This window comes from Haemaphysalis longicornis, unplaced genomic scaffold (assembly GCF_048455015.1).
Source record: "Haemaphysalis longicornis isolate Haplotype H1 unplaced genomic scaffold, Haemaphysalis longicornis Haplotype H1 scaffold_5, whole genome shotgun sequence".
Lineage (NCBI taxonomy): Eukaryota > Metazoa > Arthropoda > Arachnida > Ixodida > Ixodidae > Haemaphysalis > Haemaphysalis longicornis.
Genome location: NW_027526385.1, coordinates 153,795,042 through 153,854,392, shown reverse-complemented (window position 1 = coordinate 153,854,392; position 59,351 = coordinate 153,795,042). Strand labels below are relative to the sequence as shown.

Below are 59,351 nucleotides of genomic sequence, written 5' to 3'. Positions count from 1 at the left end.
CAACCAAGCCCACTGAAAGGCGCGTCCGGATGGCTGCGGTACTTATAGTCGAGCCGAGGTAGTTCTGGTGATGTCACGGTGTCGACGCGTTGGTATCGGCTCGCCACGCTGTGGAAGGGATTCGGCGATAACTGCCGTGAAAAGCCGTTGACCACGATGGCTGCAGGCGGCGAAGCATGGGCCAGTCGCCTTCCGTAGTCGTCCCATCTTGCTACGAAGCCGCTCCGCCACAGCGCGATCTGTATCACGAAGAAAGAGTTGATCAGCATCCGTCCGGTTTCGGTGCAACCAAGCCCACTTGGACTTCAGCCCAAGCCCACTTCATTGGGCTTCAGGTGGTACGAGTGCGGGGCGGACACAAAGACACCACCAAGCCACCAGTCCATTCTCTCGAAAAGTTACTTTCCCCCGAATGACCTTCACTACGTGGTCCGTGTGCGGGGCGGATGTGTGAACCGAACCCATGCCACCTGCAAACATTTTTCCCCTTTCCCCTCTTCCCTTTCCCCAACATGAGGCGTTCGACCTCTCCTGTATGAATAAATTCATTCATTCATTCATTCATCATCACTTAAACGCACGGCACTTGAAAACAGAGGCACGGTCTTCATTTTGTCTTTTTAGATGCAGAGCATCTGATTCACTCGCCTTGTCCCTCCGGCGTCGTCGTCGTCGTCGGCGTTGTCCGCCCCTCCCCCATTCTCCTCGCCGCACCAGCTGCGCTCTCCGCCGCTCACCCCCTCTCCTCTCCGATAGCGAACGCCATGGAGGAAGAAAAAGTTAGGAGACGGCGCCGCCGGAGAAACGTGAAGCCTATACATAAAAAGTAAAATCGAAGTCGGCCCAGGCGTCACTGCACCACGTGACCCCATCGCACCGCCTCTGTATGGGCCGCCGCGCTCTTCAATTTCGTCTGCTCGAAACTGCTCTGCGGCCCGTTGTCGCGAAGCCTGCTATATGTTGGTTTTTTTTCCCACGGCTTTTGTCTTCCGCACGTACGCGGCACTCCTGCCCGCACACGGGCATGAGATCGCCGAGCAGACAAATGCAGGAAGGACGGGGAACAGCTACCGCCAACGAAACACGAGAGATGCCCCGGAGTCGGAGACCGCCGCCGCCGCCGCCGGCCCACCTGACCTTGGAGGGCCGACTGCGGCGGCTTGAGAAAGGGAAACGGCGGAGGGAGCGGCTTCAACGGACCTGGGCTTGCGAAGGCTAGCTGCGTGACGTCATGCCGTCTCCTAACTTTTTTTTCCTCCATGGCGAACGCTCTCTCGCGAGGGGCATTGGATTGGATTCGATTGGATTGGCTTGGTTTGGCTTGTATTTGGATTGGATTGGATTAAAGTGGATTGTGTTGCGTCATAGCCGTGGCACGTTGCGTCATAGCCGCGGCAGACGCGCTGGGGCCGGCGCATGTGCAGTACTCTCTCTTCCGCGGTTTCCTCTCCTTCGGGCGCGCTGCGCATATAACCGGTGTGCCGTTCTCCGGCGAAGCAACATCCACGCTTGGCTCAAACACCTACAGTTCACGCCGCTTTACAAGTACGCCAACGTCGTCATCGACTGGGACCGGCTTACGCAGTCCCCTCAACGTTATGCGCGCTGTAAATCGCGGTCCCTTCGCCGCTTCGCCTATGCGTCGCATCTACACAGGGGTTCCCGCGAGGGGAGGTGGGAGTTTTTTTCCCATATGAGACGCTACTGCACGGCCTTGCAAACCGAGAGCGCGGCTTTATCTTATACCTTGCGTTTGTGTTTCGAGGGAGCACGGCTGCATTTCTTAGCGTCTATGAACGAATGCCGCAAACACAAGCGGCATTCTTTTAAAGCAAAGCTTTACTACTTTCATTCAGCGATTTCTTGGAGGATGCGCAAATGACCTTTTGACCGGAGACACACCCCCGCCAACACACCCCTCGAAGCGCATCGCGTGATTCGCCGAACCCGCTGTTGGCGCCTGCGGGCACCGACAGCGGTCGCCACCGCCGCTTCGGCCGAGGCAGCCAACCACCCCCGCAGCCTCCCATGCATGCGGCGCTGGGTCGTTTCGGGCGACGTGACTCGTCTCGCGCCAGGCGAAGAGGAACGTTGAGTTCGCCATGAATCAACGCCGCGTTCGCCCGGCCTCCTCCTGTGAGCATTGCACGGAACCGAACGGCTTTGAGACGTGGTCGGCAATACAGCTCAATCAAAGGTTAACCAAGCGAAACCAAGACTCTACCAGATCAAGCCAAGCTTTTGCTTTGCATATCGAAGGTTAGCAGATCTAAGCCGCAGCCATTTTTTTCTTTCATCCCAGCTTGCGCCTGCGATGCCGCAGGTGGTTGCTTATCAGCACAATGTACAAATAGTGAAGTACAAATAGTGAAGTGCAAAACCACACAAACGGTGGGTCTTGCTACTTCAGATGGGAGTGAATATGGTGAGGCGAAAAAAAAGAGGCGCGGTGTGTGTTACCTTCCTCGTGCTCTTCTTTCTTGCGCTGATTGTTTTCTATCACCATGAACCAATACCATCTCGCCCAGCTTGCCATCTTGGTGCAATACACTTCTGAAGTGTTTCCGCGTAGCAGTCGCACAAGAGTTCTTTTCACTGTTTCGCGTTTGGCTGCATGCTGAGGGCAGTGGAACAAGAGATGCGGTATGTTTTCTTTCACAGAGGACACAGCACAATGGCGAATCCGCCCAGCCTATCTTGAACAGAAAACTGCGAGTGAAGGCAACGTTGAGTCGTAATCGGTGTTACGATTCTGCGCGCCGCCACCATGTTCGCGCGTCCTGCGAAGTTTTGCGCAGTCCACCGGTATGAAAGAAAGCTGCCTCGGACAAGCCGCAACGTACCTGGAAACGGTCGGTTCGCGTGCGCCTCACTGTCGGCGTGATTAAAACTTCGCCGGCTACGTGTAGCCGCCGACTACGTGTAGCGACTACGTGTAGCAAACCTACGTGTAGCAACTTGCCCCTAGTAGCACAAATTGTTGCCGCAACGTTTCTGCCGTGTTGCCAATGTTGTGTAACGTTAGGCAACGTTACACAACGTGGTGACAATGTTGCCGAATGTGGGCCAACATTGGACACATTCAGCAACATTCCCGCAACGTTTACAAACAACGTATAGGCAACGTTGCCCGTATGCACATTTTTCACGTTGCAGCAATGTTGCCAAATGTGGGCCAACGTTGGAGACATTCAACAACATGCACGCAACGTTTACAAACAACGTATAGGCAATGTTGCCCGTATGCACGTTTTTTCACGTTACAGCAATGTTGCCAAATGTGGGCCAACTTTGGAGACATTCAACAACATGCACGCAACGTTTACAAACAACGGATGCGCAACGTTGCCCGTATGCACATTTTTTCACGTTTCAGCAATGTTGCCAAATGTGGGCCAACGTTGGACCCATTCAAAAACATTCATGCAACGTTTACAAACAACGGATGGGCAACGTTGCCCGTATGCACGTTTTTTCACGTTCCAGCAATGTTGCCAAATGTGGGCCAACGTAAAATCAGTGTTGGACGCATCCAACAACATTCACGCAACGTTTAACGCATAGGCAATGTTGCCCACATGCACACTTTCTTGCGTTGCAGCAATGTTGCCAAATGTGGGCCAACGTACGTTGGATACATTCATGTAACGTTTAAAAACAACGCATGAGAAACTGCCATTTACACGCTTTTTTCGCGTTGCAGCAATGTTGCCGAATGTTGGTAAATGTCATATTTATGATGATAAACGATTTCACGTGGAGTTACATAAGCTGCCTAAAAATTCAAATGATCCCGTACAGCACACTTGAATGTTTGCGATATAGTTACAGGATACGTTAATTTCGGGAGTGTGGTTAAAAGTGATCAACGCGTACGTACAGTTTCTACATATTTAGCAATGCTCACGAAAAACCTTCAAATTAACATTGTCTGTGTACATGTTTATCTAGGTTGCCGCAATATTGAGGAATGGTGAATGTATAGCAGCTTTCCATTTATTTATTATGTGAAACACCACACTAACCCATGTTTTGGAGAAATTACGTCGCCTATAAAAGTTCAAATGGTTATGCCCAATGGACGTCTTAGCCACAGTTCACTGCAACGTTTTTAGATTAGGTTGGTTTAGAAAATGTTGGTTCACTGTACCATCGCCTCGTGTACTTTAATTACTGTACATTAGCTGCATATAATACGGCACTTACACGCACACGCACGCACATAAATGAAATCCCCATCGTCAGCCTGTCTACTGCAGGACGTGGGCCTCACCTAGAGCCACTAAATAAGCTACGTGGCTCTAGGCCTCACCCATGCAGGAAAGAAAAGTATTCTTTCCTCCTTGCACGGCACTTGCTTCGCGCCAGCTCCGCGACCACGACCTGCCCCGACATACAACCTACCCCCCCCCCCCCCCCCTCCCTCCTCGCCCGCTCCATCGCAAGGGGAAAAAACGTAGCCGAGCTTTCTCTTCTCCCGCAAACCCTGCCGCAGCCCAAAACGAAGAATCTGACGCCCCCGCGCCGGCTCCCTCCTTCGCCCTGAGCACGGCTTTTGAAGCTCCTTTCATGGCGGCCGAGCTCGTGCGGGTCATTCAAAATGCAAAAAGGAAAAGTGCGCCCGTAGCCGAGAGGCAGCACTCGCGCCTTCTTGACTTTGCAACTTCCACTTGTCTTCCGGCACCCTCCCTGCTCAATTTGGCCTCCAACTTGTCCCTCCCATCCTAAAAAAGAACAAATCTCCCAAACTTTTCTCCTCTTTTCGTCCTATTTCATTCACGAGCGTTGCCTCCAAAATTCTCGAATCCATGGCGCTCGCACGCCTCGAATTACAAGTATGCACGAATCTGCAACTTGAACCCTGGGCCGCAGACGGGTTTTCCTCGCCAGCGCAGTGCCATTGGATTCAATTGCCGACCTTGTCTCTGCACTAGAAAACGCGAAGGCTACCAAAAACCGTGGCCTTTGTCGTCCTTTTGAACATTCGCAAAGCCTTCGACCGCTTACGCCACGAGGCTATTCACGATGCAGTAAAACGCTGCAAAATTACTCGGCCGTCACCCTCATCTTCCCCGACGTTACAAGACTGGACGAGGCCCGCCACTCCATCGCGCAAGAACCAAACAAGCAATACCCATACGCGTGGGTTGCATCATGCAATGCACCCGCTCGCATCCCAAGCATCAAATTTGGGTGACAAGAATCCTGCCTACTCAGCAGGCTCCGTAACTGGCTCCGTACTGCAGCCTCCGTACCAGTGCTCACCTACAACTGAATGAGAAAATCAACAGTCCCACTTGTTCTTCATCCACATAAATCAAGCAGCCTAAAATATAGAATCCAATTCGCGAATCAAACATAAAGGCAAACCAGATTTCGCTCAAATTCCAAATCAAATAACAACCCGCTCTTCATTTAAAATATGAGTTACAAACAGGCCAGAAAATATTTTGGAGCTGGAAAGACGGGGATGAGGGGAGATTTGAACTAAGACACACTTTGTGTGGCTGGGGCCCCTATATGTACACCACGCTATGAATGCGAATTCTCAGTGTAAGGAAAAATGTAAATTTGTGGACGTCCTAGTGATATCGCGTAATGATGTTATAACACACTTGCAGTGATATCGCATGGATGTCCACAAGCAGATGATCTTGGGTGAAACATATTGTATGGACATCACATGAATGTCCTGAAATGACATTGGATATTGTGACCATTTGTGGATATCCTATGGACTTTCGTGGTTTGCTGGGTTCAGAGGCAGACCGCAAAAACCCTACATCGATGTGTGATCATTTAGAAACACAGCTCTCGAAAAACTGCAGAAATGCATGTGGAGAAGTGTCACGCTGAGCGTGTAGATTCCCCCATAAAATCTTAAAGGAACCGTAAACGTTTGAACGTTTCTCAAAACGAAAGAAACGCGTGGTGCCGGTCCGACGGATGGCGTAGCCGAACTCGGCGGCAGATCCGTTTATTTTAGTCCCTCATTTGTTGGATGATCACACAATATTATCTTAGAGTGGATGCAGCCTCGAATAAAATAATACCGCCATTCCGCGCATCGTGCGTTACAAGCCAGGTGCTGCACCGTTCTAAGACGGTCATTTTTTTCAAGATGGCCGCCGGCTGTTCCATGAATGAAATTCGTTTTTATTTCATTTTTTTAGTAAGCGGGTAAATTTCATCGCCGTTCTTGGTGTTAATGAAAATATACCACAAATATGGCACCTTCGATTGAAGGTTGAGCGCGAACAAAATATTTTTTTGTTCAGGAAAAACTTACAAAAACACTCATTCATTGCTGTATCATTTTGTAAAGCTAAAAAAATACACTAACAGGCTTCGTTTACGTTGGAGAACAGAATTTTAACAGGTCAGGCAGGCAGATTCCCGATCATAGCCAATACTTTCTAGCCTCACTAAGTTATCAGTGTCGTGCGTGAGCTCACGTCATCCGCAAATTCCCCCGCAATGATCGTGTTGGCAGTGGCATTTCTTTGTGTTGCACATGGGCCCGCGGCGATTTCCTCCACGTGTAAGAAATCGAACTTCTATTATTAGTCACGCAGGCGTAACTATTATAATCATCGAAAAACTACGTCCAATAAATATAAATACAGTAGTCACTCGTTATAACGAAATCGCTTTATTCGAAATATCGCTTCATTCGAAATTTATTCTGGTCCCAACCCAAACGGATGCATTTTAGGCCGCATTACTCGAAGCGCCAGAAGAGCTTGACCCGCTTAGAGCGAATTAAGTGGCGAGCGGAGGCGTCGCCGTGCCGCGGTGACCCAGTGGCGAGTCAGGCTGTCAACATGGCAGGTCAACACAAGCTGGTACTTCGCCGGCGGTTTTCTCGAGCCGGTCATGCTCGATTCGGGTGATCCCCATTTTGGGCAAACGGTCCAAATGCGTGGTAGGGTCATTGAACTTCGTCGCAACACATTGGTCAAGGGCGTGGACACGACGGTGCGCGAACACTGGCAATCGAACCGTAGAATTGGCAGTGTCGCCGACAACGAGGCGCCGAAGAACTCTTGTGTTGCAAACTTCACGGCTGCACAACTCGGGAAAACAATTCCCAGTGATCATGCAATGCCCCTAATGCGAAACCGATCAGTTTTCATGCTTGTGCTTTGTACGCCCAATGAGCGGTTAATCTTTTTATTATTACTATTTATTTATTTTTTGAGCTCAACAAACAACCTCCGTCTCGAGCCACGGCATCTGCGGCGCTTTTCAGCGCAAAACTCTCGTATAGCGTTTCGTGACGCCCGCACGCCCCCCTATAAAAGGGGCACTGCAGCTGCCAATTTTTGTGGGCGGCGACCATAGCCTCCTGCATTGCTTGGTCAAATGGTCAAATTGTAGCAGGGGTTGCTCTCGCCCGGCAAGAACATGAAACAGCCACCACAGCTTACTCTGAATAACGTTTTGCTTCAGTGAATACATTATGGTTTGATTCCTCGCAGCTGTGGCGTATAATAAGCTAAACTGGTTTAGCTTTTCTCGAGTGGTTGCTTATATCAATATACCGCTTATAACGAAATTTTTCGCCGTCTTGCTGACTTCGCTATAACGAGGGATTACTGTATCTGTATTCTACATGTTTCCTCTTAGTTTTACGGAATAGCAAGCTCAGTTTAAGCCAATCTTTGCAGCGCGTTATTTGTTTTCATCAGTAAACATGCAATAACAAGAAGTTTGTGTTCCCCCTCGCCCCCTACTTGTTGCTTATCCCTGCTCCATTTATATGTCCCATTTGAACTTCAGCCTTCGTAAAATCGCTCAAAAACAGTCACTTTCAAAAGCAATCATGACTTTTCTATACTCGTCGTGCTAGTTGCACTTTTCTTATGGAGTTGATGAACAAATTTTTACTTTTTTACGGTGAGGTGCCCACAATAATTTGAAGATATGACTCAACAACGAAGCACCTTATTTCTATACCCGTTTTTTTTTTTCATTCACTTTTCCTAAAGGTATATACGCATACGACGTATACACGCAAAAATTTCTTGGCGGCGTGCATCTGACACATGAGTTTCTTGAGGACAGATTGGACTTACAATAACTCTAAGCGGCCGCTTTTGTTGGCTATGGACGCGTTTCCGTGAAGTCCAGTCCCCGCGAAATTTGTGAACGTGTGCAATGAAGCGTCGCTGTGCCACACCTAGTAAAAAGCCAATCAATTAGGCACGACAGTCACGCTCTGAAAAATCAATACCTGCAGTGTAAATCAACTTAGATCCGTGTAAATGACACCCAAATAATGACGTGTTTTAAGCAGAATTTCACTGATGTACGAAACAAACTTTTCCATTTTGCGAATGCGCTCTTATTGGAACATCCGTGCGCTCAACGGTTCGCACCAGCCCCTGCAGGCCGTGTCGCTCATGCAATTGGTATACCGATTGTCTCATCTTATAGTGTGATTTAGTTATTCTAGAAACCCACCACAGTGGCTGTTGTGCTAGCGCTGAGTCCAAGGATTGAGCCCGAGGACGCGGGCTCGATTGCAGGCCGCGGCAGCCGCTTTTTTTTTTTGTGTGTGTGTGTGGGGGGGGGGGGGGGGGGAGAAGCGGAAATGCCCGTGTGTTCGGGATTTCGGTGCACGTTAATTAGATCCCCAGGTAGTCAAAATTAATCCGGAGCCCTCTACTACGGTGCGCCTCATCGCCTGTGTAGCGTCGGCGCATGAAACCTCATAATCAGTCAAATCAGATATTTTAGGGCGATTTTAACACATCATTAAACTTAAAGAGCAAAACACAGCTGCTGAGCACCGATAAAGCCGCGCAGCTTTCACCCTCAACTGTGCGTTGTCTGGCCAACTATCGGGCTGTTTTCGTGAGTCTTTTACAAATGCCACTCGGGGGCGTTTTTGTCCATGTGCATGCCGCATATATCCAGGAAACTGGCCAAATGCACAGCGCCTGCTAATTAACCCAACGCGCGCGTGAAACGGACGGCGCAGCATTTCGACGTCGTGAGGCACGAATGAGAACTTGGGTTTCATTGCCGTGTGTTATTTTGCAATCATTATTTGCTGAATAAATAAACAAACTGGAATTTCAACAAGAAAATAGCTTTTTATGCCATCATTAAATGGTATCTACTCCGACTTGGCTTCCTTTACGTTCCATAGCCGCTCACTTCACCATGACATCATACCGAAATTTAACGCGGCCTCTTTACAATGGAGATGTGTTCTTTTGGGAAACGTGCACCATATGGAAAGACAAAGTTATCGGGTATACGCCGTGTTTTTCATTGCCTGAAAACAGCATCCAGAAATGACTTCCCAACTTTCCTTTCCTATTGTTAAAACATTGCGCGCCTTCCTTTGGTAGTAAACGGTTGCATTATAAAAAGGTAATCGTGCATCGACAAGGAAAATTTCCAGTTCCATTTTGCTAAGTTTTCACAAGCGACTCGCACTGTTAACTTTCTCTCTTAAAGGAGTACTGACACCAAATTTTTGCTTCATGTTTTTATTCGTTAGGTGTAATAGGTGTAATATTTGGTAAGTGTTGCCGTGAATGGGTATTCTAGCGATTGCGCGATTACAATGGCGACCTTCGGAAGCCTATTTATGGCCCCTTTAAAGCATGCATGGCCGGGTTGTTTTATGTTGCCGCCTGTATATCCTTAAACAAAAATAATCTAGATAGAAGGCTCAAACATTGCCTTGTTGCTGGATCCTCATAATTGCTCGAAAAAATTAATTTACTGGAGAAATTTTATATGCAAGCTATATAAATTTCTGTGCATCATATGGGTGTGCGAGCCGTATACATGTCGCCAGCTAATTACAATCGTGTGTTTTCCCTTCATATATACATTGCCGCAGTAATTACGGTTGATTTATGAAATAGATTAAAGCCCAAAGTTCATGTACTTTAAATTGCCCCCTTCTTGTGACATTTAGTCACTATTATAGCCCCTCTGATCAGCGAACGTTCCAACTAGTCCACACCTTGCACCTTTGTTTGAAATAGACAACATGAAGTGGGCTGTTTTATATTTCAACTTCCCCATAGACATTTCACCTACCTCGAGCGCCAAAGTCAGAGCACCATGATATTGTAACATATATGAAACAATAAAACAAAACAAAGACCTAACCCTGGTGTGACACCCATTTTCCAGGAGATACTGCCTGTACGGAAGCTCATTGGCCTATTTCAAGGATCTTTTCTCATTATACAAACGAACCTTCCAAGTAACCTGAAAATTTTTGCTCTTGTTCCCTTCCAATAGCATTGTACACACTATCTTCAGATTTTTCCTGGTGTAATTTTTATTCGTAAGAGGTTCCAATGCATCGAACACTTGTCGCGTTCTGCTTGGCGCGAAACGAAATACAGGGCGCCAGGCGTTCTCAGAAACGGGGCGGGGTGCAGGGAGGCACGCCGTCTCGCGCGTTCCTTTCTGCCTACATGCCTTATTTTTTTTTTTTTTTCGTCGTCGCCCCGCCCCGTCCGAGACTTCAGCTGGGAATCAGGCACGCTGTCTCGCGCATTCCTTTCTTCCTGCATGCCTTATTTTTTGTTTTCGTCGACGCTCCGTCCCGTCCCGTCCCTTCTGTGTGTCGCGAAGGAAGTTTCAGCAGCCGAGCGCGAAGTATGGGGATGGCCGAAAAAAAAAAAAAAAAGACCGAAAGAAAAGGCTTTCGTCCTTGGCCAGCGTCCTACCCTCCTCTCACACGTGCACACGTGCGCGCCCCTCGCAGAGGGGTCCTCCCCTCATGCTCCTTTGCGACTGGCAGCCGGCGGTGGGTTGGGAAGAGTAGACGAAATGCGCGCGCTTTTTTCAGAAAGGAGCAGCCATAGTGACAATCAAACGGAATGGAGAAGGAACCATGTCATACGAAATATTGTTGTGTGGCCGCATGTTACGGCGAATATTTGCGGGCCGGAAAGTTCATAGCAACCGACCAGTGAAGGTAAGCGCTCGATTTTCTGAGCTCGCCTCGTTCTTTCGAATGCAGTTTACTTCGTAAAAGAGCGGGAACAAGATTGCCCTCCCGTTTCTAACTTCTAAGCATATCCTTGCTTTTGTGAATGCCTACGGTTGTAAAAGGGGAACACGTATTCACTTAAATTTTATGGAAAGAGTATAATGAGAAATCAGGTGGGCGCTCAGTAGTAGATTTTTTGTTATGATGCTGAAATTGAGTGTATATATGTTCTGCAAGAACCTTGATATGTACGATTGGCTTTTAATTTACTTCTCGCCGCAGCTGCTCACGAACGCGAAAAATACAATTAATAAATATAACTTTGTTATGTTTAATTTCACGCGAGTTTCGGCGGCATGCTGTAACGGAACACAATTTAGCGTTGCAGTTAAGCCATATGTTATCAGCTGCTTATGCGAACCATCTTACGATGTAAAACAACGCCTGACGTCTTTGTAGTATTCACATATTTTCCATGTGAAAGGCTGGTCTACGTCGGATGCTTATAACTATAAAGAAAATAAATTACAAATGAAAATAAATAAATAAAATGATCAAAACTAAATTAAAATAAGAAAATAAAACAGCTCAAGCCAGTTTTTAGCACATTTTTCGAGAGCAAAAGGTAAAATTAGGCAACCAAGAAAATACACGGTTGTAATTTCATCTAGTTGTACATGTAATGTTTCCCTTCTTTACATTTGCCTGTTTACTAATTTTTGTTCGTTGCGTTTTTATGTTTATGGCCATTGAGGTAATTATCGTCCTCTTTCAATGATTGCCGACGTACCACGTCGTCATCAGTTGGTCGGCTTCTCTTGTTAATTGAAAATTCTCTGGCAAGCTGTCTGATCGAAGACTTTTCACTTAATTACTCAATGGCCTGGAAAGAAAGCTGTAAGGTATTTTATATAATTCAGTATTTTGTCCTTTTCTGTTTTCCAGGGATGCTTGAGAAACCAACTCAAGCGATGTGCGTCATAAAGTTGGCACGGGCATTAGAAAAAGTTAAACAAGCAAGACAAAGTGAAAAGTGAAGAGGCCTGTTTTGCTATAATATTCCTTCCTAAAGGTAAGGTTTTCTCTATTAGCTAAAATTTGCTTCACTTCAGTTTTCGGAACCACTTCTATACACTCTGTTTTGTTTCAGAAATACCTTATGATTTACCAGCACCACAACATTGACACACGAATAAGCTCATCTGGCAGCAAGCGTCATCCAAACTGCAGGTGAGCTTCTGAGCACCCTGTGTGTTAGAGCAATGCCATTTTGTTTGTTTTCCAGGAATGGCAGTCAAACCTCATTTGAAGTGCCAGTACAAGAAAATTGATGAGGCCATATTGTATGCCAAAAGTCCTGGTGTTCTGAGAGGTGAGACATTGTCTATGCTGTAACAACTTTGCAACTTCTCCTAAACTACAGCTTTTTTTCATTTCGCAGAAGCGTGGCAGTAACAACCCCATGTTACTGGGTTCATGGCCGTCAAGTATGTCATAAAACTGACTTGTCAAGGCAGAAGAACAAGCAAGCCCAGGAGGAGAAAAACGAAGACAACGGCTGAAACAGCGTACTTGCGAAATTCAATTGCTTTAACACAATACGTATTCGGATCGATTGTTAATGGTAAAATAAAACGCACATGTTCTTTCATCTTAAAGAGTGTCAGTGTTGTTATTTACGCTAGCTGGCATGTTCCTTGCTTTAAAATTCCGCCATTTCTTAGTTTGTTATTTTGCCGGACTGCCTTAATTGTGTGTGTTGGTCAGTGTAGGGATCAAATGTATGAACATGCAGTCTAAAATGCCAGTTTATACCTTTCAGGAGTTTATGAGGACGAGGTTTGAAGTGCTCGCTTATCATGCAGTCAACAATCGTCTGTCTAGGAAAAAGTTAACTTATAATATTTTCATCTAGTTATTGTTGCATGTATATTAGATACATGTAACTGTAAGTTACCTGTACATTGCTGCAATATCATCGCTTCGTAAGAGAAACATTGCTTAAACGTCATATCAACAGTGCGCGGATGCGGCCCTCGTGGGGAAAAAACGTATCTGTAAAGTCGCGGTAACGTTGTAGGAAGCATCGCTTGAACATGATAGCGACGTTTTCTAAATGTTACCCGCACGTTGGAAAAATATAGCTGGAAAGTTACCGCAAAATTGTAGGAATGTTATTGCAACTTCATAAAAACATTGCTTGAACGTTGCAGCAACGTTCTTTGTATGCTAACTTCATGTTAAAAGTGTGGATCTAAAGTTGCTGCAAGATTGTAGCAATGTTATCACAACGTCCGAATGGTACAGGGATATGCTTAAATGTGGTATGCACGTTGCGAAAATGTAGCTGAAAAGTTGCTGCAATGTCATCAGAAAACGTCTCATAACGTTGTTCAAATGTGTCCCGCACGTGGCTGGAAGGTTGCTCCAAGAGTGTAGCAACGTTGACGAACGTCAGAAACAACGTTATCCAAACATTAAAACAACACCCTTAAAACGTTGCCCCCATGTTGGAGCAATGCTAATATCATGTTGACGCAATGTTTCTGGGAAACATTGCACTAACGTTAAAAAAAGCGGACATTAGCCACGTTTTGGCAACGTTAAGGGGAAACGTTGTGGAAATGTTCGGGCAACATTCTGTGCTACTAGGGGCCCGAAAGACGCGGACGCCGCAGCAGAGATCTCCTCTCCCCCTCTCTCCGACTCAGCGTGCGCCGCTGCTACCGATCCCGCATGAACTCTGGAAAGAGTGTTGTGTGTGTCTGCATGTACCATGTTCGCGCCGTGTGCAAAAGCAGGAGGAGCATTGTTTGACCATTAGAGCTTTGGGCATAAATATTGGGCCCCGAGCGCAGAAGTCCACTCGTTTTGGAGCAGCGAATCAATGCTGTCACTCTGCTCGAGTCCTGTACTGTAACCTCGCCCGGAAGGGTATTGTTCGTATATTGCTCCGGATCATCTCTCGCCATGCAGAAAACCAGTTTAGTTTGCCTTCGGCTTCTTGTCGACGTCAGAAACTTTCGCTGGCCGCTCTTCACCACGCTACCTCACATGACGGAGGCGACGGAGATCGGTTCGGGGTCGCTTTCCAGAATGTAACAACTGGTTAATGGCAGCGGTCGGATGACAACTTTGTAACATCAGTGAAGGACAACCTCAGTTTGCTTTGGTAGGCCTCGCGGAAACTGTAAATCGCACTGAGGGTCAATAGCATGCAGCGGCAAGGGTATTCTGAGAGGGTCCTGCCAAGCTGACAACTGCAGTTTCCATCCCAGTGCAGAGAAGGCCGTACTTCCGCTTTCTCTGAATTACTGGATTCCAACAGACACAAGCAGATTGCGCGCCTCTTTCACTACTGCGTCAAAGATGACATTCCCCTGGATACCGGAATGACCTGGCAGCCACTGAAGCGAAATTCAGTGCCCGCCTTAACTCACGCCCGAGTTAGTCCCACTGGTGGAATCCACGCCTGTTCGGAGATACCCCGGCGGTCTGTTCGGAGATACTCGGCCTTGAGGTCGTCAAAAAGTTTTTGGTCGGTGCCAGGGTATTCGTGCACCAGCATAGTAAGTCGATTAGCATGCTCAGTCCTCGTGGCGGTTGCTTCCGACGAGCGGCGTGCCGCGCCCTTCCGTTTGACATCGGAGCCGCGGTGCGCGGCAGCGGCAGCCCGGAAGCAGACGACGCGCCTCCGTTGCCATAGCAACGGGGCGTATCCGCAGAGAGCGGTGGGGTTGAGATGAAGTGCGGAAAACCTTTCCCGGGATGGGGAATCAGAGAGGTACATATTGTGTGAAATCAGGTCTCTTCGATTTGGCCTGCACTTTCTGCATGAGCTCAGAATTAGTTCAGTGCAGGCGCCGCCACTGCATAACCGGTCGTGCACTGTTGTGCACTTCCATCCAGGGAAAGCCGTGAATTCATCCTGCACTCTCTGCGCTATCGGTAAATCGAAGAGAAAGCTGCACTCGAAAATCGAAGGGGCGAGTGCTGCACCACCTGAATGAGTGCAGCGAGTGCAGCCAAGAGTTTCATACAATTATTGTATGAAATGTATGAAGGACACAAACTTGGGCTAGTTGGTACATTGCAAAAACGATAACTACAGCGCATAAAACGTCCCCGTTTTCGTTTTTCTATGTATGAAGCGTATTAAACTCCAATTAAACTCCTTGTAGGGAATGAGGCAGCGAGAAACGTATCCGAAGAAGTGCGTTGCTAAGCGCTCCGTGCTCAGGTGCGGCCAAACAAGGAAACATGTTCCAGTGTCGGCGTCGGTGCAGTGTCCTTAAACCTATCGCCATTTCACGCGGAGCCAAATATGTTCTTTGGAGGACTGTGCCCCCATTTCAGCATGCCGTAAAGTGTCGCAAATGTCAAGTTACAGCCTGCGGCCAAGCAAAAAGCAGAGAAACTACCGCCAAATGGCGCAGATTGTGGACGCCGTTGTGACGCACCGAGTGGCGCGTTTTCGCGACCGCTGCAAGCCTCCGATCGCCGAGGACATTTACGATGAGATTCTTTTGCTCATGGAGGAAAAGCTCGAGAGCGGAAAAGTGTCTAGCCTCCTCGCGGTCAGCGAGAAAGCCCGCAAATACTGGAGAACTCACGGACGAGAGTTTGTTGGTGAGTGTGTGCTTTGGTGCCGGCGCGGCGCTAAACCTAATACCTTGATCACGGGAGACTCGCTGTAGCGTCTGCTATTTAGTGCGTGCGGCGGCCACAGTATTGTTGATTTCGCGCATTAAGTGTTTTGAGGGCAACCTTAATCGTGACAGATTGCGCGCAGGAACATATCACTGAAGTGCTTCCTCACTATAGCGGGAGGCTTTATATACAAAATACCGCCGTCAGCAAGAGCGAAGGGCATGCGCCACACGCTCGATCGCGCAAGCCGTCTGCTAGTCCGGCTGTGATCTTAAAAAAAGATAATTGTCCCCTTACTCGCCCCGTTTCAGAAGTGTCAGAGATGAGTACTTTGCAGCTAAGCCCCAGGCAACCTTTATGGTATCATCACTTTTGTTAATCGCAGTTTGGTGGGTCGAGTAGCGCAAATACGACCGCAATTACCTGCGTGCGTTCTTGACGTGGAAAAAAAAAAAAAAAACTGATGTAAAGTGTAGGCGTTTAACAAAAGTGTGGCCCATTGTTTCTGCTGAATTCTTGCTCGATTTACTTTGTGTCTTGCTAACATGTATCGTCGCTCAGAATAAATTCGTTAGCTTGCAGGACTTGCCACACCCCTCGTCACCCTGAAATGAAGATTGTAAGGGATATGCCAAAAAAAAAAAAAAAAAAAAAAAAGAACGATTACGACATGCAGTTGTGTCGCGGAAATTGTTCGTAGGACATAAATTTTCGCTGTGCAAAGTTGATGCTTCGAGTGAACAACTGAAACGACTGAGTGGACAACCCTCCAATATCCTAACGTCGGGATGGTGAGGAATTTGATGGAATTTTGTTTATTACAAATGTTTGTTCAAACCAAATTCGCTCCGCAAATTCACCTTTACTGTGTAGACAGGAAAAGACAAAGTTGCTCTGAGCAGCTATAGGTGCAAGATGACCAGGTGTAGCAAACGAGATTTGCGTTTGCTCTAAAAATGTATTCCTTCACATTTCTTTGGCTGATTCGGCCGAGATGGGTTGATTAGAAACTCACAAATGACTTCTATTAGATTGAAAAAAAGGTTGTTACGTACCAGTGGTGCGAATGACACTGCTTACTCTCGATGCAGATTGTCAAACACCCTCAACAGCTGCTTGCATTCAACGAAGACTTTCAGTGAGTGCTGATTACGGCCTCTCCAAAATAGCTTCCAATTGTGTTGATAAATCCGACATTAGAAAAATTACCATCCGTTCCTAAACAAAGTTGAGAGATGTATGGAAACTTCCTCACATCAAAACTGCGTCAAAAGTGGATGAAAACTGTCGCCAAAAGTGCATCAAAGACTTCGCTAAAAGTGCGTTCAATCGATCGTCAAACCTTCAAAAACATAAATCGCAAACGCAGAACGAGCCATTTTCGATGATTTTTTTGTGCACTAAGCAAATGCATCTATGAACGATCTAAACATATACCAATAGATGGTTTATGAGATAAAGGTACACATTGTACTCGTTCTTCATGATCGATGCGTGTATCGTCTTATCTAGAAGCGCTCCTTTTTTTGCGATTTTCAAGTAACAGTTTTGACACATTGGAAGCCCACTTTCGCGCACGCACTGTGTGTCCAGAGATTTTGTCAGAGCTTTCCAGTCGACCAACCAGTCTATTAGGAAATGCATTAGTTTTTTGACGGAATGGGATCCCACTAAGAAAGTGTTCGCTTTATAAATTTGGCCCTATATCCTCTTGTGTCATGGCAAATGATGCCGTGAATGTGCTAGCAAAGCTTGGTGTGTCATTTGTATTGGGAACAAAGTGATGCAACTGCTGTTGCCATTTTCTTCCTCATTTATAAACATTTTCCTCTTGCAGGCCATTGAGTAAAGTAGGTGTGTTGTGGGGAACTCTGACTCGGAGATAGACGTGGAATCTTGTCCTGGTTGACCGTTGCACATCATGAACTCGTGTTATGAATACATACATCTTTGCTGTGGTGCGAGCAACATCCCAAGCTAACAAAATTGTGCGATTCCCCGTGGTATATCCGTTAGAAGGCAAGAATGTGTGCGTAGAATTACAGGCTTATTTAGTCGTTTGGAGGCTACTGGATGCAAAACTAACACTTTTGACGTTAATTTTGTGCCAAGTTGTAAAAGTGACACTTCTTCTAGAGGCCACCCCTGTCTTTAAACATATGTGCCGTTGGTTAAATTGCTTTCTCTTCACTGCCCTGGCAGTTTTAAACAGGATGTCGTGAGAACTCACTGGGAAGGTCCGAGTGATTCATGAATGCATGAGAAATGTTTCCTACGCAATCTCTAGGCTCAGGAGATAAAGTGAGTAGGATAGCAGGGAAGCCACTGCTTGTTAGATTGCAAGCAAATCTGCTTGCACCATATCTGGCAGAAATTTTCAAAGTACATGCTTTTTTTTTCCCTGTGGAAACTTCTGAAAGAAAAGCTCGCACCTTTTGTATATACATTTTAAAACAGGAATTTATTTCAATTAGGGCTTGACAGCACCATATCTTGCCTGCAAAGCATCACAGCAGCTGGAGGCACAGCCTCAGTTCACAAACTTAGTGTTTGTCTACAGTAAGCAAAGAAATAGTGAAGGAAATTTCAGGCTCGATTCCGCTTTGGAAGGGACGGGTTAGAAAGTGGTCCCAACATACTTAGAATATAAATAAGTGTTCTGAGAGGACAAAACTGCCTCCATTTCTTTGATTAGTGAAACCTTTCCATTTTATTCATTTATTTATTTGTTTATCCACATCACCTCTTATGGCATTACAGTGGCATTACATTGCTGGCATTCTATTAAAGGGAATCCTTTACCCTGGCTGATACATACTGCTGGACAAATTAATCATTAAAGGGACCCTGCAACACGTGCAATATACACTTTCACTCTTTCCTGTGTGTCCGAAGCACTGCGAAAGATGCAGTTATCGACAGCATAGAGTGGCGCTGTGTGATTAGACGCAGATATGCCTTCTATTTGTGCTTTGCCTTTTTGGCTTTCTTTCTAAGGTGGCTATTGAATGCGTTCATTGCTCCAACCGAAGGAAAGCCGGCGAATAGCCGCTACAATGCTGTAGGGACGTAATTCCAGCGGTCGAAGAACGTTAAGACTACGAAAGAGAGAAAAAATCTTTCGAGCAAGTTTCTAAGTTATTTGACGGGCGTAGAGCCGTAATTTTTGGTTGAGGTATGTTGCGACCCTCAAAGTACTGGATTTGTTGGTTGACTACGTTATGCAAGCATTTCAGATTTCGAAAAAAAAAAAACAACGAAAAAGCATTGCAAAGTTTGTTTAATAGTCATTAGCTTCTGTGCAAGCCTCACAGATGAGAGAAACGAACTTGCGTAGAGCCAGCCTAGCTCTTATTATATATGAAAAAATGCAATCAGAAACCGTCTCCGACAACTGTTGATGCAATTCCGTAAGCACGTTCTTACTGTTGTGAGGCACATTTGTGTGGGTAAACCACTGCCTCCTCCTCATCCTTCATCTCTTCCCCTAGTCTCTTCCGCAACCTTTCCACTCAGTCCATCCTCTCCAGTTGAGAAGTCGATGCTGCAACATCAAGAAACGGTCTAACAAATGCCGAGAGACCGTAAAGGGGCCAAGTAGCATGAAAAATGAAGTTGGATCAGGCGTGGGGAGCAGGGGAGCAACAAGGGATGAACCACAGAATTAACAGAATGAATATGGACAATAGATAAACCATCCATTAAATGCAATGGCTACCAGCGGGCTGTAATTGATGTAGGGGAAGACCAGGTACTCAAAGGAGCTATGAACTTTAAAAAGACTTGGGGGCAAGGAATGGATTTGGCAAACTCATGAGCAGCTGGAAATTTTTAGGAGAGGCCTTCATCTTGCAATGGACACAATCGGGCTGATGATGATGATGTTGGTGGTACCAATAACGAAATGGAACATTGGAGAAGAGAGAGACCTGGGTGGAGGAGTGAGGTGATTTGGAGCCTCAGATCAAGTTGCATGATTCCGAGTAATAGTGGTTGGAATTGAGTGTCGACAGGCTGCCTTGATGTTGATGTCAATAACGTTGCCCCCCGGCTGCAGACCTGGTGGACCTGCAGGAGCAGCTGGGCCGCCCGTCCAAGGGCATCCTGCTGAGCAATGGCCGGGCACTGCTGTCCGAGTCGCTGGCCGAGGAAGTGGTGGTGCGCTATGTGGCCGAGCGGGGCCCGCACAGCGTGCAGCGGGACATGCAGTCCCTGTTCGAGCTGCCCCTGCCCCTGATCCAGGCGCACGTTCAGCGGTCGGCCAATGTGCGGCTCGCCAAGGACCGCCGGTACATGCGGCTCAAGTTCGAGGAGCGCATGACCGAGCTGCGGCAGCAGGCCCTGGCCGACGCCAAGGCCAACATGAGCAACGGCAATGGGTCGGCCACGGGGACGTCTTCCTCAGCCAACGGGGGCGGCAGCATGCCCACAGGTACGCAGAACTACCGTCCAATTGATTGATTGATTGATTGATTGTGGGGTTGAAAGTGCTGAAGATACGTCTGGGCCATGAGGCGCACCGTACTGGAGGGATCCAGATTAATATTCTGACCACCCAGTGGTCTTTAACGTGCATTGAAGTCTTGACAAACGGCTGTTTTCTCTCTTTGCCTACATTGGAAAAGCTTGCTGTCGCCTGGCCAGAACTGATGTGTATTTGTCGGACCAATGCAGACAAGTTATCTAGATGCAGACATGCAAAATGCGGACAGACATCTCCTTTTAGACAATTTGTCTAGGGGGATGCAGAAAAGACTTGAGTGCTAGGTAGAATGAGACGTATGCTGGGCTCTAGGCGGGAGTTTGGCTTGCAGACATGTAAAGCACAAAATTTAGACGAAGGACGAAAGATGACAACAAGCGCTCGTTTCTGTTGACCTCCTTTGTTCTTTGTCTCAATTTTTATGCTTTGCGTGTTGGGAATGGAGTACCAAATCACCCAAAAGTCTGTCTTAAAGAGTTTCACTGTGTGTACATGTGTGCAGGATGGCAACCTGATTATCATCATCATAGATATCATCATAAGTAGGGTATAGCCCAGAGGAATCTTTACCTAAAGAGTAGCTTTTTATATCAGATAGCCCCTGGGCTCTTCACAAGGCCTCATTTTTAAAGTGAGAACATTGAATGCCCCGTTGAGCGAAAAAGCTAATGTCAGCAGCATCCTAAGCAACAAAACCACCAGCAACAGAATTGGAAATTGCATGGAAAAAACAGGACAATTGAGGCAATTTGATGGGAATCACCTCTATTAGGCCCCTTGGATAAAAAACTACACTCAGCAGGGCAGTTCTCACTGCCATGGCTGCAACTCTTACGCTGCCTTCTCCCATCCTGTTCCACCAGGGGCCCAGGCCGGAGGCAGCGGCACAGAGCTTCCCGTGCTGCTGATCAAGCCGATGCCCAAGCGCAAAGCCAAGCCAAAGAGCCAGGAGCAGAGGGCGCGAGACGCAGCCACAGCCACCCGGCCGGTCGTGCAAGTGCCGGTGCCTGTCACTTCCTGGCAGGTCAGCTGATTGGTTTGTTTTGGGTGGCACACATTCTATTTGTTTACTGTCAGTGCTAGCTTTGTTATTGACAGTGCATCACAGCAACAATGAAAGGGCTTGAGGAAACTGCACATCAGTTGGTCGAATTCTAGAGCACACTTATTACTTGTGTTAAGAGCAAAGGAAAAAATTAGACAAGTAAATAAGCAAAGAACGAAGGAAAAATATCACAATACAGTGTAGACCATTTATAACGTAACCGCTTAAAGTGCGGGACCGGATATAACGCGGGTTTTTGCCGCCACCGGTTTGCCTCCCATTACAACTCAATGCATAAGCATACCGCTTATGATGAGGTTGGCCGAAGCACAATACCGTTTATAGTGTGGTTTTTCGGCGGGTCTGCTGATTGACAAGCGCAGCTGAGGCATCGTTTTAGGGTAGCAAAACAAAAAAGGATGAAATCGGCCATCTGACGAAGCGTGCACCCCTTGCCCTCCTCTAACGTAGACACCCAAAGTGAAAGAAATGGGCACCCTTTAGTTCGTGTGTACGTGATAACCACAACTGTCCTTGCTTGATGCACCTCGGATGATAGCGACAGACTCCCCATCCGCGCGCAGCAAATTGTTTTTATTAATCGTAAACCGCACGGCCCGTTTTCGCGCACGACTCGTGCACATTGGCGGTGCGCGTGAGTTTTTTTGGTTTTTTTTCGTGCTCGTGTCGATGATTCTGCGCTCGCCGTGGCTTCTTCGCATGTCAGAGGAAGGAGCCTGACAACTTGCACCAATGGGGAGACGCGTACCTAATAGCGGGAGATTCGAAGCGCTCTGAGCAGCTGGCTGGCTGCGCCAGAGATGTTTAGGCTTACAACCGCGGTATTTTTTTATGGGCGCTTTCTCAAGCAGCATGGATGGCAGTTTATATTTCACTTTTCGCCCACATTATTAGCTCTTTTCTTGCATGAGCATCTTCGCTTGCACCCCGTGCGGCATTTCAGAAAGCGGTTAGTAGCAGTCGCTGGAACTGCCTGCACCGCTTCACGGCCAATGCTGACGCCATGGTGCCATCTCTTACCGCGCCGCCCACACCACACCAGTTGTATCCGCGCTGGCGTGCACTGCACATTTTCACGATACCAAATCTACCACGCGGTTCACGCCTTAGAACATTGTGCAGATAAGCCACCGCTCTTTCCCTTTCCGAACATGCGAGCCGCGCGAAGCCGAAGATTTCCACCACCAGTATGTTGTGCTGTTAAGCAGCTGCCTTCGGCATCGTGAACACAAGGTGGGCTAAAAAAAAATCCTGCTGGCATTCACGTCTATCGGAATCTGTTCATAGACGCTAAAAACGCAGGACAAAGTGCACAGCATATGGATTGATCTATATATTGCAAACGGATAAATCACTGCTACATAGGAAGCATGCTACCGATGCCAATTGCGCACATTTGTACATGGCGGTTGGTTCAAAATAACATTGTCAAACATTGCAAGTTTCATGGAGCAAAATTTTAGCATGCATTGATTATTTGGGTTCTATTTCTTGAAGGAGGGTAAGTTCTGTAATAAGCCCTTGTAATGTTAAAAGCTGCCCTAATAGTCATGCAAAATCTAGGCCCATCTACAGACAACCTTCTAGAGGTACAAATTGGGAGGCGTATTTATTTATTTATTTATTTTTCTATGTGTTTGTTTGTTTATTTATGATACCGTACAGGCTCAAAGGGAGCATTGAGTAAAGGGGTCCCAAACAAAATAACAACAGGGGGGTGATCAACAACAACGAAAGTACACAGAAAGTAATACAGAATGATAACTGAAATATAAGCGACAAAACCAGGTGCATCAACTTTCACACAAAATAAACAATAATGGAAACACTTGCGGAAACGGAAACACAGAAAAATGGGAAAACGAAAAAACTTAAAGGTACATCAGGGGCAAGACACAGTTAGGAAACACAATCGAAAGGCCTAGGTGTACAACACACACACACATACACCTGAAATATATATTGCCAGACATACAAAGGCTAACAAAAACTGTGAGACCACCACAAATATGACAACAACAAAAATGAGCGTGCATGTACCGTAAAATCCCGAGAGATGCCCCACCCCCGAAAGATAACCCACCCCTGTTTTTGGCACAATTTTCCAATTTTTTCAAAAACACCGAACGATAACCCACCCCTGACACTAGCATCATCCCAGCCGGGGATGACGCCCGGGGAAACGAGGTTAGCTAGCGTGGGTAGGGTGAGATAACAGGTCACAGGTCACAGGAACCTGAAAAGGTGCGGTATTTCAACAGCCCTCGATGGATAAGAAGACTCAGAGCTTCATGAGCGGCTCGTTTCGGCGATCCCTCCTTCTGCTGCCTGCCAACCGCGTCCAACTCCGTGCGTGAGGAGGTGGTCGACCTTTTGTTTGACAGTGAGAGCGACTGTTTGTTCGACGGTTTTGACGACGAATGAATACAGTGCTAATAAACGCGTGTTCGCTCTTTGGGTGTGACACATTTCTCATCTTTTTTTACTGCACACCGAAAGTTAGCCCACGTCATATTTTCACTCGATTTGCTCTTGATCTTAGGTGGGCTATCTCTCGGGATTTTACGGTAGGCAAGTTGGCAGAGCTGCGCAAACATCAGTGGGAAAAAAAGTGATATCGGTGCTATGAAAAATGGTTGCACACATGTTCGTGAAATGAAGCCGAATCTGTGATAGAAGCGGTACAGTCATTCAATCGGGAAGATCGCTCCACATTGATATGGCCTTACGAAGTGCTGATGAGTTGAATGCCCTTATTTTTCTGTAGATATGAGTGAAGTTATGGTAATTGTGTAAGCGTGTGGACACGCAGAATGGTGTTGTTAGGGGTAGTGAAGAAAGCCTGGTACTATGAATATATTTATGTAGAAAGCATAACAGGGCAATCGAGCGGTGAATATGTAATGGCGGCATTGGTTGTTGTTGTTTTAACATTGTTCGCTGTATTTAGAACTGTAATTACTAAAGATCAACCGGGCTGCTCTACAGAACGTGTTTTTTCAAGTTGACACCTTTGTTCCCCTGGCAAAATCTATAGCAATATGTAAAAAGAACATAGCAGAACAGTGATAATGGTTTAGTGTAGTGCAAATACAAGAGACATGGAAGAAACAAAATGGCTGCGTATCTGCTCCTTTGTTGCAAATGTTGATGGAAGACAACAGTCGACTGGCGCCCCTGCCAAGTAAAGGACTCCCTTGTCTTTCCTGCTCACCTCTCATGCTGTTCCTCTCCCGTCTCGTTCCTCCCAAGATAACACGCTAGAGGTTTGCTCGAGTCAATTTAAATTTACCACATTCCACTGCTTCAAGTTGGGTGCCTCGATGCCAGCGCTGCCGCATGGCGGAGACTCGCGTGAATCCAGGCACCGTACTCCAACGTTTATAAACCAGGTTGGCCTACTCCATGTTCGTTCCAAGCAGAATGCGGAACCAGAGTCCTTCAATGATTCTCTATTCATGAAACTCCCGGCCAAGTTTTGCACGGGTACAAAGGCTACCGCGAGGGGCGCCACCGCAGATCGGAGGGCATCGGGCGGCCGCCACTGCTTTGTAGCCAGACCGGCAGGCAGGAACGCAGTAGTAGCATGCCCGTTCGCAGCAAATTTTTTCGCCGCTCACAAAATGATAAGTACATTTGAGCGGCCCACGACACGTAAAGCGAAAGCGAACTACTGATAAGGCGGCGAGTGTCTGTTTTATCTTACTGCGTGGTCCGTTCCCTGCCAAACACACTCTGACCACACCCCCGGCTGCCCTCCGATCAACACCAGCGCCGCGGCGCGGCAGCGAACGAAGCTCTCCCATAGCGTGACGGCGAAGTTTCATGACCAGAAAGGAATTGAAGGACTCTGGCGGAACCTATCTAGTGGAACCTTTCGTTACTGTTGCCGTTTGGTTTCTTAAGATGCTGCCAGAAGTTACAATGGCGTGGGCAAAATGCAGGCGACGGAATAATTTTTTTGTAGTATTTTATTTGCTATCGCAAAAGCCAAGCATCCATAATTTTTTTTAATAAAGGGACACTGCAAATAGCACTCATGTATTGATTTTCGACCGCATATTTGCGTAATCGCTTGTTCTTGTTCAACAATGTTGACAAGTATGAACATTGCCAGACGTTTGGATTTGGCTGTGGCCGCTATTGCGCAGCTTCTGTTTCACTTTGGCCGGCTGGCTGGATCGAGTCACAGACAGACATACGGACAGACAGACCAAAATTTCTGCGTTTAAGCAGCCCAAGAAAGACTATCGTCTTTAAAAAGAGGATGGGTACTGATGGAGATTTTTGGCAGCTCTGCAAGGAATTCTAACTAAATACGATTTTATTTTATGCTCTAATTTCCTTCCAAGATAGCCGAGAATTCCTAGGACTCGTAGAAAACGCTCTTTTGCTGCTTATAAAAGTGGAGCATCGCCGCGGTCAGCGAGCTTTGAAGGTGCGTGCGCCACGCGAACCGATGTCGACCACAACGATGTTTGAATTGCCCGCGCCAGCGGAAGTGGATCGTTGCGCGAGGCATTTCCGCCGATAGCAGACGACGCATATCAGTGTGCCGCCACAGTGGGGAATCTTCGTTACGGGTCTCTATCACGGGACTACAAATTAATTTCAGAAAAACAACTTTCAGCGAGTCTCCTTTTAAAATCACTTTTTTACCATTTTCTGTCGGTAGCGTTGTAAAGTGCAGTGATAAAAAGAAAACATAAAACGCGCGCAGTTTTTTCAGCAGAAAACAGTCGTCGGAGGTATCGGAGGTGAAAACACCACCGATTGTCGTCGCTCATTAAAATTCGTACGCACTTATGCCATCAGCTCCCGTCCTTCTCTGGGGCGCCTCATCTGCAATACATTTCGCTTCTATCAGCATCATGAAGTGCGGCGATGCGGCTCGCGAAAATCCGCACCGCGAACAGCTGACAATCGCACGAGCGCGAGTGCGGCGAAGTCTCGCATTGTTGCGCGAGTACGCGCTTGTTTACGTAGTGAAACTTTTATAGTTCGCCGCTACAATACCAGTAATAGCTGTCATGCCATCCGAAGCTCCCGAAGATGTGCCCGAAAAGGTAAAGTTTGGCGCGCGTGCGTTTTGTCGCCCGCGCGGGCGCTACAGCGGGGGTCAACTTGGGCACCGGACTCCAGAGTAACTCCGTGCGATAAGGAGTATAGCGGAACGCTTGGCATGGGATAACAGCTATTAGTTAACGGCATCTTGTCGACGCTTTTGGGCAACGCAGTTACCGATCGAAGCTACATCGACCCGCACTCTACGTACGCTTTCGCGTGCAGCTTAATTGCTTGAATGTACGCATGTTGTGCGACGCCGCGGCAGCATCGCCGGTGATTGCGTTTTTTCTCGGCGAGGTAGATATGTCGAGATAAGAACGGCATGAGCGGTGAGGCTGCTTAGAAAGAAACGAACAACGCAGGCGGCAGCCGCAGCGTTATCTTTCCGTCCCAGTTTATCGGAGTACCATTGCTGATATATGCACATTAGTATATCTCCTTGGAGCGGCATCGGGGATGTGCAGTGCGGCAACTGTAAAAAGAGCGCTGTAAAACATGCTTTTAAAACGTGGGGATTTTGACCACCTGACGAATTACCGCAAATATGTCGTGCTGATTTGCAGCAAGGTTTCATTGGGTCATTTCAGATAAGATCGAACAAAGCATGGCTGGTCGACCTCTTCAATTTGCTTGAAATTTTTTTACCTCATTCCCGCATGTATGTAATGTGCGGATTCACAAATATTTTCGGCGGAAAAAATTTTGGCCGGCTGAAAAAAAATTTGGAACCCACCCGCGGGGACCCCGGCCGCTACTTGCCCATGCGCCGCGGCCAAATTTAGCGGCGTCTACCAAGAAATATACTGATCAGGCGAGAACGGTAATTTTTATGCTTAATCTACGCCTGGTGTACATTGCGTGCCCGAAATATCGTCGGCTAAAAAAACATATATTTTTTAAAATAAATTTCCAAATCTTGCTCAGAGCGCATTTTGTTGTGTACTTTGCGGGCCAGTATTATCGTAAGTAATGGAGCTAGAGCGTTCAAATTTGAGTGAGGGCTGTTCCTTGCAAGCACAAATAAGGGCCGTAAATATCGTGTCTGTGCACACTACGGTTAAAAAGTAAATGGCGCACAAGTGTGACGAAAAAACTAAAACACTCCGAGTTCAGAGGCTTATTAAAAAAAAAAAACACTTCTTCGATTTTGCTGAAATTCTCCCCAGATGTTCACCTGTGCATGTACTTCAATGATCATTAAAAACATGTTGCATCATTTTGTTCCTGACGCGCATACAGCGCGAGGAAAAAGCCTGGTCGGCCAGGTCTTCACAAGATCCTGAGACACGAAACAGTGAGAGCAACTTCCAGTGAATGTGCAGACGTTTGATAATTGTTTTTGGACCAAAGGCAAACTATTACTTATATATAGCATTACAGAGAATTCAGAAGTGAAACTGAAATTTTTATGTGAATTTTGGAAAGAAAATAAACAATCTGCGCACCGCTAAACGTGTACTCTTCGAAGAAAAAACGGAGGAACTCCAGATTCACGCGCATTAAAAAAAAAACGCTTCTTAGAGTTTTATGAAGCTTACCACGGATATTTTCCTCTAAACGCACTTGTGTGAGCCATAGAAATATCGTGCGTCATTCTAAGCACAGCGCGGAAACAGTCATGCGGTGGCGAAACCGCTGCAATGTATGGTGGTAAAACTCGCAATTTGAAGGTCTTCGGGTCTATTTTTATAGCTTCCTCTAGATTTCTCCAACCACGGTCACTCTTTGTCTTACATTATCAACGCTCTTTTTTTGTGCGCACTGCTGCCGTGATGCGGTATATTTGGTTCATAAGATCAGCTATTTGACAAGGTGCACGCAGTCTTGTTTTTTAACTCGCCCGGACGTAACTTTCGTTCGCCTGAAATCAAAGGTTCAACGGAAGCCCGTCCGGTCGGCAGCACACATGGCAAGTATTAAAAACGGACATCGGCCACACACGACCCTGGCGCGGGTAACGTCTCCATGGATCCAGGTAGCGCGCCCCTCTTCGGTCCTCCTCCGGACACACTGGTTCAGTTACCGAATTAGCGACCAAACAGGAAGGCAAACGCCCTTGAGCCCGGTGGGGTCCGGGACGACACATGTGGGATCTTCATTTTTGAGTTTGAGTCGAGTTTCTGGGCTTTTTCAACCGTATGCGGCGGCGGGGACTTGGCTGACAGAAAGAGCGAAAGAGGGGACTGGAAGAAAAGGTGCTGCATGCGTTCGAACGGTTACAAGTTTTCACTTCTGTCACACTGGGAGAGTGCCTTGCGCTGCCTCCCCGCTATTTGACTACGGTCGCATTTTAATCTTCATTTCATCACTTTTTATTATTCCTTTTAGTATTCTGATTTTATTATTCTTTTTGTATATATTTAGCTTGTTACTCAGTCTCTTTTGTCATAGTTTTGTGGTTGCAAGCGATGATGTCTGCCATGACTGTCCGCATGCCTGCTTGGGTTTAGAAAAAATCAGGGTGTGGGTAGACGACAATCTCCCACTCTACTCCAAGGTGACTTATGTGAGTGACGGAGCTGCCAGTCACTTTAAAAACAGGTACCAGCTTCATGAGTTGCGAAAGAGCGATGTGCCTGAAACGCAATGAATATTCTCCGCAACAGAGCACGGAAAGAATGCCTGCGACGGAGTTGGGGGAATCGTCCAACACCAGGCGACACTTTGCAACCTAAGAGAACCACTAAGAAATGCGATTCAGACGGCAAAAGACATGGTAACTGTGTTGTCTGAGAAGATCAAGGGCGTTCACTTCATATACCTCAAGGGGAACGAAGTTTCCAGCTATCGCGAAACAAAAAAGGAAGAATGGCGAACAGTGCGTGCCTTTCCCGACATACAGTCCTGGCACGTGTGGCGTGTAAGGAAGTCATCAGAAGCAGATATATGCGAACTATAAGAAGCGAGGACTGTTTGTGCCCCTTTGAGGAAACTGTGAACATTGATGCAGCAAGCAATGTGTAAATAAACAGCTAGTAGCTGCACGGTATTAATGGGGTGCCGATGGAACTCTGTCATGTCAAACGTTGACTTCGTTAGTGTCACTTGGCTATTCTATTCTCCTTAACTCAGAAGATATTCTGCCCTTTCTACAAAATAAATTATGGAAATCTGCAGAAAGTCACAATCGTCGTTTTATGTCTCAGCTCCTTGTCACGAGCATGCTTGACAAGGCTCTTTCGCTTTTCAGTGATCAAAATGATGCGAATTTTTTTAATGGCTCACGCAATTAAATTATGAGGTAAATATCCGTGGAAAGCTTCATAAAACTCGAAGGAGCGTTTTTTTTTAAATGCGCGTGAATCTGGAGTTCCTCCGTTTTTTCTTCGAAGAGTACACGTTTAGCGGTGCGCAGATTGTTTATTTTCTTTCCAAAATTCACATAAAAATTTCAGTTTCACTTCTGAATTCTCTGTAATGCTATATATAAGTAATAGTTTGCCTTTGGTACAAAAACAATTATCAAACGTCTGCACATTCACTGGAAGTTGCTCTCACTGTTTCGTGTCTCAGGATCTTGTGAAGACCTGGCCGACCAGGCTTTTTCCTCGCGCTGTAGGCGCGTCAGGAACAAAATGATGCAACATGTTTTTAATGATCATTGAAGTACATGCACAGGTGAACATCTGGGGAGAATTTCAGCAAAATCAAAGAAGTGTTTTTTTTTTAATAAGCCTCTGAACTCGGAGTGTTTTAGTTTTTTCGTCACACTTGTGCGCCATTTACTTTTTAACCGTAGTGTGCACAGCCACGATATTTACGGCCCTTATTTGTGCTTGCCAGGAACAGCCCTCACTCAAATTTGAACGCTCTAGCTCCATTACTTACGATAATACTGGCCCGCAAAGTACACAACAAAATGCGCTCTGAGCAAGATTTGGAAATTTATTTTAAAAAATATATGTTTTTTTAGCCGACGATATTTCGGGCACGCAATGTACACCAGGCGTAGATTAAGCATAAAAATTACCGTTCTCGCCTGATCAGTATATTTCTTGGTAGACGCCGCTAAATTTGGCCGCGGCGCATGGGCAAGTAGCGGCCGGGGTCCCCGCGGGTGGGTTCCAAATTTTTTTTCAGCCGGCCAAAATTTTTTCCGCCGAAAATATTTGTGAATCCGCACATTACATACATGCGGGAATGAGGTAAAAAAATTTCAAGCAAATTGAAGAGGTCGACCAGCCATGCTTTGTTCGATCTTATCTGAAATGACCCCATTGTAGTCTTGGAAACACTCATCTCATCCTAGTTTGTGGTGAACACGTACCCTTCTTGCTTGTACATGCTCATTTGTATAGGGTAAACACACTTGCAGTCTTCTAGATTCCACCTTGTGGGCAGTGTGGCGTCGTAGTTGACGTCAACCAAGTACGCGAGCGGCATGCTGCAAGGGGATAGTCGCTTTTATCTGCGCCTTTGTTGGATGAGGATAAAAAACATGCAAATTGGCTGAACAGACTCTCAAACCATTCTTGCATTGGCGAATTCAACGATAATAATGTAAAAAGATAGAGGACAATATTCTTTGCCCTTTACATGACCTGTAAGAGGTCTTCTGAAGTGCATTTTAAACCATTGAGATTGGAGGCGGCATTTTGCAGTATCTCACACGCTGATACCAGTGTTAGCGTTTTTTCTTTTCTGATGACATTGCAAAATAAGAAGAAAAACAAACAGCAAGCAGTGGCTGGTGGTGCCACCCATCAATAATAGTTTAGGCAATCAGCCGCTTGCTACTAAGAAAAATAAAAAAAATAAAGGAAGGTCGCAGTAACGCACAAGACTTCGAGAGTAGTGAAGCTGTACGCAACCTTCACGACCATCACGAAGGTTTAAGTCCACGATTGCAGCCGATCTTGTCTTCTTTGCTGCCGCAACGACCTTCACTCCATGATTGTTGATATAAGTGTGAGCTTCTTTCATTTTTTTGCAAGTGGTAATCATTGGACATCACCTTGGAGGGGTGTACGCTATGACGTGTCTTTCTCATTTCGGGCACATAGCAACCAATTACGGCGAACACTGGGTTTTTTTGGCCAATCTTGGCCAATCTCTCTAAGTTTGTATGCTTGGTTTGACAAACATACGCAGGGGACGCTGGGCGGCCGTCGTGAGGCATGCACACACGAGCGCCAGGCATGTTATTGGTTTTGTTAACTGCTAGGCAGTCGCCACTAGGCCCGCTCTCGGGTGCGCTTGATCGGCAATTTCTTGGTATTTTTGACTGCGAGCGCGAAGAATTACGATTTGCTAAACACGCTTGCTGTTAAACAGACTTATGGGTTTACAAAATCACATAGGTGGCCCTTGAGTGTTTGTTGGATGGCATCGCTTGTATACTGGAATGCACTTCGAAATTGACACTTCACCACATTTCTACTGCTGGGCCCGTTTGCCCGACCGCGATAAGTGTGGGAATAAGTTCTCAACTACGACTTTAGCGCTGTTAGGCAATAATTCGTTTGCCCGAAGCGGATACAAACGCTCGGTTAAGGTAGCGTTTTCGTCGGGTTTTCTGGCAACCTGCTTAATTGCCATGGCCGACTTCGACTTATTGGCGCTTAATTCATAAGCGGGAACTTAATCGGGAACTTATGCGTGTGGGCAAACAGGCCCTGGTGTCAATTTTGCCTAATGATGTGAAATTTAAATTATTATTGTGTTATTTTATGGTTTGTTGCGACATAACATGCTTACCTGCTTGGCAGGATTCAGGTGTATGTATTACTAAAGACTAGTTATTTAACGTAAAAGAAAAAAAATACGTATTTCTACTTCAGTATGTTGGAGAGGAGGAGGAGGAGGAATGCCTTGTTCGGAAGGAAAGACTAGACCCATTTTGAGAGCGGGATTCTGTGGTGGTTGAAGACCAGAAGCCGGACATGTGTTTCTGAGGGTGTAGGTGTGGTGTGGTGTTCATGTTTCAATCTGAGCTAAATGCAGTTCAAATGGAGAGGTTGTTGACACAGAGCATTGGCCGGCGAAAGAAGCAGACTCACAGCTCTGCACTGCTCGTGCAAAGACTGTTGTTCATCGAGAATTGCGCCATGAATGTGAGGGTAGGGGTATCAACAGTGTGAGGGCTTATGGGAATTTAGGGGTCATTTGTGGAGGGTGTGTGTGTGTGTGTTACAGCCAGCTTACAGCGACATCCTTGGTATATTGCACGGGCAGAGATTGTTGCCCTCGTTTTCTCATCTTTTCTGTGGTGTGTATTTTTTTTCTGTGCAGGAGCACCCCCGCAACCTGATCCCCGAGCTATGCCGGCAGTTCTACGACCTTGGATGGGTCACGGGAACAGGTGGTGGAGTCAGCATCCGACACGGGTGAGTGACCTTTGACCTCTCTCTTCGCCCATTTCGGATTTATCGAGACCTTGTATTTCAGCTGTCGTGCGCATGTCGTGTCCTGGCCTAGTCCATTTCCCCCACTTATAAATTTGAACTGGAATGTGTTCAACACAAGTCTGTTCCGCAATCCACACAGCTGTTTTCTTATCCCTAAGTGTGAGCCCTAGCGTTCTTCTTTCCATAGCCCGTTGGACCGATCTAGTTTCCTACAGAGCAAACAGCTGTGTAGCTGCACTGCGGAAACACCTAGACGAGTTGTAGTGCACTTATCTGCCACAGTGGCTCAGTGGCTAAGGCGTTGTGTACTGCTGAGTTCAAGGATGAGGATTTTATCCCGGCCGTGATGGCTGCTTATCTGATGGAGGCGAAAATCAAAAACACCCATGTGTCGAGATTTTGGCGCTCTAGCGCTTCTCCAACTGGTCCAACAGTCAATTATTGCTTGAAAAACAGTGCAAGAAAACTTGGACAAAGTAGAAGACAACCACAAGCACAGATATGAACGTGTGGTTATTGTGTTGCCGCCTGAGTTAGTCATCATAGCACTGGTAAATCATCATAAACGACTCAGCATCATACTGCAGGTTGATCGCAGTGTGGCATTTGTGGCTGAAGGAGCATGGCGTTATAATGTAAAAGGCAGGGAGAAGCAAATTCCTGAAATTTCATTGGTCGTGGTTGTCTCCTACATTATTCATGTTTTCCGCACCGTTTTCAAAGCAGTAAATGTTATTTTCTCAAGCGACCAACGTCAAGCTTTAGGGTCAACAATCAACCTTTCTGAAGCACACTTGCGTGCTGCGTATTGGATGCTATCTTTAGGCAAAGTCATTTGCAAGCAGGAGGAGCACAACCCTATGCTCTTTCATCATTGTTAGGAGCAATTGACTTGGCGTTCCTGGAAGTAGAATACTATGTGGCGTTGTTCTCGCCATCTACACCTCACCCACCGTTTATCGCATCCTCTCCTGTTGTCTCCTTGCAGGTCCGAGATCTACATTGCCCCCTCGGGGGTGCAGAAGGAGCGCATAGCGCCCGAGGACCTGTTCGTGCAGGACCTGGAGGAGCGCTTCCTGGCGGGGCCTCCCCCGCACAAGAAGCTGCGCAAGAGCGAGTGCACGCCCCTCTTCATGAACGCCTACGCACTCAGGGGTGAGCCCTGGGGGGTGCCACTTCCACCCTGCACTTAGACTTGCTCAGCATGCACCAGTTACGGAACTCCCCAAAGGCCCCATGTATCGAAAGCCGGATTGTGGTTGCTTCACATGAGCTGGGGTGCAAATACAGGGCAAGTTGACTGAAATGCCATCTGTTGACAGAGTTGACGTGGTACCCAAGTTCTTTGGCTGCTGCCGCGGGTCATGAAAGGAAAAAACATGAACTCATAAGTAATCATTACCTCATGTGGTTTGTCAAATTATGGTGTTTGTCGCAAGCTAGGTGCAGTACCAGTGTACTTGCTTCTCAGCTTTAAGGGAGGACAGTGCTCTTAAAACAGCTTCCTTTAATTTTTAAGTAAACCCTGTGAAACTTGCCAGTCTTGCTGCTTTTTCCCCCATCTGTTTCAAATATGCCATTATTTTTTGAGTCAGTCAATTGGTTCCCGAGATAATTAGAGATAAGTGGCCATCTTTGGAGGAACAATAGACAATAAATACAGTGATAGTCATAAAACTGTAGTCATTATATATCCCAATAACTATGAACCCTGGTGAACGGAATAAGAGAATTGGTTTTTTGATGCACCGCTTGGAACTAATTTTACAGCTCATTACACTTTGGTGGCACCAGTGGCAAGGAACCGTTTCGAATTTCCATTTGAAACACCAAAGTGTTTCAAATGGACAAGGCAACTTTTCAGTCAAGGGAACATTTCTTGAAAAGGTTCTGACTCTGTACACTTGCTTGTATATTAGTTTTTGGACATGTGGTGAGTAAAATTAATGCATTATAACAGATACAATTTCTTTACAAACAATGCAAGGCTCATAGAGGTTCAGCATAACCAACCCATACCAGCAAACTCTTCCAAATCTTTTGTAAATTGTACGAATTTGGACACATCTTATGATTTCACAAATCTTGCCTGAAATTTTACGGATTTTCGAAAAAAAAAAAATGCGGCAACATCTATTAAAACGACACTGTGGTACCTTACGTGCTCTTGTTATCGTCATCATCCGCTGTCTTCTCTGGATAGGCCATGCCTCAGTATCAAGTACTCGCTGCCATCTCGGCAAGCCTGTTTATAGCAGGTTGTTCATGGGCCAATTAGGTTTGCGTGTTCTCATCACTCTTTGTATGACAGCTGCGTCCGATGCAGCACGACCTGTGGTACGACAGTGGTAGTTGCTTTGCAGTGGAATGGCGGGCTCAAAGCCGCGACAGTACTACCATGTGTTTTTGAAAGCCTACATGTCAGAATTTGTTCCTCCTGCCCAGTGCAGTAGTGGATCATTACTGTTCAATACTGGCGGTGTTCAGTTATGGTTGTGAAAACGTGAGGACACTTGTCCCAGAACATAAACCTTCTTAAACTTAAAAAAAAAAAATTAAGGTGCAGTGCCCGCGGGTCTGCGGGTTTTATGAATTTTACGAATCAGGTTGGCAAGTATGCCAAATTAATTTCAAATTTTCTTCGTCATGTTCAGTAATTTTGCTGTATCAGTGTTCACAATAAGGTTTGGCTGCATAGAAAGGTTTAACTGCATCTGTTTCATTCTTCGCACTCTCATGCTGTCTTGTGAACTTTTGCGGTGCAACTTTTGCTTGGTTGCGACCTACCAATTATCCCAAACACACACCGCAAATCTCAACACTGCACTACCACAAGCTTGCCGGCTGGTGGCAGCTTGTTGCAACTCAGTGGAGTTTTGTTGTTGTCAAAAATGAAAGCCTAAGCAAAGAGGGCTGCACTTACACGAAAGTGAAATTAAGCTAGGTGGGACTTTTGTGTGGGTGAAGTACACTTGCTGGAGGTAGGCTTTGTGAGTGAAGAGGTTCTGTCGGGCGGTTGCCACTAATGTTCTTGGCAGAGCCTTACTCAGTAAGTGCTGGTCTAAACTTTCTATATTGTCCCGCCTTTGCAGGGGCTGGTGCAGTGATCCACACCCATTCCAAGGCAGCAGTTCTTGCAACACTACTGTACCCAGGTCCGGAGTTCCGCATCACCCACCAGGAGATGATCAAGGTGGGAGGCTGACCCATGTCTGCGGCTGAGATTATTAAGTGCAGAGCAGTTTAGGGGCTCGCCTTGTCATCGTAGCTCACTCGCTGGACCCACGTAGAGCCACACGGCATTCTGTCGTCGTGGCTTTGAAAGCCTCCGTTTATATAGTCATAAGCATTCAAAGCTCATGAACCACTGGCGCTTGTCATGCATCTCCGCGTTGTTTAGCGCAAAGAAAACTGTGGGTACATTTGAGGAAAAATATACGTAATTAACCGGCATCCCCCCCCATTCATTTAGTTAGGAACGCTCGTTGGGTTGGCTTTATGATAGCAAGCGGAAAAAAGGGGCAGTACAACGGCGGAATGTGTGGGAGGAAAAGCAAGCACAAAAAGAACAGAACCAGAACTCCCGCTGCGCAGTTTCAGACAGGGGGGGCGCGAGCACTGCGAAGGCGGGAAATTTGAATAGCATTGGGTGGTAGCAGTGAGGGGATAACAGCGCAACTACCCATTATGTTGAATCACTGCTCTGCACTTCCAACCAGCTTGCACATTGAGTGGAACGGCTTTAATTTTTTGTTAAGGATGGGACAAGTTGTGGGCGAAATTTTTATAAAAGAAAAAATATAAGAGGCAACCTTGAACTGTTGGCTCAACCCGTGACTACGTAGCTTCAACAGTCGCACAGTTCGGACATGTTGGGCTGTGAATTACTTTCGGGGGAGGTGTTTCATTTTGCTAATTTTTAGGGATGGGCGAATATAGATTTTGAGGTTCGAAGCGAATTCGAAGCGAATAGTGATTTGGTCGAATAATTTCGAATCGAATAGTTCGAATAGTGCACATTGCAAATCACAAAGACAAATGAGCAACTTGTGACCTGACTAATGTACACATTTTTTTCTAATAATTAGAACTCACGTAGGCACAGCATTGTGTAAAACTATTACCAGTTGAACATTTATTTCGAAATCTTACACACAGCTTTCCTTTGCTGTATTCACAAGTTTTCATGAAGAAATGCCTGTTGCGCCACATGCTCTAGGTGCAGCAGTTTCCGCCGGCTGCTCATTCACAAGTTTAAGCGCCGCCTAGAAACTCGCAGAGTTAAGCGCCGCCTAGAAGTAAGGGGGCACAAGGGTCTTTGATCAAAAACTTTATTTTTGCAGTTATGATGATGAAAATTGGGGGGGCACATGTAGTTTCTCATTCTAATTGTAGATATCAAATTTGTTTTTGAGTAAAATGATTATGTTCAAATTTATTTGGATTTTTATATTCAATTTTTTTACAGCCTTTGTAAAAGAACTGCTGGAGGGATGCAGCTAAACAGGGAACCAGTAAACTGCGCACAAATCAAAGAGTGCAATAAGACTAACATTATCATTATATCTGGTCTGTAGCAGAAGTTACGACCACTTGAAGTTTGGGCCTGGAAGGCAAAACCGGTTTTTCTGGTTGCCATCTTCCAGGCCCAAACTTCAAATGGTCGTAACTTCTGCTACAGACCAGATAGAACGATAATGTTAGTCTTATTGCACTCTTTGATTTGTGCGCAGTTCACTGGTTCCCTGTTTAGCTGCATCCCTCCAGCAGTTTTTTTACAAAGGCTGTCATAAAATTGAATATAAAAATCCAAATAGATTTGAATATAATCATTTTACTCAAAAACAAGCTTGATATCTACAATCAGAATGAGAAACTACATGTGCCCCCCAATTTTCATCATCATAACTGCAAAAATAAACTTTTTTGGTTTAAGACCAGTGAGCCCCCTTAAAAAAAGAAGTATTGTAGCCACTAGTATCCTCGGCCGTAGCCAAGCAAAGCGCAAGTGGCTGGCCGCCATTTTGAATAGGCTCGCTTAGTGCGGCGTACTGCCGCGCTGTGCGAGCCTATTCAAAATGGCGGCATGCCTATTCAAAATGGCGGCCTGTACAAGTCTGCTGGCTTGGTGCCGCGATGTTCGGAGCGGTGTCGTTTCAGTGCCGCCTTTTTTTTTTTTTTAACCTAAAGTGTGCTGGCGGCCGAGAGCTTCGTGGAACCTCTAGGCAAGGCAGCAACTCGGCAGTGCCGGCACTGATAATAGAAATGTCCGCGTCGGTGGGTCTTGAGCCAAGCCTGGGGTAACTCTCGGAAAGCTTGACCCAAAAGCTTGGCTTTCAGCTGCCTATTCGGGAGCATCGAATAATTCGAAAATATCGAATACCTGCATTCGGATCGAAGCGAATAACGAATAGAGAGCTATTCGATCGAATATTCGACAATACCGAATATTCGCCCATCCCTACTAATTTTGTATGTTTGTAAGTCTGAGAGAACTAGGTGGCGTGATGACTGCATGAGCTGATAGTGCATGCAGATTGTAGGAGACCTGGCAGGTTAGTGCTAATGGCATGCATTACATAGTGGAATCCTAACTTTGTCAGCAAGGAAAATTATAAATTGCGACTCCCTTCCTTTTTTTTTTTTTTTTTTTTTTTTCAATGTGCCTGTTCTAATCAAGTATTTCTTGCCTTCCCAAGCACTATGTTGCAGACGCTGCAACGCACAATGACAGCTGATTGCAGTCGCAGCCGCTTTTCAAATGAGTATTTTAATTGGCATTGTCTCGAAATCGAGTAAAGTAGTGGTGCATATTCCGATGTGATGTTGCAATGAGTGGTTACTGCCTCCAGAGCGCTTGACATGACTCAAGAACACTGTCCGGATTTCAGTGTCGCTGAGTGGCTCAGGGTGGGGCCCCCATGGGTGGTTGCAGGGCATCAAGAAGGGCCAGTCGGGGCTGAGCTACCGCTACGACGAGGAGCTGGTGGTGCCCATTATCGAGAACACGCCCTTCGAACGGGACCTCAAGGTGAGTGAGTGCTAGGGTGGGAAATGCCTGAGTAGACCTTGTTGGGGCATGTTCCGTAAAATGTCTATGAAGACAACACACAACTGTGTTTTATTCAAAAGATTTGGTTCATTAAAGTTCCCTTGGCACTTGCCTGGCAGTATACAATGCTTCTATTCACAGAGAAATTCAACAATTACAGATGGAGTATCAGTTTTCCAGCTGTATCGCATGTGTTAGGACATCAGCAGTGATGTGTTGAAGGAAAGCACCTGAAATGGAGAGTTAAACTGCCTCACCAAAACACATGACAAAATAGCCCAGCTTCACTGACTTAACATCGCAAAGGCTGATGTTAACAGCAAAGCTGTCTGGCGTTCCCTAATCACAAGGGTACCGTATTTACTCGATTGTAAGTCGACTTGAATGTAGGTCGACCCCAAAAAATTGCATCTCCCTTCCAAAAAAAATCAAAATGCGAGTGCCGCCGAGAAAATCGTATCGAAAAGAGGAGCGCTTCCGTCAACCCACACGGCGGCTCTACCATCAATGATCGATGCTCCCACAAGAGCCGAGCGCTCGCGGTATGCGCGGTAGATGTTAAAAAAGAACAGCTTTCGTATAAGAACCCGGAATAAACATGCGCTGTGGGTTGAGCGGGAAGAACACATTCGCTGCGAGATGACAACCATCGAAGCAACCGGCACCGCGCAATACCAAAACAAACAACATGGCGGCTGACGGAAGCGGCCGCGTGCGATTTACTTTTGAGTGAACAACCTCCCACCATCGCGTTCAGAAGTGTGCTGAACAATGTGATATGATTTGGGCTATGTAAGCGCCGCGCATTGAATTAAGGGATTCGCTAATACTCCTTTTGTTTATTAGAGACGAATAAAGCGCTTCTTGACGCGTTTTTGCACGTGATTCGCGCGTGTTCGCGTTGCGGGGGCGACTTTTGCTTCCACTGCTTTTAGGCGTTTTAAGTTCTACCTCGGTATGACGCGTGACGAGCACGGCAGTGGGAGGAGCCTGACGACTTGCCCCAATAGGGACCGGGCGGCCGTTGTATGGCACCACCGTCGTTTCAGCGAACAGCGCCGCCCGTGGCGAACCGCTCGTCAGTGGAATGCCGGTGGCGGTCAGCGCAGCGTAGTTGTGCATGGCTTTCTGTCGTTTTTCGGCGGTGCGGCTTGCAAAGCGTACGTAACCCCACGGGCATTTTTCAGATCAGTAAATCTTGAGCGTGGATGTGACGTTTTAGAGGCATGCCTTGTGTGTTATTTACGCCCATACTCAGCATTTACAAATAGCAGACGACGCTCAGTGCTCCAAGCTAGAAGTCAAGCTGGAAGTGAAAATTCGTTGCTTCATGCAATTTTTTCATGCCTGCATGCAGTTTCGCGAATCGAGAGGTATATTGCCGCTAAATGCTCCCACAAAGCCGGTGTGTGCAACCGATCTAGGAATGCTGCGGCACTGGCCTTGGCCAGTTGATGACGAAACGGAGTCGACGTCGTGCACAAGCGACAGACAAAGTTGGGGGGTGTCTTCGAAGATTTACCTCAAAACAGAAATTGTGACGGGAGACGCTTCCGTAACTTCATTACCTACGGCTGAAACGTGTTTAATTTCACAGAAATGCTCTTACTACAGTCATCGGGAATCGTTGATAGACTAAATACCGCATGATAGTAGAACGCTATTGCTTGTCGTGGAGAAGCATTGCTTTACAAGAATTGCAATGGCTAGTTGGTAAATGGTTTTTCAAAAACCAATTCCTGCGTGACTGAAGGACGCAAGACAGGAGGGTGCCCGAAACCTGTACTCAGCTTCACAACTGATTGCTGCGGTCGGTTTACAAGCTGCCACCTACGATTGAAAAATCATGCACACCTCTGTCTAACGGCGATGATGGTTTATCGCAAAGCTCTATCGTATCGGTTTCCTTGGTTGACTTCTGGATTTAAACTTTGACTAGTTAATCGTCGAATTTGACCAGCACGCAGTTTGCTCTTTTGATCGCAGCGTCTTTGACTTTGACCATTTCCCATCCGATTTCGCACGAAGAAAGCTTTGTGTTCAACCATCATAATCATTATACGGAGGGCTAGATGATTTTCCTGTTAAATTTTGAACTTCCATGCCCCCTCTCCAAATCTAAACTTTTTCCAGCGTGTCGGAAATGTGTCTGTGGTGGAGGACTCGGGCTCATGTACCCATATTTGAGGCAACTAATCGCGCGTTTTTGGTGTCTTCACCAGGCATTACACGATTTTTTTAGGTACTCTGTAAATAATACTTAAGCATTAAAAAACACCGGCTGACGTTAACACTGCCACATTTTTTTAACTATCGGTACCAGCCTTTATTCTACGCAGGTGGTAAAACGGGAAGGGGAGGAGGGATGGTGGATGGTTTGTAGCTTGGGCTGTTGAGTTGGTGAATAACTTTGGCTCTTGATAAAATGACCACCACATATGTGGGATTTCAACTTCGGCTTTCAGGCTCCCATGCTGTCAGTGTGTCCCTTCACCAAAACCGAAGGCACAAAGCTCACGGTTACAGGAAGTGTAAACTACCGCAACATTTCTACGGCTACACGGTAATCCATCTCGTATGCAGGTGCCTTTCTATTTAAAGCACACGTATCGAGGTATCCCAGCGCTAAGCTGGTGTGGAAACCGTAGTCATTGAAACCGTAGTCATTGAATTCTAATATTGTTAATAGTTTTATTCCTACTCAGATCGCGCGGAGCCAGGCGCAGAGCGCTGCGAAAAGCACTCGTGTCAATGTAACCCTTCCCCAACTTTACAAGCATCCAGTAAGTTTGTGTAGCCATTAGTGCATTTAAGAAGAAAATAATACTAATAATAGTAGTTTTATTCGTACTCAGAACGGGTGGAGCCAAGCGCAGATCGCTGCAAAAAGCGCTGATGCCATTGCAGCCGATACCCAACTTTAGACGCGTCCGACAAGTTTACGTAGTCATTACTGCATCTAGGAACCCAGCACACCTGTCTAGACTTCGTTTCATCTCACATGTCTGCTCACAACGCCACCAAAACATACAAAGCACCGAAGCAAACACGACAAAAACAACGGGAGGCTGTGTAGTCCAATGCACCGGCTCATTCCACTGACGAGCGGAGTGCCGAGTGGGCCATCCAGCGCCGCCGGTGGTGTTTAGGCTTAGCATGGTGGCGGATATTTGATTGGCGCTTTCCCTAGCAGCGCGTATGATGCTTTATATTGTCGTTTTTGACCACATTATCAGCTCTTTTCCTGCACAAACGTTTTCGTTTGTGCCTTCAGTGAAATCTTAAAGAGCGGTTAGAAGCGGTCGCTGCAGCTACGCGCACCTCTTCGCGGCTGGTGATGCCGCCTAGTTGCCGCCACCGATCACGTAGCGCGCAGCGTGCAGGTGGTATTCGCGGCAGCGGCAGCGCGGCACATTTTTGCGAACAGAAAACACCCCATAGACGCCCCATAGAAAACACCCAAAACACACTTTAGACCATAACCATGGAAACGAGGGTGCAAAGCTGTCTCCCCACCTCGTAGCACCCCAATTTCTCGTTTCTCTTGCCGTTACTAGCGGTAGACAGTTCTAAGTCGACCCCCCAACATTGGATTGTCAAATTTGAAAAAAAGGGTCGACCTAGAATCGTGTAAATACGGTAAGCTTCATAGCACTTCTAAACCAGCAGATTGATTCCCATTCGCGCCAACTGTTGCTGACGCTTCTAACAGGCAGCTTCTTTTTCCAAAGAGCACACGACTTCACCCGTTTTCTGAACATTCGAGAGATGACTGCCAAGCGCGCTTGTTTACATATGCGCGCTCCTCTGAACCATGTGTTGGGCATGCGCTCTCTGATTTGCTGGCCCCTTTTCTTCTCTCGTTGCTTCCGCCCAACTGCGCTTCTCACTAGGCTATGCCCTCTCCACATCGCTGTGCCCACATTATCATGCCTTGCCCAATGAAAGCCTCAAGCAAGAACAGCTTCGCTGTTCACATAAATTCTTTACATGTTTAAACTGGTTTGGGCATCAGATGTATTGCCTGCGATGAACCACTGCAAACATGCACTGGCTTCCTGTGCTATCGGCGATAGGCTTTCCCGCAACGCACTGGTGATGAGTGGCTCAGGCCAGGTGTTTATCTTAGTGTGTCAAGCACTAATTTTGTACAAATATGGGCAGGCAAAGTAAGGGCAGAGTAGCAGAAACAACTTGGTAGCACCGCTGATCCCAATCGCTTGTTCATACGGTTGCAAAAGTGATTGCATTTCTGCTGTCAACATGCACGTCATTGTGTTTTTTCACTGACTGTCATTCGTAATTATGTGCTTCCAGGCATGTGCGGTCTAAGGCAGATGTCTCTAGGCCATCGTTAAGTAGCACTTGAAACAGGACGGAAGCAGAGAAGACACACGGGACGGCACTATAGCACTGTCGTGTGTGTCTTCTCTGCTGTCGTCCTGTTTCAAGCACTACTTAATGATGTATCAACACCAACTAGCCAAACTATCAATTTTACGGGATCACTAGGCCATGCCAGGAGCTTCTAGGCCACACAGAACTCAAGTTGTGAGATTAACTCCCCATGGCTCCGCTCTTGCACCACATTTAGTTTTATTCTATATTAATGACATCGTGGACGCCATTTCAGACTGTCTCGCACACATCACGCAGTGCTAACTGAACCATTGTCCAAAATAACTTAGTCAAGCATAGATAGCTAGTCTGATGCAGTGAATGAAGCTGATGCAGCTGAACATAGCTGGATGTAAATTCATGCAGGTATGGCACAAAGGCACGAACATCCATTTCTCTACTCTGGGAATTTAGTTTTGATAAATTACCGTATAATGTGGAATATAGGTCGAGATTTTTTACAGAAAAATTTGCCTAAAAGTCACCCCTCGACCTATATTGCAGTCATTTGGCAGTTGTCATCTGGCGACCGGGCAGCCCATCAAGCCCATCCAAACTCCAAAGGCATCATCGCCACCACCATCAATCGGACGCGACGCAATCTTTGTTTTGTTGCTTCTCTCGCTGTCGGCGAATGTGTGCGTGCTATTTTCTTCTTGCTCAAAATGAGTTTAGGCACTTGGTGCCAGTTCACAGCAGCATTTAAGGGGGGACGTGGCTTTCAAAATCAACTTTTTTATTTCTTTGTGGATTTTGATGAAAATTGGCACAGCAACTGGAAATGCTTCTGTGATAACACCATAAAAATTTGAAGTTAATATTTTGATAACTTTTTTATGTATGAAATTTTCTTTCTGTTCCGCTTGTACCGAGCTTGAGGGGCTTATAACACACGATAGAAAACTTGTTCGAAGTGCTTTGCATTCTCAAATGAATGGACGAGGTCGTGACAGTTTTAGAATTTTTTTTTTACAACACAATGTTTTTTAGTTTTCATTTTTTTAGAGGTTAATGTGCAACAGGCATGTCAACTGTGAACGATTATTTGAATAAAAAAATCACAAAAAACAAATCTGGAAAACTAAAAGTGTCACGACCTGAACAGTTCATCAAGGAATGTAATGCAAGAAACGGAATCAAAATAGACCCAGCAGTCACAAAGAAATCCCTGGGACAAGCGACACAGGTGGCAAAAAAAAATGTTTTGAGAAAACGGCTTCCGAAGTTGCAACATAGGTTTCACATATCAAAAGTCGTCACGGTTGTAGCCTTTCATGTCCTTTTGAACATGGGGCTTCTGGAAGGCCTTGCCTTGAAATTGGAGTGCCTTTTCAGCCTTTCTCTTTCCAGAAAACATCATTTTCAGCTCCTCCGTGAAGAGTACATACCCCCCTTTGCAAACCAAACGGAGGGGAGATGGGTTTCAATGGGCTTTCAATGCAAAGTAGGTTAGTTGGTTGGCTGTATCGCACTGGACAACCTCCTTTTGCAGTGTTGTCACCATGGCAACAAGTTAAGCATTTTTTTTAACTTAAATTTGAACATTTTTGGCTTTTTTTTCATGTTTTATCTTGCCTGGCACAGCAACTTAGTACTCATAGTGCAGGTGTTCATTGCCAAAAGTTTGCATACCACAAGGTTGAAAATGAGCTACTTTGAAGCTTGGTAGAGTATTCTGCATAACTCCCAACTTCAATGCAAGAGCATATTTTTTTTTACCACTTTTGACATTCAAGGCATCCAATATTCCTCGCAGCACAGCTAGTATGCCCTGAGCAATGGTATCAATAATTTCCCTAAAAAAATCACTGTTAAATGCTGCCACAGTAACGTACATTTTTAACGCAGAGAGCATATTTTATTCCTATATTACTAACTCAAACCTGTTTGCATGAAAATTACAAGTGCACGGGAAACATTGCGCAAGAAAGGCGATATGGCTCGCGCGCATCGCAGCGCACGCTTACCGCGACATATCGAGCTTTGATTATACCTGATATGGCTGGTCAGGTCGCTTTTAAGATTAAAACTAACGTTGCAGGCATTAATTACAACTACTGGCGTTCAATCGTAACCGGTTGCCCAGTCATGTGATGCTCCAATGCGCGTCGGCTATGCCGTGCGCGCCGCAGCGTTTGACGCGTCGACCGTTTCTTTCTCAAGGCTAGCGAGCCCACAGTCAAAACACAGCACTAACTAAGCGTGTAAACATCGCAAATCCGACTAAAAGTTCACTTCACGAACCGCTATCGCAAGCGCGCACACCGCGTCACCCTCCGGGGTCTGGCGACGGTAGAGTCACGCGCACCACGAAGCGTTCGATGACCTCCGCCTTTCGAGCCACACAACTTCCCGTAATCTGGCTCGTTATCTCTGGCATTCCCATCGCGATAACGTCCGTGTTGAATACCACAGATTGAACAGAAACTCGGCCGAGCGAAGCGGCGAAAATGAACTCAATCCGCTCGCTACGCAGCTCAGGCGGCCGCCATCTTGCGTTGCGCCCGCGACATCCAATCAGGAGGGTCGACGTTCTGCGCCCCGACCGGAGGACCAATAGCGCTTCAGCATTTATTTCTAGCTTCGTTTGTGCGTCGTTTCTTTTCTGCCGTTTGTGCGTTTGTGAATGAACGAAGATAAAAGAGACGAGCGGAACCGGAAAAACGATCGCTCGGCCGATCTAACCATATCAAAATGGCCGCGCCCGGTGGCACCGTTGCGGAGATAGAGCGCTCCGAAAATTGCCGTTTTTTCGCCCTTTTGCGCTGATAGTTTGTCACCGCGCCTGACAAAAGTATTTTTTTATGCCACTTTGCGACGCTTTTCAGCGTAAAAACTTTGCAGACGCACAGAATAGGAAACATAGAAGCCGAATATGCGGGTTTCAAAAAAACGATGTTTTGGTCATTTTTCCGAAGTTGAAAGCCGCGTCCCCCCTTAAAAGAAAAGTTGGGGGTTTTCCAAGGCCAATGACGTGTCTGCCTTGCGCCAGTTCGGTATCACCAAAAGAAGTGTTGCTAGCGACGTTAGCTGAAGGGGCAGCTCTCGGTATGCAACACTCGGAAGACCTCGCTTCATGGGCGCTGCTCTGTGCACCTGTGCTGCTGTACAAAGGGGCAAATTTTGTCCGCTAGCGTCATGCGATGTCTCTACGAATGGATACCCCAAGATGTTTGCTGACCGCCTGCACAGACTGGCGGTCGCTACGGTCTGCACACGAGTGTCCCATGCTTTGCGCTCGCTTCACGATGACATGGTCTTGCGAGTGTTTAAGAAGTGCTGCATAAGCAATTCCCTGGACTGCACCGAGGACGACCTGCTGTGTGGGCGACGGCGAGCCAGAAGCAGTCGTCCGACGATACTTCAGACGGTTTTAAATGAGTAATCTGAGACGAAACAAGTTATAGTCTCAATAAAACAATGGTTGGTACCCAATTATTTTTTTTTGCATTTTTCGGCTACAAGGTAAGGGGGTCGGCCTATATTCCGCCTCGACCTATATTCCGCATTATACGGTAGGTCGAATTGTGTCGTCGCCTTGCCACCATCATGTACACTGAACTCGTGGTCCAGTCACATTGTACAACTCCCTTGGCTAAACAGCTGTTTTATTGAGCAGTTCCTTGAGCTCACCAGTAATGTGAAAACTAGCCTACGAAACATTTAGCTATGCTAGACTTGAATATGCATCAGCAGTTTGGAGTCCTCATTGTAATTACCTCCCTAACTCCCTAGAAGCAATCCAAATTTGCTTCACTAAATTTACAACCTCCAGATGTGACCCCCGCTTCACCTAATCTCTTGTGCAACCTGGCACAGTGCCATAACTTTTTTCAACTTTCTCTTCTACATAAATTATATTTGAACATTGGTCACTCATGCACAACAGTTATCCTCCTGCTCGCTTGAATGTTGCATTTCCTCTTTACTCTATCAATATAGACAGCTTAGAAGGCTCAAGTAACAGTTTTAACTAGGGGTGTGCGAATATCAATTTTTCAATTTCGAAGCGAATTCGAATAATAAAAACAAAGTTCGAATCGAATCGAATATTTTTCGAATATTTTTCGAATACGAATACTTACTGTTTTTTGTAAAATTAATGTTTTCACCATCTAGAGACACAAAAACTGCAACTTTATTGCACAACAAATCACACAAAGTAAAATTAGGAATTACACAATACCATTGCACTCAACAGGTTAAGGTCTGCACTCGCTTAAATGTTAACATGGAGAAAGGTTAACTGCTCGACATGTTCGGGGAACAGTGACAACCTCCTGCTCGTCACCACTTTACAGATACCAAAAACAGCCGCTCACTTGAGACACTAGTAGCTGGCATGCCCGAGCCCGTGCACATTGCCGCGCGCTGATACAGTAAAATCTTGATGATACTAATCTCGCGAGACTGCGAAATTTATTCGTATCATCCGAAATTCGTATGAACCAACACAGACCAAAAAATTTAGCGCTGAAAAAAGTTTTCGTTTATTTCTTTTCCTACTTTCGCGAGAAGAAATTCGTGATTTTTTCTGCTTTTTTTAACCCCGTGTCGCAAAGCAGTCCTTTCTGGAGCACGTAAAGCTTCGCGCTCGTCTCCTCACTCGCTGTGCCCAAGCTCGCTACACTGGCTACACGCCGCAACAGCCAAGCGTGAACCGCATGGTGCGTTTTTGCACGCGATTCGCTCGCCTCGGCTCTGCGAGCGCTGTATTTTCACGCCCACATCGACGATTTCGCGCCCGCGGTAGCGCCTACTTCGGTCAGAAAATGACGCACGACGCGCGCGGCAGAATGGAGGAGCCTGACTACTTGCGATGAGATCGAGACAGCCGGCTTGGCTCCGCCGGAGATGGTTAGGCTTAGAACCCCGGCAATATTTTATGGGCACTTTCACTAGCGGCGCGGATGATGTTTTATAGTACCGTTTTCGCATGCATTATCAGCTCCTTTACCGCACAAGCAACTTCGTGTCTCCCTTGAGCCGCATTTTAAAGAGCGGTTAGAAGCGGTCGCTCGAGCGCCCGCGCCACTTCGCAGCTGGAGCCGACGCCATGTTGACGCCGCCGGCCGCGCCGCGCGCAGCGTGGGGGTGGTTTCGCGGCGGTGTCAGCGCGTTGGGCGTGCGCAGAGCGTTTTCGCGAGCAGGAAACAACAGCCCGGCCGTTTCTGGAGAAAGAGTGACAAACTGGGGAGCGAGAGCCGTCACTTGCTCGTTCGGCAGCCGGGTGCCTCGCCGGCTCGTTCGTATCTTCCGCCGGGCCGCGCAGGTCCGTTCGTAGCAGCCGAAATTTTTCCCATTGCAAACGATGCAATTTCGCCGGGACTTTTCGGAAATTCGTATCATCCCGAAATTCGCACCCCCAGAATCGTATCATCGAGAGTCCACTGTAAATAAACACCGATACAGACACGCTCTGATTTTTTTTTTTAATTTTGGGTTGTTCGAATATTTCGAACAATAAAAGTGTCGTTCGAATCGAATCGAATACCAAAAAATTCGAATCGAATATTCGAAGTTTCGAATATTCGCACACCCCTAGTTTTAACCAATCTTCCTTCCCCATTTCAACTGTAGTCTCAAACAAACTGCCCAAATTTATTGTCAGTGAAAGGAATCCTTAACCCTTCCGCTGTCACTGATGTGCCGGTATGTTTTTGCATTCCCCCTCCGTAGTGTACGTTCTCCATTGTGCGTTCAAAAATTTGCACCATAGTGCAAAGCGGGCGTGCCTGGACTGTTTGCGCCATCTGTCGAATCTTTCTAGTAGTTCATATTTTCAGTTGCTAGCTCTTTATGTCGGTATATTGAAGAGTACGGAGCGACCACGCCAACCCTTTGTTGCTGGGAGGCTTGGTCACTCCGCGTGCTGTACTCTGTCGGGATGAGTGACCTTGTGGCACGCGTGTGATTGGGGGTGCAAGGGTTGTGGTGCCATCCTCAAAGAGCTTCTAGGTTTTTTTTTTTTTAGTTCTTTTCTCACGTCTGCTACCGCGCACCAGGTTAGACCAGCGTGCCGTTACCTCTCCAATAGACCACAACATGACTCAGTCATGCCTTTCGTTCGCTCATTTGTGTGTTGTGCGGGCTGCTGAAAGTGATCCCTCCATGTGCACAGTTACTTTCGTATAGGTGACCGCACGGGGCCTTTGACTGCGGACAGGAGCGATGGTTCTTTGATTCCGATCCGAATACGAGCTGAGCTCGATTCGAATTCTGAAAGTTTATCGTCTGAGGAAGGGGTGTGAGTTCCACAGTGTCTGATTCCGATGTTTAAATGGTGGGGTCATCGTTCCGGAAGCGTGCACGGCAAACTGAAAATATCTGGAAGAAAGGCCATTTCTCACCCACGCTCTTTCCTTTTGACGCGTTATGTTCCGGACACTGTCATAGTCAAATAAATCACCATGTTCCTACCCTGATATTCCGGAAACCCGGCCGACACTGGGGATGCATCACAGCCAGACCCGCCGTGGTGGCCCAGTGGCTAAGGCATTGCGCTGCTGAGCACGATGTCATGGGTTCGATTCCCGGCCGTGGCGGCCGCTTTTCTGACGGAGGCGAAAAGCAAAAACGCCTGTGTTTGCAAGATTTCCGCGCACGTTAAAGATCCCCAGGTGGCCAAAATTAATCCGTAGCCCTCTACTACGGCGCGCCTCATCGCCTGCGTTGCGTCGGCTCGTTGAACCCCACAATCAATCAAGCATCACAGCCAGAAACACCCGACTGTGAAAGGGTTAAAATTTGAGCAGTAAGTGTCAGAGATCGGCTCAGTTGTTACAATAGTTCTTAATAATTGCAAGAGTTATGTTTTTGTTACTTTGTTTACGTGTGTTGCCTCATCATCTCAACCTGTACAATAGACTATTCCCCGTGCCCCCCCTCCCCCTCATCTCCATGTAATGTGCGGAAGTGGCTCTTATAGTGCAAATGAAATATTCCACAGACAGGGCAAACACAAATGCTTTCACCATTTCTGACACAACATTCCAATTGGGCTCAGCAGCAAAGTCTCTCTGCTTTGGATTCTTTGCAGCCTGAGAATTTTCAGCTTGGCCTGAGAACCTCCGACAGCAACTGTTGTATGTACTATCTGGTTACAGTAAAGCCTCGTTACAAGAGAGGCTGTTACAGGAGACACATTTAAATAAAAACAGTTTGGTTGCTTTTCCTATGTTCACCATGTTTGCAACATTGCGTACAAGAGGCCTTGGTTACAGTGACATGTTTCCCAGGTCCCTTGAATGTCACCCGTACTGAGGTTTTACTGTAGTACTAGTTAGCTAACACAGGAGCGCAGGGATTCTGGTGCTATTGAAGCAGCCTAACAGTCCTGTGCTGGACAGACGTGCACATGCTCTCCTAAATGAGGTGCCATGTGTGAAATTGTCGTTAATCTCACCACGCTTTTACTGGGAGACATCATCTACAAAAACTGAACAAAACAAAAAATTAAAAACATCAAAAACTGTATTTAAGGACAAGGGCTATTCAGTTAAACCCCTCCCTTTTTTTGTGTGCTTAGCCCATATGTGTGTGGATCCTGCTGGCAATGAAAACAAGTGGGAGGGTACTGGCACATGCAATACCTGTTTTTTTTTTTTTGCCTGTTGCTGTGCACCAGTAGGGCTACTTTTTTTGCCTACACTGGCTACATTAGTGCATCCAGTGTAATTCAATATGTATTGGCTGCACTACACTGAGGCTACACTAGTGCACCCATTGTAGGCTAACAAAACTAGCCCTAGTGATCTGTTGCCACAGGCAAGGTGTTATGGTCCCACAGCTTCAGAGATGCTTTGCCAATCAGCCTCAGACAAGCACTTGTAGGAACAGTGGGCAATTCGTGCCCTGTCTTGATGCTGGAGGGAACTAAAGAAATAAAGCATTGAGGCTGTGTTGCAGTGTCCCTCTCTAGACAGATACATTGCTATTTCAGCAGATGGCACAGCATATTAAGCCTTCTTCCATTCCTAACAAAGCTCGCAAGAAACATTGTTTTGCCGAGACTGCATCAAAGTCAACAGCAATGCAGGCTACTATGCTGTCCAAACTGAGAAAATGATGCCAGGGTCACTTTTATGCCTACTACAGTCGAGTCCACTTATAACAATACTATGTATAACAGCATTGGATATAACGATGAACAGCTATGGCACCATCCAATTTTGTACACGTTCTATGGTACAATAAACTGTTTGTTACAATGCTCCAGTGCAAAAATATCAATATAACGTTTGAATTCAGTCACAGCGTGCATCAACAGTGTGAGCTGCCACCGGCCACCGCTGGCATGCATTGCGAGCCATGATGCGCCTCATCCCTTCCACCCCTCAGAAAACGAGTTGACTGCGCCACTTACGAGGAAGCGAAGGGGGAGGAGAGCAGTTTGCCTTCTGAACCCCTTCCCGGCGCTGCTGCTTTGGCATCGTCCCCGCGCCCGCTCGTGAGCTAGCAATGTTATCTTGCACATTCGGTTGTTGTCTCATGTACGTCCCGCTTTGGGTGCCTCTTCAGCTGCCTCCATCTTTCCGTGGAAGGGAGGTCAGGGACGATGTTCTGGAAACGTCCGAGTGCTGCACTGGAGAGGCGATCGTTGCGCAGATACAGGCTGCGGACAGCAGTGACAGTGACAACCCTGTCAACGCGGTTGTGCAGCCTACTCGGGTAGCGTCTTCGCAGGAAGCCCAACACATGATACAGTCCCTCAGGGTCTTCATTTCCGCCAAGGACCTTTTGCTCAGCTAGGTGAAGCACCTACAGATGCTCTTGAAAAAGAGGTGCCCCGGCTTTGCGAGAAGCAAGCAAAGCCCATCTACTATGGCTTCTTTTATGCAAATAAGTGGTTGTACAACCTTGCTTGTGTCCAGATAAAATGTTTTGAGCTCTGTGTTGCCTTTTTTATTTGCAACCCGCTTATAAAAATTAGCTATTAAAACGATGGGATCTCCTTGGCACTCGGATATTGTTAGAAGTGACTCGACTGTAATGCACTAGGTAACAAACATGTTCTTTAATTTATACATTCTGTATCATTTACTCTTTGTGAGCCTGCTTTCACTTTTGTCTTTAATTGCTTAGTATTTAGTAGAATAATATTCCAGTGTTTCAGAAAACTGCAGTTTGCACTTGTTAACATTTCTGCTTTGATGTTGGTGACGGTGGTAGTGGCCACTGCGTCGTTCTGATGCTTACCGCTTAAGACGTCTCATGAGATGGTTTTATAAGTTGCCTACCATGCCGCCCGCGAATTGGAACGCAGCCAGAGCCCAGTGTAGTGTTATTCTGGTGCAAAACGCCCACCACATATTAACCATCCTTTTGAAAATTCTACTGCTAGTTCACATCTTGTACGAGTTGTAACCCCTCCATGGATAGCGCTTTAGTTGCACTGCCCCTGATTTCAGAGACAAGGCAAGACTTGTAGAGCAAAAAGCACGGCAACGCTTCAAGGTTTTGCTTTCCAGTGGAGCATGTTGTGTTACCACCAACGGCTGCAATAGAAAGAAGGGGTGGCAGCTTGAGACACCGGCCTTCACTTTCCTTGCAGGAGAGCATGCGATTGGCCATGGAGAGGTACCCGGACACCTGTGCGGTGCTGGTCCGTAGGCATGGTGTCTACGTCTGGGGAGACTCCTGGCAACGGGCCAAGACCATGTGAGTAGTGTTTGATATTCCGATTGCTTGGCAAATGGACAGGTCGAATCGCTTGCATTGTTTCATGCTGTGCTCGGATGAGCACCCGCAACTTCCCCGAGTCAGGATGGCCTGATGGCTGAACACTGCATATAGCCATTTCCGTGCCCTCTCTAGGTCAGGTGCACCCTATGTTGTGCTACTTGTTACCTGTACCTAGGGTTGATTGTTTTCAGGTTTTATATTGTTTTTTAATCAACGTTTTTTTTATATATTTTTTGATCGTGCCCCATGCCCCGCACGCCCATCCCACGAGCTTCTCCAGAGGCGCACGCTTCAGCCGACCGCTCGTTTTGAACGCCACCTGTAAGCCACTCGTGGAAGCGGCGCACGTTCATTGCCGCTGCTGCCACTGCTGTTATCAAGCCCGCAAGTGGAACCATTTGATGATTTGTGTGGACGCCGATACAAAAGTCAAATAGGCTTCCTGTGCCCGAAAAATTGTTGCTATGAGCTTTGGCGCCATCTTGAGTAGGCGATAGCAATGGGTGGGACGAAGTTTTCGCTGTTTCGGCAGTTTCGGTTTCGTATCCGATTCTAACGCACGTGCGATTTTTCGGCCTATTTTTCCGGAAAGAAAGTGTGCGTTAGAATCGGGTAAGTACGGTATTTGGGGCTGAGTGGTGTAGCAGCTTCACAGGGTGGGGTGAATCTTGTTCTGTTCGCCCGTAGGTGCGAGTGCTACGACTACCTGTTTGACCTGGCAGTACAGATGAAGCGCCTAGGGCTGGATCCCACCTTGCCTGCGGACGTGTCCAACGGAGGGGGACCGGGAGGGGTTGTCACGGTCCCCCACGGGGAAGACGCCACCACGCTGGCCGAGGCTGTCCAGGCAAGCACTTCACCTCCTCCCCCACGTCACATATTCATATATATCTTGCTGCTTTCGTTACAGTGTTAGCGAATAGGATTTACAGTCGGCAAAAGTTTCTAGGGCATGCCGGGTGTTAATAGACCGCAAATAATTCAGTCTTACCCAGTTAGTGGGACTAAAACGCTTTATTTCACTTTGCTGACTAAAGCAACCTTCTTTCTAACGGTCATAAAAGATTTGGTCATACTTGAACCTTTGAACTCTGTAGCGTAGAAGCTGTTGGCGTGGCCTAGAAAATTTTTACGAAGATTCTACTTGCATTACGACTCATCTTCATTATCATCGTCATCATAATGAGATCCTTCTGATGAGTGAAATTGCGAATCCAGTGTTCGAGAGGGGAAACTTCTCATCGCCTGTGCAGAGCGGATTGAGGGAAAAGGTGTGCATGCACGTAACACACCTGCCATCATATTCTGCATTCTTATCCTTCAAAGCTCGAATTTAGCCTGAACTCTTTGTACACTGTCACACTCTGTACTTGTGCCACTTTCAGGCAGATTCGTGCCAGTCTGCAGTGGTTAGTCTAATCGAAGTCTGATTGTAATAGTGCTTGAGACACATCCACCACTTGTGTTGGTTCTCGTATGATTATCAAGGTAAAGCTGGCGTTAATATCAATTTGTGCTTCTCAGAGCAGCAGAGGCCAAGGGGTGATTTTGCACAGGTCTTGGAACACTCGTAATACTGCCATGCTTAGAGAAACTTGTGTAAGAAAGGACGTTAGTGCTTTTCGACAAGCGGAAGGCTTGCAGATGCTCTGCTATGGCATTTGGCCGCCATTTCCATACCAACTGCAATCCCCAATAGCTCTTTAGTGAATGGGGGCTCAGGGAAAGAGGGGGAACAGAGAAGAGGTGGGTGCTTGTTTGGTCAAGAAAACTTTGTTGCTGTTTGTAGCTGTAGGAATCTATATGAGATCTCTCTTTTTACTAGACAAGCACTCATCCTCAAAGAGCAACGCAAAGGAAGGCATTGCGGAAACCTTGGTTAATTCACGCAAAACTAGTTTGGCAAAAGCGTGCATGCAGTTGCCTGTTTGCCCCACTTGAACCCATGCACATGAAAAAACATAAAAACTGGAAGAGGCCTCTAAGGAACACTTGAAAGGTGTATGACCTACGCAAACGAATTGCCTGGGGTTTTATTAGTAGAAAATTTCATTGGGGATAGCAGAATGATCTTGAGACAACACAAAAAAAAACTAGGAGGTAGAGATATTTGGTGTGGCAATCTGCATTGACCGGTTGAAAATGATGAAAGTGCAACTGTGGAGATGGATGGAGTGGTGCCTGCAGCTAGCACGAAGATGAATTGTGCTCAAGATATAGTGTTGCGATCCTTTTAAATTTGAGGCAATACAGCATTTGAACTAATGAGTTTTGAGGATTAGTTGGGTTACGGGTTTTTCAAATTAGGTGAACACAGTGTAATTGTGTTACAGATTGCTTAACAGCAGTTTATTCAAAGCCTGTGTGACCGCTGGCACGCCAGTGGAAATGGTGACATTGGGTTGCTAGCTCTAAAAACATTGGTTTGCAGTTACGGCCAGCTTTATAATAGTTCACTGAACATGGTATAATCTGCGTTCAGACCCAGGCATTGAGTGCCAGTTAAAGCCGCTTTGTGAGAAGCACACAAAGCCTGATACTGCTCTACTGTGAGCTAACTATAATTCAGGAAGAGAAAACTTGGCACACTTACTTAGTTGTTGTAGGGGGTACTTGCAGTACATTTTTTTTTTTTTTCTGCTTTTAAGATTAGCTTCTTGAGACACTAGTTGAAAGTGTCTCCACAAATTCTACTTCAGGAAACGTGTTTTACGAAAGTCTTCTAGTTTGTAACAAACTGTTGCATTTGCTGAGCTAAGCACAAAGTCACTTCGGAGTCTTTTTGCCCACTCCCAACTGCTCCCTCTTTGCAGGTGGCCACAGCAGCTGAAGCGGCAGCGGGTTCGACCGTGGATGCACCCGTAGGCCTGACTGCGAGTAAGCCGTGTTTCTTACACTTTGGGAACATCAGCTTTGCGTGCTAACAGTTGAAAGAATGTCTATTTGATAGGGGCTTCGAACATGGAATGTTTTCACAGTACGCGGTAGCGTATTTCCTAACACTTCGCTGCGTAGCGCCCCATGTCACGTGCATCTTCACGTGATGCAGAACGTTAATTAAACGTGGTCATGGCCTGCGCCCCGAACCTAAAGCGACCTAAAACATACCCAGGGGTGGAACAGCAGCGCCATTTGCACCATTGAGTGCCAAACCTGTTTACCTGCGCCATCCTGCGCCGAACCACCCCTGTTACGCCAAACTCGTTTCACAGCGCTATCCTACGCCTCAGTGCAGGAATTCAGCCGCCAAATAAGACTGCCATGAAGCCCAGCTCCCGAAAACATGGCTGAAACATCGTGTTTTTGGTTTCATCAAGCAATTTACGGTCTCTGTTTCATCAAGGCTATGAGCGGCTATGAGACTTGGCTTTGGCTTAGCCGTAAAGCTGCAGGCACTACGCACCGTCTGTTTAAACTTCTGTATGTTGCATTTGCACGGTTGTGTTTGCCGGTGTCGGCCATAACCAAAAGTAAAATGTTTTTGTGTCTCATCGCAAACATATGCAGAATAATATCCACATGAAAGATTGTAGTTTATTGGAGGTGAATATCAATTTAGTCGCCCATTTCATCGATCCTAGCTTTGCTTCCCACAACTTTCTGTTGCTGCATGTATTGAACAAACAGGGTCTTGGACGCTTTGTCCTCGCTTGTAAATTCGGTGTGCTTTTGTTTTGAGGTAATTATTTACTTTCGCCTACTAACTTGAAACGGAAATGAATTTGAAACTTGAAATGAACTCCCTGTGAAGCAAAGGGAAGGCTCGTCACCTTTTGCCTTCCCTCTGTTTTTCTGTACTCTTAAAAGATCAAATAAACTTCAATTCAGTTCAACTTTGGGGTTAGCTTTGCTTAGTGGAGCATTGTTCAACATTACTGTGCCTTCTGACGCGCTCTGGTTTCGTAATATACGGCGTAAGTTCCTCGACTTTCGCAACTCTGTGACGGGCGAAGACAAAGCTATGTTCGGATTCACTTGCAGTGGACTTGCACAGCGGCATGTAGGGAGATTAGGGAGGCGCCACAATGCTGTGAAATGGTGTTACATCTGCTCCAAATATCATTTTTGGCTGCTCCAAACCTACTCAAAAAATGCCTTTCTGGCTGCTCCAAGCCTGCTACAAAAGGCATTTTTGCCTGCTCCCGGGGCTGCTCCCAAAACCATGGACCGTGTTCCACCCCCACATACCAAATCACCATTTATAACAAAAACAACCCGAAGAATTGAGTTCTTCCGGAAGAGAAATAGAATAGAGTTTAGAAAAAAAATGTGCAATAAAAAATTTAAAGTAGACCTGCTGAGACTTGAACCCAGGCCATCAGTGCAAATACCCAGTACTCTACCTCAAGGCCACAAAGACCGAACGGCAGGGTCGTTTTTGCAGCAGCTGAATAGAATAGCATGCGCAGTGGCACCACAAATGTTGTGTTGGACACTGTTGGGCGAGCCGTTTGGAAACGCACTACCTGGTAAAGGCAACAAAAACACTTCTGATAATGGTACCCCCGAATCATCCAGCCTGTATAGTGCTTCTCAGGTCTTCATTAGTGGTGGTGGGTTATTACAATTGCCTTTGCCTTTTTCAGTGAAGTTCATTGAAGTGTACTAAACAGGCATTAGAAAGGTAGAAACTTGCAGACAAGGGTCCCAAAGCTGATGGTGGTCGTTAGGACATCCTGAGGACATCCTTGGTGGCTCAGTGGCTAAGGCATTGTGCTCCTGAGCCTGAGGATGTGGGTTCGATTCTGGCCACGGTGGCGGGTTTTCAGATGGAGGCGAAAAGCCAAAACACCTGTGGGTGAGTCATTTCGGCGCACGTTGGAGATCCTCAGGTGGTGAAAATTAATCCGGAGCCCTCTAATGCGGTGTGCCTTGTAATCCAGTGGTAGCTTCAGCAAGGTAAACCTGGTGATCAAAATGCCCTGTGATCTGCAAGTACGAGAAGGGCATCCAGTTGGTAGACGCTAGGTCAACCGTCAAGAGAGTGCAAAAGAACATAATCCAACAAATCCAACATAATCAGCAAAAAAAACTGTGCAGGTTTCTCTTGAAGTTCACACAGGGCAAGGGTTGTGAGGGCTGATCGAGGCAGAGTTTAGGTGTAGATGATTGCTAACATTGCTTCTGTTTTTCCCTTTTCGCAGCACTAGGTGGCGAACTGGCTGAACCTCCTGGCTTTGCGCTGAACCCCAACGGATCGGTGCCTTCTGAGGGACAGACAACCTACGTCGTCTACATGTGATTTTGCTGTTGGGTTAAACGCAGGTGTCGGCTTCAGCATTCAGCATCAGCGGCTGAAGCCTCTCAACTCGTGGACTCCTTGTGCTCACAGCAATGCCTCACGGGAGGGCTGCTTCTGTGACATATGTAGGACAACCAAAAAGGTGTCTGTGGACTGGTGATTGCAGTGGACACTGCGAAGGAAAGGAGTCTTGGTGAATTAAAGGAGTCATGAAGACAAAACACCTTCTTTGTTCGAAAGAACTTTACTTTGATAATGTGTTCTGTGCTGTTCTGGCATCAGAGGACGTTGTTTTGAAAGGAAAGAAAGAACTCTTTGTGAAATAAAAGAGCCATGAAGACAACATACCTACTTTGTTTGGTTTCTGTTCAGGCTTCAAGGGGCATTGTTTTCACTCAAATCTTCACCCACTTTCATATTTTGTGTTACGGAACATGAACAATGAAGTCATCAGTGTGTTAACTTCAGGCTAGATGGCCTCTTTTAGTTGTCACTTTAGGCTGGGCAGAACCGCTCCAAGGCAGCTCCGAATTGTATTTGGCCGTTGGATGGCTACTTTGAGAGGAGCAGCTTTAAACTTCCCAGTGGCTACTCAAAATGGCTCTGGACAGGCAATTAAAGGAGACGAAGGCGTGAAACTGTGTGGTCACACGGAAGCACAGGCATCACTTGAATCGCCCAATCACATCACGGACCCGCCGCGGTTGCTCAGTGGCTCAGGCGTTGTGCTGCTGAGCACGAGGACGTGGGTTTGATTCCCGGCCACAGTGGCTGCTTTTCTGTAGGAGGCAAAAAGCGAAAACACTCATGTGTTTCAAATTTCAGCGCACGTTAAAGATCCCCAGGTGGTCAAAATTCATCCGGAGCCCTCCACTACGGCGCGCCTCATCGCCTGCGAAGCGTCGACATGTTAAACCCCACTATCAATCGCATTTATCAGCGGTGGCGGCCAGAGCAAGAAATGAGTCCATGTGATGTCACAGGGGCCGCGTGAAACAGTGGCTATCAAGTTGCAGCTCTTTCTTCTCTTTTTCTCTTATCTCTTATTATCTAACTTAATGATTTGAAGGTTGTGTTGAAATGTTGAAATTGTCAATATTGTTGTTTTGACACTGGAACCTTTCAAATGAACTGCGCTTCTATTTTGTCTTCGTGGTTCCTTGAAGTCGTATTACAGTTGTACATGCTGCTATGTGAAATGATTAGAGCCATGGGTTAGGTACACAATGGGTCTTTGGATTGCGAGAGCGGATTATGGGATCTGCGTTTTCCTACTGAGTTGATTGGGAAGAGGGACTAGTATGTACAGAATGTTTTCAGCGTATTGAAAAAGGGGTGGACAGTCACAGGGGGTGGAGAGTCGTTTTGTACGATGCCAGCACTGAACTGT

At 46.6% G+C, this 59,351-nt stretch overlaps 1 protein-coding gene and 1 long non-coding RNA gene across 5 annotated transcripts; both read left to right on the top strand.

Annotated features, from left to right (window-relative positions):
* The first annotated feature begins 10,734 nt into the window (after positions 1–10,734).
* LOC144138765 (uncharacterized) lies at positions 10,735–12,630 on the top strand. Of its 4 annotated transcripts, none has more exons than XR_013315968.1 (5): positions 10,735–10,957; positions 11,918–12,044; positions 12,123–12,202; positions 12,258–12,344; positions 12,396–12,630. It is a non-coding gene; the product is annotated as an uncharacterized LOC144138765 (long non-coding RNA). The 4 variants fall into 4 exon arrangements; XR_013315967.1 differs by having other exon boundaries at positions 10,736–10,957; positions 12,414–12,630; XR_013315966.1 differs by having other exon boundaries at positions 12,123–12,344.
* A 2,602-nt stretch (positions 12,631–15,232) lies between these two features.
* Positions 15,233–58,308, top strand: LOC144138764 (uncharacterized). Its single transcript, XM_077671178.1, has 11 exons — positions 15,233–15,601; positions 19,680–20,054; positions 20,969–21,129; positions 32,470–32,564; positions 33,574–33,740; positions 35,678–35,778; positions 38,521–38,616; positions 52,589–52,695; positions 53,407–53,566; positions 55,533–55,596; positions 57,864–58,308. Exons 1-11 carry the CDS (start codon positions 15,349–15,351, stop codon positions 57,959–57,961), a joined length of 1,677 nt encoding a protein of 558 aa, XP_077527304.1. The 5' UTR covers positions 15,233–15,348; the 3' UTR covers positions 57,962–58,308.
* The last annotated feature ends 1,043 nt before the right edge of the window (positions 58,309–59,351 follow it).

Bases quoted from the DNA above. Each gene is read 5' to 3' on its own strand.
- LOC144138764 (XM_077671178.1), top strand. From the start codon at position 15,349: ATGTCAAGTTACAGCCTGCGGCCAAGCAAAAAGCAGAGAAACTACCGC. The intron at 35,779-38,520 runs GTGGGAGGCTGA...GGGTGGTTGCAG, and splicing joins CCCACCAGGAGATGATCAAG to GGCATCAAGAAGGGCCAGTC. The intron at 53,567-55,532 runs GCAAGCACTTCA...CCCTCTTTGCAG, and splicing joins CGCTGGCCGAGGCTGTCCAG to GTGGCCACAGCAGCTGAAGC.